The following is a 72,089-nucleotide window of genomic DNA, read 5'->3' as shown; positions in this document are numbered from 1 at the left end:
ATTGCAAACTAGTTATAATTCCATACTTCATATTTTCTTTGGTTTGTGTTGGCATCAATCACCAAAAAGGGGAAGATTGAAAGAGAAATGGCCTTAAACCAATTCTTATATTAAATTTTGTGCTTGATGCACAAACTTTTGGAATAACTAGTTAGCCTAGTATTTGATTCACAAGTCCATAAGTTTGTCAATATTGTTTCTAGTCAAAATCAGCTCAAAACCAACCAATAAGGGGTAAAACTTGGATTAGAAGAGCTTCGCCTAGTTCTACACTTTGGATAAGTTGTAAACTCCCCTAGGAACTTAATTCACCTATCTAGAAGTGTTGGATAGCTCAGATTCAAAGAAACACCAATTTGGAGCCAATTTGAGCTAAAAGAAAGAATATGAGTTGAAGGATTTAAAACAACCAAATTCCATGACTTAGACTAGTTGGAAAGTCACTAGATATGTTAGCCAAACTTGTTTGAAGAAGATTTGCCAAAGTTTGCAAAAAAATGGTCTGTGCTCGGGCACACTAGACTAGTTCGGTGGTGCACTGGACCGAGTGTGTAGAGAGGGTTGCAACAGGACTTCAACTGAAGAAAGTGTTGAACTAGTCTGGTGTACAAGGAGCCAGTCTGGTGCGGCATCGACTATTGTTGTAGAGACGTTGTTTTCGGGCACTTTGGTGCTATAACATTCGACAAGTCCGGTGGCGCACCAGACCGTCTGACATGGTTCAACGGTCGATTGGTTCTTCAATGGCTATGTCGTCGTGGTGGGGTTCGATGATCACCGGACCATTACTGTTGGTGGTTCGGTGCCACTAATAGGTTAGAATGGTAACCTGCTCCAGTCAGAGGGACAGAGGGTCTGGTGGTGCACCTGACCGGTACTGTGCACTGTCCGGTGCACACGTAGAAAATCTAATTCTTAGCCCATTCACTCCAATGGCTATATGGGTGGTTGGAGGCTATAAATACCCCCCAACTAGCACATTGAATACACAAGAGCTACACCAATCCTTAATGCATTCAAAGCAACATCACGCACGCATTCGAGCCATATACTCGTCGCATCCAATCGATTTGAGTTTTGAGAGATTTAGCGGCTTGTGCATTTGAGTGTTACGAGTTCTTGTGCTCGTCCTTAGTGGACTCCTGAACGAGGACGTAAACCCTTCAGAGTTGAACCTCGGGAAACAAATCGTCCGTGTTCTTTGCGCTTGATCGTACTTTGCGATTTGGTTCTTCCTCTCTCCTCTCTCTTGTTCTCTTGCTTGTGTTTGATACTATATCAAACTAAGTTGCTCCCCAAGTAATCTACAAGCATTTAAGCAACTTGTGCAAGAAGTACCCTCTCTCCCTCACTCTAATTGACTTACTTTTCGTTCTAATGGTAACCTGGGGTTTGAAGTTGTGCTTAAGTTTGTTAATTTCAGATTTTGCCTATTCATTCCCCTCTAGCCGACTTTCAGGCATAGCACAAGCATGGCTCCTCTCTCGATAGTGCTCATCTGAAAGTCGCCTAGAGGGGGGTGAATAGGCAAAACCTAAAAATTATAAACTTTGAACACAAACTTCACCCGTGGTTAGGATTAGAAAGAAATACAGAGTGCGGAAGATAGTTCTTCTTGCTATGATTTGCTCAATCAATGCGGATAACTTTGGGAGCTAACTCAAAAGAATGTGAGCAAGAGAACTTTTAGAGAGAGGGAGAGGGAAGAACCAAATCGAATGGTGATGATCAACACAAATGAACACGACGATTTGTTTCCCGAGGTTCGGTTCCAATGAACCTACTCCCCGTTGAGGAGGCCACAAAGGTCGGGTCTATTTCAACCCTTTCCCTCTCTCAATCGGTCACCTAGACTAGTTGAGTGCTTCGTCTTAATCTCAAGGGTCACAAAGACCCCGCAAGGATCACCACACACTTAGGTGTCTCTTGCTAGCTTTACAAATCACTTAGAGAGTTTAGAAGGAGATGAAGAAAGCACAACCATGCAACAATTGAAACACAAATCTCACTCTCTCAAGTCACTAATCACTATTGATCACTTGTCTTAATTGTGGGACTTGGAGAGGATTGGAAGCTTTAAATGTGTCTTTGGAATGTATTCTTTGCTCTTGTATTGAGTGTGGAGAGTGGAAAGATTGGATACCTTGAATGGTGGTGGTTGGGGGTATTTATAGCCCCAACCACAATTTTAGCCGTTGGTTGTGCTTTCTGTCGACGAGCACACCGGACACAACACTGTTCAGTGTCCGGTGCATGTCATGTCAGTTATTCGTTGGGGTTTGTAGCAGTCGACCGTTGGATCTAACGCTACCCAGACTGTTCGGTGCACACCGGATAGTATGGTGCCCTGACAGATTCTGACCTTCTGACGGTTTCTGACCCTATGGTTGTCCTGTAGCAGTCGACTGTTGCAAAGACGACCGTTGGTCGTGGGCTCACCGGACGGTCCGGTGAATTTTAGCAGCGGAGCTCTGAGTTTTCCCGAGAGCGGCCAGATCGTTGGGCGCTTTAGCCTAGGCACCGGACACTATCTGATGCACACCGGACAGTCCGGTGCACCCCAGGTTGGTGCAATCCTGATTTGCCCCATACTTGTAGAATTGGCCCAAGGGTCATTTTCCTTATTGTATGTGAACTTTATGAACCTAAGAAAAGATCAACTAGGCAAACTAGTTAGTCCATAAGGTTTATGATGGTCGTCAAACACCAAAATTGATTATAGGAAATGTTTGAGGCCATTTCCCTTTCAATCTCCCCCTTTTTGGTGATTGATGCCAACACAAACCAAAGCAAATACAAAGTATAGAAATGTAGCTAGTTTGCATTTTGTCAGATGGGCATAAGTTACATTGAAATGAAAGCAGTTCTAAGCATATATGATTGTTTTCATATATTTAACATTTTGAACCACCTTTGCACCACTTAGCTTGTTTTTGCAAATCTTTTGGAAAAGTCTTTTCAAATTCTTTTGCGATTAGCCAATTGTATAAGAGTATGATTTCTAAAGAATTTTTAAGTTTTGAAAGATTCACCCCCCTTTTTCAAATGATTTTCCTTTGGCTAAATAAAAGCTCCCCCTGAAAAGGTTCTCCCCTTAGCTATCAAGAGGGTTTTTGCATATGCAAAGTTTTGTAAAAGTTTTCAAAAAACAGGGTGGTGGTGCGGTCCTTTTGCTTTGGTCTATTAATTTTGTCCCCCTTTGGCATTAAGCGCCAAAAATAGAGAAATCAAGATGTCTTTATCAAAAATATATGAAAGTAAATACATGAGTAGGGCAAAGGATAGTGACGAATATGGAGCGAAAGCCTTGCCTTTGTCTATAACTACATTTCCCTTTCAATGCAAGACTAAGTATAGAAATACTCTTGGAAGCACATTAGTCTTAGCTTTGGCACAAGAAGAATAAGAGATATGCATTTGTACCAAATGAAAGAGATATGATCAAAGGTATAAAATGAGCAATGTGTGCAAGATTTTAATCAAATTTCTGAGAATCTAAGACATTTAGTTCATTCCTAAGCTTGCTAAAAGTTTTTTCATCTAGGGGATTGGTGAAGATATTGGCTAATTGGTTATGGGTGCTAACATAAGCAATTTCGATATCCCCCTTTTATTGGTGATCTCTCAGAAAGTGATACCGGATGTCTATGTGCTTTGTGCAGTTGTGTTCAATAGGATTATCCGCCATGCGGATTGCACTCTCATTGTCACATAGGAGAGGGACTTTGCTCAACTTGTAGCCATAGTCCCTAAAGGTTTGCCTCATCTAGAGTAATTATTCACAACAATGTCCTGCAGCAATATACTTAGCTTCGGCGGTAGATAGAGCTACTAAATTTTGTTTCTTTGAAGCCCAAACATTAGGGATCTCCCTAGAAACTGACAAGTCCCTGATGTACTCTTTCTATCAATCTCACATCCGGCATAGTTAGCATCAGAATACCCAATTAGATCAATGGTAGATCCCTTGGGGCACCATAGCCCAAACTTAGGAGTGTAAACTAAATATCTCATGATTCTTTTCACGGCCCTAAGGTGGATTTACTTAGGATTGGCCTGGAACCTTGCACACATGCATACTGAAAGCATAATATTCGATCGTGAAGCACATAAATAGAGTAGAGATCCTATCATCGACCGAAATACCTTTTGATCTACAGACTTACCTTCTGTGTCAAGGTTGAGATGCCCATTTATTCCCATGGGAGTCTTGATGGGTTTGGCATTCTTCATTCCAAACTTCTTGAGAATATCTTGAATGTACTTTGTTTGGCAAATGAAGGTGCCCTCTTGGAGTTGCTTAATTTGGAATCCAAGGAAATACTTCAACTCCCCCATCATGGACATATCAAATTTCTGTATCATTATTCTACCAAACTCTTCACAAGATGACTTGTTAGTAGACCCAAAGATAATATCATCAACGTAAATTTGGCATATAAACAAGTCTTTGTCAATTGTTTTAGTGAAGAGAGTAGGGTCAACTTTTCCGACTTTAAAGCTATTAGTGATAAGAAAGACTCTTAGGCTTCATACCATGCTCTTGGGGCTTGTTTGTGCCCATAAAGCACCCTTGAGAGCTTATACACATGTGAAGGGTACTCACTATCTGTCACATCCGGTTTTGAAGGTAAACCGAATGCGAACCATGTACGTGCCAGGATCAGAAATTCACATACACAGCGATTACATAAATGACTCATCATAGCGCAATGCTTTGAATTACAATAAAGAGTAAGTAATGATATTAAAGACTAGAGTCATTTACATAATATAAATCAAAGTACACAGAATCAAAACGTAGCCAATGTAAATTAACCCACCACAGGCAGCTGACTGGGGGAGGTCGCTAGCCTAATCCTCGAACTCGTCGAAGTCCTGGAACTCCTGGAGATCCGCCTCGACGTCTTCTTCTTTACCTGAGCATAGATTGCACCAAAGGCAACCTGTAGTTTTGTGAAAGCAAGGGTGAGTACACATCAACGTACTCAGTAAATGTCCCGTTTGGCTGAGGTGGACTAGCTTTATGTGGGGTTAAGCTCAAGCAGTTGCTTTTAGTTGGTTAGATATTTATTATTAGTGGAAGCCAGGTTTTAGCAATAACCAACTCGTGAATCATTTCCTCATCGAGGAACATCATTATCATCATCGAACCAAAACCATTAATAGTACCATTGAACCTCATATCATATGTATCTCTAATCAAAGAGGATCCCAAGGCCGCTCATAACCGTGAGCACAGCTGATATATCAGTTTCATAACACTCTTCAGAGGTTGCACACTTTACCGATGAGCCGTGATTCCCTTTCTGCCCGAGGATCGCGACTCCCCATTGATCACTCCCAAGGTGAACTGGCAGGGTCTCACTACGTGGCTTTTCCCTAGGGTCCTCACTATGCGAACGTTGGAAATGACCATTGCATAAAGTCTATCTGACGTCCCAAAACCTATACCTCTGCCCTCAAGAAAAAGTCGTGGGACTATGCCCGTACGCAGATCCCTGAGCGAGAATATAGGAGCCATAACAGATGCCTCTGTTTCCCAATAACCAAAAACCAGCACCCAACATAAAACTTCCCTAATTACTTAGCCAAGGGTGTCCTATACCACCCTCATGGTTGCACTGTTTTCCCGGGGTGTCGCTCCCCGAACAGGTCCTTACGGAGAGGCACTCAGGAAACAGCCTGAGTCCCCTAAAGTATCATAGGATCATCATCGGGATAACATCATCATACCATAAGTAATCACATCATGTTCATTGATTACAGTAAAGCAATAGCACGAAGCTAACAATAATAACCCAAAAGGTAATCAAGGACAAGGTAAATACAAAGCTAGTCAATCCTTAGGTTTCAATTGAGTAATGCGAGATAGTGATTTATAAAGTAAATAGGACATAATGGGTCAGAGGACACTTGCCTTCACCAAACAGATGCTCAGGGTCTTCAGCCTCGTAGAACTCGAAGAGCTTGATCTCAAGACCGGTGGTTCACCAAATCTTGATCGTCGATTCCTCGAAACTCGAGAATATATCGCAATCTATTTGTGTCGCGCAACAAATGCAAACAGGCACAAGCAAATATATACTTGCAAAAGAACATTACACCATACAAGATAAAATATTATCAAAACAAGCAATATAAAAATAGAGAGCGCTTCTACGGTTACGCAGGGATAAGAAACGCGACGGTCGAAGCTACGGTCGAGAAGTTATAACGTTTATGCTACACAAGTAATAGTCAGGACATTTAATTCGACATTATCAAATATAAATTACATCCAATATTTAGTTCGATTAATCTGCTACACTAACAAATGTTAGTTAAATAAGTAATTTAAATAAAACGAGAGATTCTAAGCGAGGCGAATTTACGATGCACGAAACAGCATGACAGCGTACGAACGACACGCGGACACACGTGACATAGCACGTTGACGACGCACGAAAACAGTGCGCGCGACCAGCGCGAACCAGCACGACACCACGTGCGTAACAACTCGCGCGACAGGCGAGAAAGACTAAATAGGTGACGCTTTTATACTAAACAATTATTAAATATGTAGATAAGTTAATATTAGCCATGTTAATGTTTGTCATAAAAGCGCAAGTTGAACACTACACATTTACTCTAATTAGAATATTAATCTAATAATTATTAGTCGAGCAAACCTTAAATTAACTATCTAAAATATGCGACCTGACGAATTAACGTATTAGCATGAGTGTTTTATGAGCGAAAACAATTTATTATCACGCGCAGATGCAAACGACACGTGAACGGCGTGCGCCCTCGAAAATGGCGCGTGCGATACGCGCGAAATCGGCGCGCGTGACACGCAAGAATAACTAACTGATATCCTGTGCCGCGACAAACTAACTAATTAATTATAACACGCGTCATAACCAAGTAATATTACTAGCACTAAATTGATGTTGATACGAAGTTGACGCGACTGAAACGAATCGAAATGGATTTACGACACATAACATATTGAATAATCGACAATTTATAGACTATAAACGACACAATATAAGCGATCTACTAAACACACATCGCTATTACACTAGGCAGGTATGGAATCAAGATATTTAATTTGGTATTACTCACGTTATCGTAATTTTATAAAAGTGTGACTTAAAACTATAGATTGGTTTTGACTATATTTTAAAAACAAATAGATAAACTAGCAATTAATTAAATGCATAAAACATGTGTCGTGATAGAATGATATTTTTTTTGAACGTGTGCACGACATCCTTATGAAATTAACGCAGCCAGAACAGAATGAAACAAATATTTAACGCAAAAGTTAATATATATTTATTAATCGCAAATTAATGACGACGTGGCGCAGTCCTAACGGTTGACCAATTGCCACACCAAGGGTCACAAGGAGCACCATCGCAGAAGGTCCGGACGGATGGGATCAAAATGTGGCTGATCAGATTTTTTCTCTCTCCTTAGAGGCACGAACCGCACAACAGGGAGTGGTTCTATCTTTCTCTCTCTTCTTCAATCTTGGGAAAAAAACAGAGAACGGCATGGGGAGAAGGAGAGGGGATCGGCCATAGGGCTCGACCGGCGGAGGGCAGGAGCAGCTAGCCGCGGAGCCACTGACTGTTCACTGGGGCTGCTGGCCACCACGCCGAGCGCCATTGCTGCTAGCCGAGAACAGAGGGAAAAGGAGTCGAGCCTGCGAAGAATGAGCAGAGATGGAGAGGGGCATCGACCAGGACCTGGACACCACACAGGGGTTGTCCGAGGCTGGCCACCGCACTGGCTGGCCGCCGGGCCACCGCACGCATAGGGGCGAGCTTCCCGGAGCTCATGCGCAGGGGGTGCGTGAGAGAGGCGGGCTGGGCAGGGAGTGCCATGGCTGGCCGGGAGTGGAGCTCGTCGGGGCGCTGGCCTCGCGCCGGCTGCACCGCGCTGCAGGCCACGAGCCGCGCTGGCTGTCGCGCGTAAGGGAGAAGAGGAGGGTAGCGAGGGGACCGCGGCCAGGGGCCTACGACGCAGCACGCTGAGGGAGAGAACGTCGAAGGGAGGGAGAAGGAGAGACCTGCGTGCGCGATGACCAATAACCGTCGCTGCGTGATTTAGATCTGAGGACGAAGTGACAAGAGGTTATGCAATGGCAGGGGTATGTATATATAAAAAGAGGGCACGAAAGGTGGTTGCCAAATTCGCCGCGGATCGCGACATGACTGGACGAGAGGGGCGGTTGCGCGACCCAGTGTACGATGGAGACTGAGTCAGACGAGTGGTAAACAGGGTTAGATAAAATTAGGCGAAGACGGTCAGAGCTGGCCTGCGGGCCCAAAATGATGAGGATAGCCGACGTGGGTAGCATGCTGTTCGCGAGAAGACGCGATTCGCGGATCTCGCGAAAAAAAGGTAAGATGTTTGGAACAGGTTCGACGAGAGGAAGAAATATATATATATTATCGTGTTTCCAAGATTTTTGTAGTTTTCGCAAATACTAAAATTTAGGTATTTAATTAATATTAGAGAGACTTAAATTCATATTTAATACTCAAAGGAATGTTTCGAAGGTTTCTGAAAGCCTCGAGAAACAAGATCAAGATAATTCGATATAGTTTGAAAACCCTTTACACCCATAACCATTATGCAACGACATGAATGCTACAATCAAAGCTTCTCCAGGATTTTATTTTACTATGCCAAAAACTCATATATATATATATATATATATATCAATATATATAATAAAATAACTCTCCATCATTTAGAAAAAGAGAAGAAAAGCAGGTAAAGAAGAGGGTAACACCTGAATTTGGTGGATATTATAAAAGAAATTTTATACCCCCAAATTCAGGGTGTTACAAATCTAACCCCCTTAACAGGAATCTCGCCCCAAGATTCAAGAAGCTAGCAAGAAAAACAAGGTCGGTTCATCGGTAGTTCACAAGACCTTACAAACAGATCTACCCACTAAAAAGAGACTCATCACTCTCTCGGCTCAACTCTTATGTTCAGTAACCTGCCGCCTTCATCAGTTGTTTGAATTACTTTGTACTTTGAGCGGGTGAAGACAATTTCTTCTGCATTATCACTGGTTGAGTTTTGCTTGAAGGCCTTCTTCGCGAGCTGGTCTAGACACTTCTTGGGGCATTGGCAAATGAAGTGCCCTTCTTCCTTGTAGTAGAAACAATCACCTCTTACTTTGACCTCTCTACGAGTCAGCTTTGCTTGATTGCCAGCAGATGATAGTTGATCAGTTGCCTGCATGTTGAATAGCTGAGCTTGATTTGATTCTCCTGTTTGGGTATTCACGAGCTTTGGCGCTTCTGCTTGCGGTTGAGGCGGTTTAATCTTGTACCCAAACAATTTTCTGGTCCTCTTGTTGTTCTTCATTCCATTCAGCAGATATCTATGTGAGTCATCCTTCCTTTTCACCACTGTCGAGGTTGGAATCTTGTTGTTGACCTCATCCACTTTATCTTCATTGGGATTCATCATCTAGGTAGGGGTGAAGGGAGAGTGAGACAAGGTTTCACAAGGTTCATGGTATATACAAAGGGCAAATATGAAACAAGGTCATTTAGACATTTATAATAGAAAGAAAGTGTCAGCTAGCGTGAAACAAGGATGGTGTTGTATTTTGACATGGATAGGTTGATGGTATTGTGTTTCAAGGTAAGACTAGCAAGAAAACAAGGTCGGCACATAGATTCTTCGATTCAACTCGGCCTCTGCCAACTGAGCAGGTACAAGAGGAAAGGGTAGAGAGTTAAAAGAGGTAAGCATAGGCGGATTAAAGCGAGAGAGCAGAAAAAGAGAACCCAACTACCCAACTATATGGCACTCATCTAGTGCACTGATGTCATTGCGGACCAAGGGCCACAACACATCAACACTCATCACAAAGAAGCAAATCAGTTATCACACAAAGACAAACAGCACAACCATACAACAACAAACATCTCGTTGCTATACGTTCCTTTTAATTAAATGGTGGTCTTTCTTAAAAAGGGAATAACTACTCTTAAAGTTTGTTGAAGGGCAACGAGAAGAACAAGGCACGTAGGATAGGGACATCAGTACAATAAGGGATGGAGTTAAATCAAGGACTGTAATCTACAAGGGAGAAAATGCAACCAAGGGTAGGGTAGGTAAAACACCATTCTCAAATCGAGATGCGAAAGATGGTACTTCAAAAGTAGGCATAGGATAAGCATCATGGAAAGATCTAGATATTAGGAAGGTAAGGGTGATACCGAGCAAAAGATAAGACTTGCAACGCGACAGAGGAAAAGGGAATGAACAAGAGCGGGATGGGTAAGACATCACTCTTGAAATGAAATGGGAGAGGCGGCTTTAAAATGCAGGTACAGGATAAGCAATAAGGTAAAGATCGAGGGATGACACGGGTTAATGTGATAATGGACAAACACACAATAAAGGATGTATTTTAGACAAGACTTGCAATGTGACAAAGAAAGGGGAGCAGCCAATGATGAAATAGATGAGACATAATCCTCGAACAGGGATGGAAAAGAGGAGGCTTCAAAGGATAGGTTCAAGATAAGTAGGAGGGCAAGAGCATAGATATCACGAGGGTTTTAAAGGAAATAACAGACAAGGATGTAGGAGAGGAGGTAAATAGGCATAAGACAAAAGATATAAGTACCATAAAGAATGGAGTTAAGACATGATCTGAAGTGGAAAAGGAGAGGGTACGTCTAAAGGCCAGATGGGTAAACTGCCACTCTCAAATTAGGGTGGAAGAGAGAATATTTTTAAAGAGCAGACATAAAGATAAGTATCAAGGTAGAATTGATGGATGACAAGGTAATGGTGATAGCAATTAGAAACACATCAAAGGATGGGATTAAGACGACACTTGTAAGGCGACAAAAGGGCAAGGAAATCAAGGGGAAATAGGTAACTCACCGCTCTCAAACTGGGTTGAAATAAAGGTGAGTCTTTTAAAGGATAAGTTCAAGATCAGCATTTAGGTAGAAGACATCAATGTCGCAAGGGCCAAAGGCGATAACGGACAAGGGTGTAAGAGAAAAGATGAAGGCATAGAAGAGCAAGTGGTACAAGTACAGCAAGGGATGGAGTTATGTCAAGGCTTGCACGCGGTAAAGAAGAGGATGTTGTCAAGGGTGAGATAAGTAAAACACCACTCTCAAATTGGGATAAGAGATTGGATATTTTAGATAGTAGACATAGTGTAATCACCAAGGTCTGATCGAGAGATGAGGAAGGTAAAGGCGACAACAAATGGAAGCACAAAGAAGGATGGAGTTAAAAACTCGCAAGCATCAAAGAAGAGGATACAACCAAGGGGAAAATAGGTAAAGTTCAACGCTCAGATTGAGATGGAAGACAAGAGATTTAAAATGACAGGTATAAGATAAACATCAATGAAAGATATAGAGGTGTCAAGGGTAAAGATGATAATAACGAAGAGCATAGCAAAGGATAGAGTTAAGGCAAGACTCTTGAAGTTATGAAGTGGAGAAAACAATCAAGGGTACGATAGGTAAGGTTCCAACAGGAGGGTTTAGGTAAAAATTCATTACCGAAGGATGTTATATGGAAACAACGAGATCACCAAGGATGTGTGAAATGAAATGGTCGCTCATGGACCATCAAGAAGCAAGGGTGATCAAGTGCATATTAACTGAAATGTCTTAAACGGGCATTGGAGTATGAAGATAAGCATCCATAAAAAAATATGAGAATATGCAAGACTCGAAGGACACGAGCACAACAAGACCAAGGAAATGGAAATTGCCGAAAGATAACGACCTAACAACAGAATATTAAAGGGTCTCAAAAGACACAAAGATCATGGATATATAAACTAAAATGTTTAAGTAGGCAGTAGAAATTCAGAGATAAGTATTTGAAACAAGAGTATTAAAGAATCCAGGGGGTACGGGCTTGTCAATACCAAGGGAACAAAGGTGGTCAAATGGTAGCAATTTAATGGTGGAAGAGGAAAGAATTCCAAACCACAAAAAGGTTATGGTCAGGAGGCATCTACAAAGATGTCGCAAGCACAAGGGTGAGATCAGATCTAAAAGATTGAGAGAAGTATAGACCGTACTAAAATAAAATACTTTTTGGCAAGGGGGCATATAGGAGCACAACATAGAATTAGTCGAGGTGACTAATATTTTGAAGCAGAATCAAGGATGAGGTGAAGTAATAATCAATAAGTCCTTAAAACGGCCAATGCTACTCTAGGATAGCGGTCCTACAGTCAGCAAGGCTTTGATACCACTTATGTCACACCCGGTTTTGAAGGTAAACCAAATGCGAACCATGTACGTGCCAGGATCAGAAATTCACGTACATAGCGATTACATAAATGACTCATCATAGCACAATGCTTCGAATTACAATAAAGAGTAAGTAATGATATTAAAGACTATAGTCATTTACATAATATAAATCAAAGTACACATAATCGAAACGTAGCCAACGTAAATTAACCCACCACAGGCAGCTGACTGGGGGAGGTCGTTAGCCTAATCCTCGAACTCGTTGAAGTCCTGGAACTTCTGGAGATCCGCCTCGATGTCTTCTTCTTTACCTGAGCATAGATTACACCAAAGGCAACCTGGTGTTTTGTGAAAGCAAGGGTGAGTACACATCAACGTACTCAGCAAATGTCCCGTTTGGCTGAGGTGGACTAGCTTTATGTGGGGTTAAGCTCAAGCAGTTGCTTTTAGTTGGTTAGATATTTATTATTAGTGGAAGCAAGGTTTTAGCAATAACCAACCCGTGAATCATTTCCTCATCGAGGAACATCATTATCATCATCGAACCAAAACCATTAATAGTACCATTGAATCTCAAACCATCTGTATCTCTAATCAAAGAGGATCCCAAGGCCGCTCATAACCGTGAGCACGGCTGATATATCAGTTTCATAACACTCTGCAGAGGTTGCACACTTTACCCATGAGCTGTGATTCCCTTTCTGCCCGAGGATCGCGACTCCCCATTGATCACTCCCAAGGTGAACTGGCAGGGTCTCACTACGTGGCTTTTCCCTAGGGTCCTCACTATGCGAATGTTGGAAATGACCATTGCATATAGTCCATCTGACATCCCAAAACCTATACCTCTACCCTCAGGAAAAAGCCGTGGGACGATGCCCGTACCCAGATCCCTGAGCGAGAATATAGGAGCCATAACAGATGCCTCTGTTTCCCAATAACCAAAAACCAGCACCCAACATAAAACTTCCCTAATTACTTAGCCAAGGGCGTCCCATACCACCCTCATGGTTGCAATGTTTTCCCGGGGTGTCGCTCCCCGAATAGGTCCTTACGGAGAGGCACTCAGGAAACAGCCTGAGTCCCCTAAAGTATCACAGGATCATCATCGGGATAACATCATCATATCATAAGTAATCACATCATGTTCATTGATTAAAGTAAAGCAATAGCATGAAGCTAACCATAAATAACCAAAAAGGTAATCAAGGACAAGGTAAATACAAAGCTAGTCAATCCTTAGGTTTCAATTGAGTAATGCGGGATAGTGATTTATAAAGTAAATAGGACATAATGGGTCAGAGGACACTTGCCTTCACCAAACAGATGCTCAGGGTCTTCAGCCTCGTAGAACTCGAAGAGCTTGATCTCAAGACCGGTGGTTCACCAAATCTGGATCGTCGATTCCTCAAAGCTCGGGAACAGATCGCAATCTATTCGTGTTGCGCAACGAATGCAAACAGGCACAAGCAAACATATACTTGCATAAGAACATTACACCATACAAGATAAAATATTATCAAAATGAGCAATATAAAATTAGAGAGCGCTTCTACGGTTACGCAGGGATAAGAAACGCGATGGTCGAAGCTATGGTTGAGAAGTTATAACGTTAACGCTACGCAAGTAATAGTCAGAACATTTAATTCGACATTATCAAATATAAATTATATCCAATATTTAGTTCGATTATTCTGCTACACTAACAAATGTCAGTTAAATAAGTAATTTAATTAAAACGAGAGATTCTAAGCGAGGCAAATTTACGATGCACGAAACAGCATGGCAGCGTACGAACGACACGCGGACACACGTGACATAGCACGCTGACGACGCACGAAAACAGTGTGCGCGACCAGCGTGAACGACGCGCGAACCAGCACGACACCACGTGCGGAACAAATCGCGCGACTGGCGAGAAAGACTAAATAGGTGACGCTTTTATACTAAACAATTATTAAATAAGTAGTTAAGTTAATATTTGCCATGTTAATGTTTATCATAAAAGCGCAAGTTGAACACTACACATTTACTCTAATTAGAATATTAATCTAATAATTATTAGTCGAGCAAACCTTAAATTAACTATCTAAAATATGCGACCTGACGAATTAACGTATTAGCATGAGTGTTTATAAGCGAAAACAATTTATTGTCACGCGCAGACACAAACGACACATGTGAACGGTGCGCGCGCTCGAAAACGGCGTGCGCGACATGCGTGAAATCGGCGTGTTTGACACGCAAGAATAACTAATTGATATCTCGTGCCGCGACAAACTAACTAATTAATTATAACACGCGTCGCGACCAAGTAATATTACTAGCACTAAATTGATGTTGATACGAAGTTGACACGACTGAAACAAATTGAAATGGATTTACGACGCATAACATATTGAATAATCGACAATTTGTAGACCATAAACGGCACAATATACGCGATCTGCTAAACACACATCGCTATTACACTAGGCAGGTATGAAATCAAGATATTTAATTTTGTATTACTCACGTTATAGTAATTTTATAAAAGTGTGACTTAAAACTATACTAGGCCAGTACCCGTGCGTTGCAACGGGAACATATAATACCATGATAACTTATATACAAAATGTGTCTTATATTGTTATAAGAAAATATTTCATAATCCATTTGTGATCCTAGCCATACATAAATTTTATTATTTTAATTTAGTTGTTTCACTACTACATTGCAACCATCAGTGTCATGCAGACTTCGATATATGTCATGATTTGCATGGTCTCATTATTGGAGAGCACGTGCCACACCTACCGGTAGAAGTTCCGTCGTACATCGTTAGTCATCAGGCACGCACCACCATACACGCTTGCTTAAACAAAAAATTCAAGTGTGTGTTTGCGAAGAGAATTAAAGGCAGGCCGGCACAAAAGGTACCTGACGATGGCGAGTGGTCATTGTTGTCGGTCCACCTCTACTCACCTCCGGTGTCGAGATGACGCCACAATCCTTGATATAATAGTCGTCGAACGCGCGCGATATGGTGAGTACCGATCACTCTTGGCTGGGCTGCCAAATGAAGTGCACCCCGGGCTCATCAGCGAGGTAGTACACCTGGTCGTTGCACCACCGGATGTGCTACTCCTCTACATACATCTTGTTTGAGGACACTCACACAACAAAAACAATGGTCGTCATTCCAGCGCACAAGAATTCATGGCCGGTCAGTAGCGACTTACGTGGCAGGTTAGGCTTCAGGTGGATGATGAGCTAGACGGCGTGATGGCGTCGTCGTAGGTTGCGATGCCCAGAACAACCCGAGAGTCGTCGACATTGGCGACGACCATGAGGTCCCCATGTTTGACGATGGACAGCGTGGTGCAGCCGCTCTGGACCACGTCCAAGCGGCGGCTGCGCCGGAGCTTGCCGTACACAGTGGCGCATGGGCCATGTAGGACTGCTTCCAGAGGTCAAACTGGCAGTCGCCAAGTTTCTTCTCGTCGTCGGTGAGCGACGCCAACGCGAGCGCCTCGTGCTAGTGGTGTTTGTTCGGGGTTTCCAAGTAAGAAACATGGATTCACCTTTGACATTGGTTTATGAAAATGATTTATAAGTTAGATCCATGGAAAAATATTACGGAGAATAAATGTTACACATGCAAAAAAAAGTATTTAAGTTGAAAACATTATTCAAACAAAAGAAATTGCATGCAAGGCTCTTCTTTAAATACTACTCCCTCAATCCAAAAATATAATTTAATAATCTCAGTGATACTTATCTACTATTACACATTGTGCAAGGGTAGCAGGTGGGCTTCGGGAGAGATGTATTATATGTTTTTACTATAATAGATGTAGACATAAACACATATGTGGTGTAGTGGTAGCTACAAACACATTTATTTGAGAGGTTGCGGGTTCGAATCCCCTTGGAGCCTGTGTTTTTAATTTAATTTTAGCTAGGCGTGTGATGCACGTGGGAATGGGAATAGGTTTTGTGGGAGGGAGAATGAGAAAGACACGTGATAGCCGGGAATGGAAATGTGAATGGGCTTTGCAGGGAGGGGGAATGAGAAAGACATGCAGCTAGGAATGGGAATGGCAGAACACGGAATGGGGCAGCCTACCCCTTACCGTCTTAATAGGTAGTAGAGATATTGGTTTTGACTATATTTTAAAAACAAATGGATAAACTAGCAACTAATTAAATGCATAAAATATGTGTCGTGATAGAATGATATTTATTTTGAACGTGTGCACGACATCCTTACGAAATTAACGCAGCCGGAATAGAATGAAACAAATATTTAACGCAAAAGTTAATATATTTTTATTAATCGCAAATTAATGACGACGTGGCACAGTCCTATCGGCTGACCAATTGTCACACCAAGGGTCACAAGGAGCACCATCGCAGAAGGTCTAGACGGGTGGGATCAAAATGTGGCTGATCAGATTTTTTTTCTCTCTCCTTAGAGGCATGAACCGCACAACTGGGGTTCTCTCTTTATCTCTCTTCTTCAATCTTGGGAAAAAACAGAGAACGGCATGGGGAGAAGGAAGGAGAGGGGATCGGCCATAGGGCTCGACCGGCAGAGGGCAGGAGCAGCTAGCCGTGGAGCCATTGGCCATTCACTGGGGCTGCTAGCCACTGCGCCGAGCGCCATTGCTGCTAGGGGAGGACAGAGGGAAAAGGAGTCGAGCCTACGAAGAATGAGCAGAGATGGAGAGGGGCTTCGACCAGGCCCGGGACGCCGCACAGTGGCTGTCTGAGGCTGGCCGCCACGCTGGCTGGCCATCGGGCCGCCGCACGCATAGGGGCGAGCCTCCAGGAGCTCGTGCGCAGGGGGTACGTGAGAGAGGCGGGCTGGGCAGGGAGCGCCATGGCTAGCCGGGAGTGGAGCTCGTCGGGGCGCTGGCCGCCGGGGCTGGCCTCACGCCGGCTGCACCGCACGCAAGGGAGAAGAGGAGGGTGGCGAGGGGACCGCGACCAGGGGCCTACAACGCAGCACGCTGAGGGAGAGAACGTCGAAGGGAGGGAGGGGAGACTTGCGTGCGCGATGACCAATAACCGTCGCTGCGTGATTTGGATCTGAGGACAAAGTGACAAGAGGTTATGCAATGGCAGGGGTATGTATATATAAAAAGAGGGCACGAGAGGTGGTTGCCAAATTCGCCGCGGATCGCTACATGACTGGACGAGAGGGGCGGTTGCGCGACCCAGTGTACGACGGAGACTGAGTCAGACGGGTGGTAGACAGGGTTAGATAAAATTAGGCAAAGACGGTCAGAGCTGGCCTACGGGCCCAAAATGACGAGGATAGCCGACGTGGGCAGCATGCTATTCGCGAGAAGACGCGATTCACGGATCTCGCGAAAAAAGGTAAGATGTTTGGAACAGGTTCGACGAGAGGAAGAATAATACATATATATTATCGTGTTTCCAAGATTTTTGTAGTTTTCGTAAATACTAAAATTTAGGTATCTAATTAATATTAGAGAGACTGAAATTCATATTTAATACTCGAAGGAACATTTCGAAGGTTTCTGAAAGCCTCTAGAAACAAGATCAAGATAATTCGATATAGTTTGAAAAACCTTTACACCCATAAACATTATGCAACGACATGAAAGCAACAATCAAAGCTTCTCCAGGATTTTATTTTACTACTCCAAAAACTCATATATATATATATATATCAGTATATATAATAAAAATAACCCTCCATCATTTAGAAAAAGAGAAGAAAAGCAGGTAAAGAAGAGGGTAACGCCTGAATTTGGTGGATATTAGAAAAGAAATTTTATACCCCAAATTCAGGGTGTTACAAATCTAACCCCCTTAACAGGAATCTCGCCCCGAGATTCAAGAAGCCAGCAAGAAAAACAAGGTTGGTTCATCGGTTGTTCACAAGACCTTACAAACAGATCTACCCACTAAAAAGAGACTGATCACTCTCTCGGCTCAACTCTTATGTTCAGTAACCTGCCGCCTTCATCAGTTGTTTGAATTACTTTGTACTTTGAGCGGGTGAAGACAATTTCTTCTGCATTATCACTGGTTGAGTTTTGCTTGAAGGCCTTCTTCGCGAGCCAGTCTAGACACTTCTTGGGGCATTGGCAAATGAAGTGCCCTTCTTCCTTGCAGTAGAAACAAGCACCTCTTACTTTGACCTCTCTGTGTGTCAGCTTTGCTTGATTGCCAGCAGATGATGGTTGATCGGTTGCCTGCATGTTGAACAGCTGAGCTTGATTTGATTATCCTGTTTGGGTATTCACGAGCTTTGGCGCTTCTGCTTGCGGTTGAGGCGGGTTAATCTTGTACCCAAACATTTTTCTGGTCCTCTTGTTGTTCTTCATTCCATTCAGCAGATATCTATGTGACTCATCCTTCCTTTTCACCACTGTCGAGGTTGGAATCTTGTTGTTGACCTCATCCACTTTATCTTCATTGGGATTCATCATCTAGGCAGGGGAAAAGGGAGAGTGAGACAAGGTTTCACAAGGTTCATGATATATACAAAGGGCAAATATGAAAAAAGGACATTTAGACATTTATAATAGAAAGGAAGTGTCAGCTAGCGTGAAACAAGGATGGTGTTGTATTTTGACATGGATAGGTTGATGGTATTGTGTTTCAAGGGAAGACTAGCAAGAAAACAAGGTTGGCACATAGATTCTTCGATTCAACTCGGACTCTGCCAACTGAGCAGGTACAAGAGGAAAGGGTAGAGAGATAAAAGAGGTAAGCATAGACGGATTAAAGGGAGAGAGCAGAAAAAGAGAACCCAACTACCCAACTATTTGGCACTCATCTAGTGCACTGATGTCATTGCGGACCAAGGGCCACAACACATCAACACTCATCACAAATAAGCAAATCAGTTATCACACAAAGACAAACAGCACAAGCATACAACAACAAACATCTCGTTGCTATATGTTCCTTTTAATTAAATGGTGGTCTTTCTTATAAAGGGAATAACTACTCTTAAAGGTTGTTGAAGGACAACGAGAAGAACAAGGCACATAGGATAGGGACATGAGTACAATAAGGGATGGAGTTAAATCAAGGATTGTAATCTACAAGGGAGAAAATGCAACCAAGGGTAGGGTAGGTAAAACACCATTCTCAAATCGAGATGGGAAAGATGGTACTTCAAAAGGTAGGCATAGGATAAGCATCATGGAAAGATCTAGATATTAGGAAAGTAAGGGTGATACCGAGCAAAAGATAAGACTTGCAACGCGACAGAGGAAAAGGGAATGAACAAGAGCGGGATGGGTAAGACATCACTCTTGAAATGAAATGGGAGAGGCGGCTTTAAAATGCAGGTACAGGATAAGCAACAAGGAAAAGATCGAGGGATGATAGGGGTTAAGGTGATAACTGACAAACACACAATAAAGGATGTATTTTATACAAGACTTGCAATGTGTCAAAGAAAGGGGAGCAACCAATGATGAAATAGATGAGGCATAATCCTCGAACAGGGATGGAAAATGTAACACCCCTGGTGTTACTGTCACTAAAACTTGAGCATAACATCATGTGCATGGGCATATCATGTGTTTGTTCCAGCTAGAGTGCATTCACTAGGTAAAAATTTCAAACAAGTTGTACTGATATGACTTGATGTGTGGTTAACCCTAGGGTAAAGTGCTTAACTTCATATCAAGGCTTATGGATATAAGTGAAGCCCAAATATGTGAAAACCTTAAAAGACATGAGACATGATCATAAGATATCATATTTGATAGACTTTAGTGACCCTAAAACCCTAAAGTGCTAAAAACCCTGAAAAGACCCCTCGAAAACCCTAAACTAGAACCCTAGGGGGCTAAGTGTAAATTTTGTGCACTTTTGGACCCAAGTGCAAAAAACATAGTATTAGAGCACCACAAATCATATATTTCACACATTTGAGGATTTGAAAATCAAATTATGGGATTTAGGCTTATTTGCAAAAAAAACGCCACTTAAGCCATATAAGCCTAAGTCTGAAATTCAGTGAGATTAAGGCATATTTGGAGCCTTATATCTCATAATCCATAAAGAATTTGCCTAGGGTCAATACACCAAATTTGAAGAGCTACTATAGGAGCATAACTTTGCTTAAGTGATTAAGCCTTGGTGTCATACAAAATTTGGAGATAAATGGGCTTGAAGTCTAGCTGTTAGTCAGCCATAAGGCTGAATTCTGACTGACAGTGAAGTTAGATGAACTTGGAGATCTATTTTGAGCATGATCCAGTGAGTGTTTGATTGTGGATACTATAACAAAGTTAAATTAGTATTATAGAGCAACAACTTTGTTACAGAAGGATTATCAAGTTGCCACATGAAAATGGGAGAACCAAGGCCTTTAATCTGCTTTGTCAGGCGCTCTGATGGATGGTTTCGATGATACAGTGACTGAATATGATCAGATGCAATGCATCTCGCCGCCGGTGAATCGTGCGCTCGGATTCACGCCGGCTGCCACGATTCGTGCCACGGATAAGTGGATTACGCTTGGCAGTCAAAAGATCTTCAGCGCGGATGAGTTTGGGGCACTGTGGCCGCCCTGTTGCTATGCCCACTTGCCCAGCGACGTGGTCGTGCGGTCATCGCCGAGTCTGCCGTCGTTTTCTCTGGTTGCGCCACGCCTTAAGTAGTTACCACGTCGCTTTGTACCGTGAAGGTTAACCAGTGATCATCATCCGTCTATGACCAGCGATCGCCACGGTAAATCGCCACGGTGACTCATCCCCTCTTCTCGACCGCCAGCATGATTTCTTCAAATCAGGCACCACCGCTTAATGCCCCTATAAATTGATGGCCCGGTCTGCTGCGCCATGTTATCGCAAAGTCAGAGCACCCACTCCCGCCCTCGATTAGCCACTATAACCGGAGAATTTCATTCTTCCCCCAAATCGGTTTTCCGCTGCCGTGAAAGACTCTCACCGTGGTCAGCCTACCTCAGGTTGATTCATGCCCCTCTGTTGAATGTTCTAGCATCTCTAGAGTCTCCTATTGCTTGTAGGCCTGATTGATTGAACTAGATCGTACCGGATTGCCCTGGACACCATCATTTCTTCTCGATTTTTGTCGTCATCATGGTCAAGCGTACTCCGGTCCGGATTAGTGAAATTGGTTGGGGAATTAGAGTCACCCGGGGTAGAATTTGGTGTCAAACAAAGGAAAGGACTAGTCGTTGTGTATTCCGGCCAGTACGAGTTCGCCGGAGATCGGCTTGTCGCCGTCCACCATCGTGGACCCGGCGTTGTGAAGAAACAGAAAAGAAGGGGTCTCGGTGTAAGTGTCAGTGACACATAGGAATAGTGCACAGGACTCTTTACGGATTGTTCGAACAGCCAGGGTCCTCTGTGCAAAGACGCCAGCGCTGGCGCGCGCGGACGCGTTTCGCCTGGGTATGGGCCGTATCGAGCTGGTTTCAGCTTGTTACTATTCACTTTTTTCCTTTTTCTTTTTCTATCAGACTTAGGAAATCCATAGAAAATTATAGAGAAATGAGAAAAATATGAGACTAATTTTGTTGGACTCCTAAGTTTCTCTAGTATTTAAGAAAAATAGTTATAGGATTTTTAGTCCAAACAAAGAATTAATTAGTATTTAAAAGAGCTTAAACCTATACCTCTAGAATTTTAGGAATTATTTAATGACTCCAAAAATCATCAAACTTTTTAGATAAGCTTAATATCATACTTAGAACCCATGGGTAAAGTTTGAATTGCTTTGGATATTGTTTGATGCCTAAACCAAAAAATCCTAGCTCTTTAGGGTAAAAATGTCTAATCCTACTAGGGTATTGACTCAGAAAAACCCTAGTTTCCCTAGAGCACCGTGAAGGTGTATTCAAGATACAACTTGATACCTCTTTTCTATTATTGCATTTTTCATAAGAATCACATGAGCATTCATGGTTATATATAGAGAACGAGGAAGAAGTGACTATTGAAGAGGAAGAGACTACTCCGTCAACAGAAAATCGACCTGTCGGGAACTATTTTTACTTTAACATCTGTGGAACAGAGCCTGACTCTCCTACAACACAAGGCAAGCCCTGGTGCATTTGCCACCTCCTTGCTGTTTAAAACTCTTTATTACTTGAATGATGCATTAGGTGATAGGAGTTGGGTGTTAAACCAATTGCTGCATTTCCTTCCTTGGAACTGTTTAGCATTACTTGATTACCTGTTTTATTCAAAAGGTTCTTCTGATGCTTAGTCCTACTTTAGAAAAAAAATGTTTTGTTTTTAACAAAAGGTGATGCTTCATAGTGGATGGGATGTTTTCAAAAATAAAACTTGATGGTGGATCCATCATGGCCATGATGGGTTCAACATCGGGAAAGAAGTACCTCTGCCAGGTACCAAACTTTGGGTTTGAAATGATAAAGCTGAGATCGGGCGGGTGACTTGCACGAGAAGAGAGTCTCGGTGTAGTGTCTCCGTCTGAGTCGATTAAGGACCGTCTCGATGTGGGCCTGCTGACCGAGGACCCTTTAACTGGTCACAATGCCTCGTCATGGGTAAGCTTTGCCTCGGGCAGACTAATACTAGAAAGGCCAACACGAAATGGGAGTGGAGAGATGGCGAGAGTAGCGTGTACCCTCCGTGGCAAGAGGCTGGACGGTGGTGTATTTGTGCTCTCGGTTGGCGTGAACCCAGTCTGGTCTTAAGAACCCCGGTGGCAAGTTGACATATGCAAGGGTTAAGTGCTGCATATGTCGTGTGATTGGAGATCCTCAGCTGATTATTAATCGATTCGGATCGCCGTTACTTCTCGGACATCAAGACTTGGTGACTGTTTGGTTTACTACCTAACTTGCCACACTTTGCCTAACTTTTCTTCCTAATTTTAGTTCTTCAATTCAAACGACTAACCTTAGGCAAAGTGTGGCACAGTTAGCCACGAACCAAACAGGCCCTTGGTCACTGACTTACACGTAGCATTCTAGTGAACAAGAAGGGTTGATAAAAGTATGGCTAGTATAGGCCAAGTGCTTGAACTAGGGTAGAAAGAACTATAGTGACAGGTAATGACTTAACTTGCTAATAATTCTGGATTTTTAAGGATCCACTATTAGTAAGCATTTTTGCAAAACAGAGTCTTGATTCTTGGTTAAGCCTTACCTTGACTCCCTTAAGCCAGCATATCCTTGAGAGTCTTTTATTTTGACAGGTAAGACTTGTGAAAGTACACTTCGTACTCAGGGTTTTCAAACCCATGTTGTTGTAGGTGATGAAATAGCAGAATTTTGTTGTTTTTGCACTAAGGTGGTCCCAAGGATATTCTTGAGTGGAAACCACCAACCACTGTACATCAAGTTTAAGTTTCCTTGGACTGGCTGGCTATTACCGCAGACTTATCCCGGATTTCTCCAAGATTGTGAAGCCAATCACAAGCCTACTGAAGAATGATACCAAATTTAACTAGTCCTCAAGATACAATGAAGCCTTCGAGCAGCTGTAGGTATTATTGACCACTGCTCCGGTATTAGCTCAACCGAATATTGAGAAGCCTTTTGATGTATACTGTGACGCATCAGGCAGTGTTCTCTGATGTAAGACTTGCGAAAGTACACTTCGTACTCAGGGTTTTCAAACCCATGTTGTTGTAGGTGATGAAACAGAATTTTGCTGTTTTTGCACTCAGGTGGTGCCCAAGGATGTGGTGCCCAAGGACGAACCTCAACGGTAGCGTGGTTGCGGAAGGACGTGGTCCTTCCTTTTGAAAAACATTATACTTTTATGCGGGGGGGGTTGCCTCCCAATGTTGTAATAATAATACTTAAGCACTCTTATGTCCTAGTCATGTAATAATAACACTATTTCTATATTTTAATGAATGTAAATTAAATTATTGTACATCGCTTCCGCTTATTCGTTCCTCCGATGTGTTGTAATATCTGCGTGACGGGTGAAACGCTCTTGGGAAAAGTAAATGATACAGATACCGAACTTGTCGAGTGATTATGTGCATCTAAAGGGTTGTCCGAGATCCGTTGGACAAGGACAACTGTAGGTGGGCCTAATGACTTGGGACGTTCCGTCACAGCTCGTATTGGAGCGAAGCCCATCTCTTCAGATATTATGAAGCATTTCAAAAAGAATTTTCAATACTTATCCAAGAAAATTTCTTTCTTTCTTACCTTGCCACTTTCTGGAAGTACTCATCTTGTAATACCAGGTAATAGAGTGCAATATATAGGAGGTTGGGAATCAACAAAAGTTGATTCCATAATTATCCATGCATCATGTTTAAAAACTATACTAATAAATTTTCCCCCTTATGGAGATATGCCGCGTATGAGGAAAACCGCGCGTAAGTCCATCGGACCTATTGGCGTGCCTCGTCATCAGTTGGCTCCAAGACATGAAGGGAGCAGCAACGACAGCAATGATCCAATCGGAGACTTGGAAGCCCAAGTGGAACAGCTTCGGACAGAGCTACGTCACCAAAACAGGGTGTGGGTAGAAGACAACCAGTGTATAGCTGAGTTGTCAGTCGAAGTCGGCCGCTTGCGGTTTGAGCTCTCCGAATGAGACTCGGTCATTGATTGGCCATCAACTCGCGCTGGATCGCTTGGCATCGTGAAGCAAAAGCTCAAGCTCGTGTGGATGAGCTCATTACGGCCCTTGATTACCTGCAAGTATATTGTAATACACTACATGAGGAAGTACATGTACTGTATGGTCGACTACACTCGGACGTGCCTACCGACCCTGTTGCAATGGGAGTCGGACCATCGGGGACAGCAGGTGAAGGACCTGATGGGGAACTGGATCTTTTTAAGCCCCCTCCTTCTATGAACCTGGCTGATGAGCGGTCTCCTGCAGTAGATAGTGAAGCAACAAAAGATAACAAAGATTAGACTAGTATAGTTTAGGAACTATACCTATGTAAAATAAGTAATGTAGTCATGTTGTACACTTGAGTCTGTATCATTACATCTTGGTAATGTAAAATGATGGTGTGTATCGGCATGTTATATTTTTCCCAAATGTTTCTTTGCCTCAGATGCCATCAAGGACTCGTGCGCATGACGGTGCGGGTACTTCCTGTGGCCGGGAAGATACTCCTAATCCACCACATGTACCACCAACGCTGGCCGAGGCTATCGCTGCCTTGGTCAACGCGACTGCAGATCATACCCGCTTTTTACGTGAGATGGCGGGGAATCAATTCCAAAAGCATGGAGGAAGGGCTCCTCCATAGGGACCGCATGAAACCTCATATCTGGACTTCTCTGAAATGTGTCCCCCACTCTTTGTTAAAGCTGAAGACCCTCTTGAAGCTGATGAGTGGATAAGGGTAATGGAGCAGAAGTTCGGATTACTCCGTTGCACTGAAACACAGAAGCCGTTGTTCGCTGCCCAGCAACTGAGAGGCCCTGCTAGTACGTGGTGGGGAAATTTTATGGCAGTTCAACCAGCCGGACACCAGGTCACTTAGGATGAATTTAAGCTTGCATTCCGTGAACACTATATTCCAGAAGGAGTGCTTCACATGAAACAAGAGGAATTTATTCAACTAAAACAAGGAGGGGATACTGTGATGCAGTATCTCAACAAGTTTAATCATTTATCCCAATATGCAATTGACCAAGTAAACACTGACCTGAAAAATAAGAACTTCTTCATGAGAGGACTCAACGACTGGCTCCAAAGGAAAATGGCTACCTGCCTGGATCTTACATACAGCAGAGCTGTCAGCACGGTGCTAGCAGTAGAAGCCAAGAATACAGGCCAAGGAAAATCTAAGGGATTTGGGGGTGACAGGTCCAATCAGGGACCTAAGAAGCGAACTAGGTTGGTAATCCGACCGTTCAATTAGAATCGTTCTTCGCCTCGTCCACCCTCCTATCCATTCAAACAGCATGTTTTCATTCGCCCTGCCACTGCCCCCACTTCTACAAATCAGCCGAGTGCCCCTGGTGCTCGTTTCCCCGCCCTCCTAGTTCCTCAACTGGCTGCTTCAACTGTGGAAAGTCTGGTCACTTTATAAAAGATTGTCCATATCCGAGGCAGAATAAGTCTAACAATCAGCAGAACTCTGGGAGCTCTAATCAAAGCAAGGGAAACATGGCTCATAATTCAGCAGGCAAAAATGTTAATAAGACTGGGCGAATTTATTACACTCAAGTGGCCACTACACCAGAAGGAGAGCCGGTAATGATGGGTACGTTCCTTGTGGCCAATCACCCAGCAGTCATTCTTTTTTATTATGGTGCTTCACATACATTCATAAGCAAGAAATTCATGGAAAAACATTGCATTCCTTGCACTGAATCAAGGGAAGGGTTTATTATTGATTCGCCCGGGGGACAAATATTTACTAAGGAAGTAGCCTTTCATGTGCCAGTAACATTGGCTGAACGGTATTTTCCCACCAACATGATTGTCTTAAAAGGCCAAGATATAGATGTAATTCTGGGCATGAATTGGTTAGCCCAGCACAAAGCTATCCTTAACACTGATTTAAGGACTATCTGGTTGAGCCATGGCCATGAAGAAGTTCTCTTATCCATCCCTGTAGTTGTCCCAGCAAAACCATTTGGACGGGTCTATGAAGCCATTATCCCAGAAATCCAGGATATTCTGGTAGTATGTGAATTTCCGGATGTATTTCCTGAAGATCTGCCTGGGTTACCTCCAGAAAGGGATGTAGAGTTTGTGATTGAACTGAAGCCCGGTACAGCCCTTATTTCTAGAAGATAGTACCGGATGCCACCAAATGAATTGGTGGAACTCAAGACGCAATTACAAGACTTGCTTGAGAAGGGATTCATTCGGCCCAGTTCATCACCTTGGGGATGTCCCACAATCTTTGTCAAGAAGAAGGATCAAACACTTCGAATGTGCGTAGACTACAGACCCCTTAATGAGGTCACTATCAAGAATAAGTACCCTCTTCCCCGGATCGATATCTTGTTCGATCAACTTACCGGAGCTCGGGTATTTTCCAAGATTGACCTCAGGTCGGGCTACCATCAGATCCGTATTTGACCCAAGGATATACCCAAGACCACATTTACTACGCGGTATGGATTATTCGAATATCTGGTTATGTCCTTCGGCTTGACAAATGCTCCTGCCCACTTCACATATCTAATGAACTCGGTGTTTATGCCTGAGCTGGATAAATTTGTGGTGGTCTTCATTGATGATATCTTGATCTATTCCAAGACTGAAGAGGAGCATGCTAAACATTTACGGATCGTATTAACGTGCTTAAGGGAACATCAATTATATGCTAAATTCAGCAAATGCGCGTTTTGGCTGGAGGAAATCCAATTTTTGGGACATGTATTGTCTGCAAATGGGATTGCGGTTGATCCCAGCAAGGTCAAGGATATTCTTGAGTGGAACCGCCAACCACTGTACATCAAGTTCGAAGTTTCCTTGGACTGGCTGGCTATTACCACAGATTTATCCCGGATTTCTCCAAGATTGTGAAGCCAATCACAAGCCTACTGAAGAATGATACCAAATTTAACTAGTCCTCAAGATGCAATGAAGCCTTCGAGCAACTGTAGGTATTATTGACCACTACTCCGGTATTAGCTCAACCGAATATTGAGAAGCCTTTTGATGTATACTGTGACGCATCAGGAAGTGTTCTCTGATGTAAGACTTGCGAAAGTACACTTCGTACTCAGGGTTTTCGAACCCATGTTGTTGTAGGTGATGAAACAGCAGAATTTTGTTGTTTTTGCACTAAGGTGGTGCCCAAGGATGTGGTGCCCAAGGACGAACCTCAACGGTAACATGGTTGCGGAAGGACGTGGTCCTTCCTTTTGAAAAACATTATACTTTTATGCGGGAGGGGTTTTTGCCTCCCAAGGTTGTAATAATAATACTTAAACACTCTTATGTCCTAGTGATGTAATAATAACACTCTTTCTATATTTTAATGAATGAAAATTAAATTATTGTACATCGCTTCTGCTTATTCGTTCCTCCGATGTGTTGTAATATCTGCGTGATGGGTGAAACGCTCTTGGGAAAAGTAAAGGATACATAAACTGAACTTGTCGAGTGATTATGTGCATCTACAGGGTTGTCCGAGGTCCGTTGGACAAGGACAACTGTAGGTGGGCCTAATGACTTGGGAGGTTCCGTCACAGAAAAGAGGAGGCTTCAAAGGATATGTTCAAGATAAGCAGGAGGGCAAGAGCATAGATATCACGAGGGTTTTAAAGGAAATAACGGACAATGATGTAGGAGAGGAGGTAAATAGGCATAAGACAAAAGATATAAGTACCATAAAGGATGGAGTTAAGACATGATCTGCAAGTGGAAAAGGAGAGGGTACGTCTAAAGGCCAGATGGGTAAACTGCCACTCTCAAATTAGGGTGGAAGAGAGAATATTTTTAAAGAGCAGGCATAAAGATAAGTATCAAGGTAGAATTGATGGATGATAAGGTAATGGTGATAGCAATTAGAAACACATCAAAGAATGGGATTAAGACAACACTTGTAAGGCGACAAAAGGGCAAAGAAATCAAGGGGGAAATAGGTAACTCACCGCTCTTAAACTGGGATGAAATAAAGGGGAGGCTTTTAAAGGATAAGTTCAAGATCAGCATTTAGGTAGAAGACATCAATGTCGCAAGGGCCAAAGGCGATAACAGACAAGGGTGTAAGAGAAAAGATGAAGGCATAGAAGAGCAAGTGGTACAAGTACAGCAAGGGATGGAGTTAAGTCAAGGCTTGCACGTGGTAAAGAAGAGGATGTTGTCAAGGGTGAGATAAGTAAAACACCGCTCTCAAATTGGGATAAGAGATTGGAGATTTTAGATAGTAGACATAGTGTAATCACCAAGGTCAGATCGAGAGATGAGGAAGGTAAAGGCAACAACAAACGGAAGCACAAAGAAGGATGGAGTTAAAAACTCGCAAGCGGTAAAGAAGAGGATACAACCAAGGGAAAATAGGTAAAGTTCAACGCTCAGATTGAGATGGAAGACAGGAGATTTTAAATGACAGGTATAAGATAAACATCAATGAAAGATATAGAGGTGTCAAGGGTAAAGTTGATAATAACAAAGAGCATAGCAAAGGATAGAGTTAAGATAAGACTCATGAAGTTATGAAGTGGAGAAAACAATCAAGGGTACGATAGGTAAGGATCCAACAGGAGGGTTTAGGTAAAAATTCATTACCGAAGGAAGTTATATGGAAACAACGAGATCACCAAGGATGTGCGAAATGAAATGGTCGCTCATGGACCATCAAGAAGCAAGGGTGATCAAGGGCATATTAACTGAAATGTCTTAAACGGACATTGGGGTATGAAGATAAGCATCCATAAAAAATATGAGAATATGCAAGACTCCAAGGACACGAGCACAACAAGACCAAGGAAATGGAAATTGCCGAAAGATAACGACCTAACAACAGAATAGGAAAGGGTCTCAAAAGAAACAAAGATCATGGATATATAAACATAAATGTTTAAGTAGGCAGTAGAAATTCAGAGATAAGTATTTGAAACGAGAGTATTAAAGAATCCAGGGGTACGGGCTTGTCAATACCAAGGGAACAAAGGTGGTCAAATGGTAGCAATTTAATGGTGGAAGAGGAAAGAATTCCAAACCACAAAAAGGTTATGGTCAGGAGGCATCTACAAAGATGTCGCAAGCACAAGGGTGAGATCAAATCTAAAAGATTGAGAGAAGTATAGACCATACTAAAATAAAATACTTTTTGGCAAGGGGGCATATAGGAGCACAACATAGAATTAGTCAAGGTGACTAATATTTTGAAGCAGAATCAAGGATGAGGTGAAGTAATAATCAATAAGTCCTTAAAACAGCCAATGCTACTCTAGGATAGCGGTCCTACAGTCAGCAAGGCTTTGATACCACTTATGTCACACCCGGTTTTGAAGGTAAACCGAATGCGAACCATGTACGTGCCAGGATCAAAAATTCACATACACATCGATTACATAAATGACTCATCATAGCGCAATGCTTCGAATTACAATAAAGAGTAAGTAATGATAATAAAGACTAGAGTCATTTACATAATATAAATCAAAGTACACAGAATCGAAACATAGCCAACGTAAATTAACCCACCACAGGCAGCTGACTGGGGGAGGTCGCTAGCCTAATCCTCGAACTCGTCGAAGTCCTGGAACTCTTGGAGATCCGCCTCGACGTCTTCTTCTTTACCTGAGCATAGATTACACCAAAGGCAACCTGGTGTTTTGTGAAAGCAAGGGTGAGTACACATCAACGTACTCAGCAAATGTCCCGTTTGGCTGAGGTGGACTAGCTTTATGTGGGGTTAAGCTCAAGCAGTTGCTTTTAGTTGGTCAGATATTTATTATTAGTGGAAGCCAGGTTTTAGCAATAACCAACCCATGAATCATTTCCTCATCGAGCAACATCAATATCATCATCGAACCAAAACCATTAATAGTACCATTGAATCTCTGATCATCTGTATCTCTAATCAAAGAGGATCCCAAGGCCGCTCATAACCGTGAGCACAGCTGATATATCAGTTTCATAACACTCTGCAGAGGTTGCACACTTTACCCATGAGATGTGATTCCCTTTCTGCCCGAGGATCGCGACTCCCCATTGATCACTCCCAAGGTGAACTGGTAGGGTCTCACTATGTGGCTTTTCCCAAGGGTTCTCACTATGCGAATGTTGGAAATGACCATCTGACGTCCCAAAACCTATACCTCTGCCCTCAGGAAAAAGTCGTAGGACGATGCCCGTACCCAGATCCCTGAGCGAGAATATAGGAGCCATAACAGATGCCTTCGTTTCCCAACAACCAAAAACCAACACCCAACATAAAACTTCCCTAATTACTTGGCCAAGGGCGTCCCATACTACCCTCATGGTTGCATTGTTTTCCCGGGGTGTCGCTCCCTGAATAGGTCCTTACGGAGAGGCACTCAGGAAACAGCCTGAGTCCCCTAAAGTATCACAAGATCATCATCGGGATAACATCATCGTATCATAAGTAATCACATCATGTTCATTGATTAAAGTAAAGCAATAGCACGAAGCTAACCATAATAACCCAAAAGGTAATCAAGGACAAGGTAAATACAAAGCTAGGCAATCCTTAGGTTTCAATTGAGTAATGTGGGATAGTGATTTATAAAGTAAATAGGACATAATGGGTCAGAGGACACTTGCCTTCACCAAACAGATGCTTAGGGTCTTCAGCCTCGTAGAACTCGAAGAGCTTGATCTCAAGACCCATGGTTCACCAAATCTTGATCGTTGATTCCTCGAAGCTCGGGAACAATCGCAATCTATTCGTGTCGCGCAACGAATGCAAACAGGCACAAGCAAACATATACTTGCATAAGAACATTACACCATACAAGATAAAATATTATCAAAATGAGCAATATAAAAATAGAGAGCGCTTCTACGGTTACGCAGGGTAAGAAACACGATGGTCGAAGCTACGGTCGAGAAGTTATAACGTTTACGCTACGCAAGTAATAGTCAGGACATTTAATTCCACATTATCAAATATAAATTACATCCAATATTTAGTTCGATTAATCTGCTACACTAACAAATGTCAGGTAAATAAGTAATTTAATTAAAACGAGAGAGTCTAAGCGAGGCGAATTTACGATGCATGAAACAGCATGACAGCGTACAAACGACACGCGGACACACGTGACATAGCACGCTGACGACGCACGAAAACAGTGCGCGCGACCAGTGCGAACGACGCGCGAACTAGCACGACACCACGTGTGGAACAACTCGCGCGACAGGCGAGAAAGACTAAATAGGTGACGCTTTTATACTAAACAATTATTAAATAAGGAGTTAAGTTAATATTAGCCGTGTTAATGTTTATCATAAAAGCGCAAGTTGAACACTACACATTTACTCTAATTAGAATATTAATCTAATAATTATTAGTCGAGCAAACCTTAAATTAACTATCTAAAATATGCGACCTCACGAATTAACGTATTAGCATGACTGTTTATAAGCGAAAATAATTTATTATCACATGCAGACGCAAACGACACACGTGAACGGCGCGCGCTCGAAAACAGCGTGCGTGACACGCAAGAATAACTAGCTGATATCCTGTGCCGCGACAAACTAACTAATTAATTATAACACGCGTCGCGGCCAAGTAATATTACTAGCACTAAATTTATGTTGATACGAAGTTGATGCGACTGAAACGAATCAAAATGGATTTACGACGCATAACATATTGAATAATCGATAATTTGTAGACTATAAACGACACAATATACGCGATCTGCTAAACTCACATCGCTATTACACTAGACAGGTATGGAATCAAGATATTTAATTTGGTATTACTCATGTTATCGTAATTTTATAAAAGTGTGACTTAAAACTATAGATTGGTTTTGACTATATTTTAAAAACAAATGGATAAACTAGCAATTAATTAAATGCATAAAACATGTGTCGGAATAAAATGATATTTTTTTTGAATGTGTGCACGACATCCTTACGAAATTAACGCAGCCGGAACAGAATCCTTACGAAATTAACGCAGCCGGAACAGAATGAAACAAAAATTTAACGCAAAAGTTAATATATATTTATTAATCGCAAATTAATGACGACGTGGCGCAGTCCTACCAGCTGACCAATTACCACACCAATGGGCACCATCGCAGAAGGTCTAGACGGCTAGGATCAAAATGTGGCTGATCAGATTTTTTTCTCTCCTTAGAGGCACGAACCGCACAACAGGGAGTGGTTCTCTCTGTCTCTCTCTTCTTCAATCTCAGGAAAAAAACAGAGAACGGCATGGGGAGAAGGAAGGAGAGGGGATCGGCCATAGGGCTCGATCGGGGGAGGGCAGGAGCAGCTAGCCGCGGAGCCCCTGGCCGTACACCGGGGCTGCTGGCCGCCACGTTGAGCGCCATTACTGCCAGCCGAGGACAGAGGGAAAAGGAGTCGAGCCTGCGAAGAATGAGCAGAGATGGAGAGGGGCTTCGACCAGGCCCTGGACGCCGCATAGGGACTGTCCGAGGTTGGCCGCCGCGCTGGCTGGCTGTCGGGCCGCCGCACGCATAGGGGCGAGCCTCCATGAGCTCGCGCGTAGGGGGTGCGTGAGAGAGGCGGGCTGGGCAGGGAGCGCCATGCTGGCCGGGAGTGGAGCTCGTCGGGGTGTTGGCCGTCGGGGCTGGCTGCGCGCCGGCTGCACCGCGCTACAGGCCACGAGCCGCGCTGGCTGCCGCGCGAAAGGGAGAAGAGGAGGGTGGCGAGGGGACCGCGGCCTGGGGCCTACGACGCAGCACGGTGAGGGAGAGAACGTCGAAGGGAGGGAGAAGGAGAGACTAGCCTGCGTGCGCGATAACCAATAACCGTCGCTGCATGATTTGGATCTAAGGACGAAGTGACAAGAGGTTATGCAATGGCAGGGTATGTATATATAAAAAGAGGGCACGAGAGGTGGTTGCCAAATTCGTCGCGGATCGTGACATGACTGGACGAGAGTGGCGGTTGCGCGACCCAGTGTACGACGGAGACTGAGTCAGACGGGTGGTAGACAGGGTTAGATAAAATTAGACGAAGACAGTCAGAGCTGGCCTGCGGGCCCAAAATGACGAGGATAGCCGACGTGGGCAGCATGTTGTTCGCGAGAAGACGCGATTCGCTGATCTCGCGAAAAAAGGTAAGATGTTTGGAACATGTTCGACGAGAGGAAGAAATATACATATTATCGTGTTTTCAAGATTTTTGTAGTTTTCGCAAATACTAAAATTTAGGTATTTAATTAATATTAGAGAGGCTGAAATTCATATTTAATACTCGAAGGAACGTTTCGAAGGTTCCTGAAAGCCTCCAGAAACAAGATCAAGATAATTCGATATAGTTTGAAAAACCTTTACACCCATAAACATTATGCAACGACATGAATGCAACAATCAAAGCTTCTCGAGGATTTTATTTTACTACGCCAAAAACTCATATATATATATATATATATATATATATATATATATATATATATATATATATATATATATATATATATATATATCAGTATATATAATAAAATAACTCTCCATCATTTAGAAAAAGAGAAGAAAAGCAGGTAAAGAAGAGGGTAACACCTGAATTTGGTGGATATTAGAAAATAAATTGTATACCCCCAAATTCAGGGTGTTACACTATCTTCAAAGCCGGGAGGTTGCTCAACATACACCACTTTCTTGATAGGGCCATTGAGGAAGGCACTTTTCACGTCCATTTGATATAACTTAAAGCCATCATAAGTAGCATAGTCAAGTAATATTCGAATTGGCTCAAGACTAGCTACAGGTGCATATGTTTCATCAAAATCCGAACCTCAACTTGTGAATATCCTTTGGCAACAAGCCGGGCTTTGTTCCTAGTCACCACACCATGCTCATCTTGTTTGTTGCGGAATACCCACTTGGTACCTACAACATTTTGGTCAGGACGTGGAACTAAATGACATACCTCATTCCTCATGAAGTTGTTGACCTCCTCTTGCATTGCCATCACCCAGTCTGGATCTCTAAGTGCATCCTCTATCATGTATGGCTCAATAGAAGACACAAAAGAGAAATGTTCACAAAAAAAGAGCAACTCGAGATTGAGTGGTCACCCCCTTTTGAATGTCACCAAGTATGGAGTTGACAGGGTGATCTCTTTGAATTGCTTGGTGGACTCTTGGGTGCGTTGGTATTTGATCTTGAATCTCTTGTTCATCCTCCTTTTCTTGATCATCTTCATCTCCCCTTGATCGATGTCTTCTTCTTGAGGTGGCTCATTGTCTTGATCTTGATCCTCTTCTTCTTGAGCCAGTTCCTCGTCTTGAGTTGGTGGAGATGCTTGTATGGATGATGATGGTTGATCTTGTGCTTGTGGAGACTCTTTGGGTTCTCGTGGACACACATCTCCAATGGACATGTTCCTTAGTGCGATGCACAGAGCCTCTTCGTCATCTAATTCATCATGATCAACTTGCTATGCTTGAGAGCCGTTAGTCTCATCAAACACAATGCCTCAAGAAACTTCAAGTAATCCAGTGGACTTGTTGAAGACTCTATATGCCCTTGTGTTTGAGTCATAACCAAGTAAAAAACCTTCCACTGCTTTAGGAGCAAAAATTGAATTTCTACCTCTTTTAATAAGAATGAAGCACTTGCTCCCAAAAACTCTAAAATAAGAAACATTGGGCTTTTTACCAGTGAGGAGTTCATATGATGTTTTCTTGTGGATTTGGTGAAGGTAGAGTCGGTTGATGGAGTAGCAAGCGGTGTCAATCGCCTCCTCCCAAAACCGATATGATGTCTTGTATTCATCAAGCATGGTTCTTGCCATATCCAAAAGAGTTCTATTCTTCCTCTCCACAACACTATTTTTTATGTGTGTAAGGAGAAGAGAACTCATGCTTGATGCCCTCCTCCTCAAGAAATGTTGGGGGGCTTCTTCCTCCGAATATCCTCAAAAACATGACTGACCACATGTTTTAGTATGACATGGATTATTACAGGGGGCTTCGTCTTCGGGATGAAGGTCTTCTCTCATGACAGGTGAAGATGTAGCCCGAAGGTGATAAGAATGGACGACGAAGCTATAGCCAAAGAGCTTCGGCTTGATGTGATGACGAAGACCAAGTATGATGATGGCCGAAAAGGGACAAAGACTACTTAATCCTTAATGATTCGTGTTGTGTTTGTAGATGAATGTCAGGGGCATAAATGTACTTTTACTCGGGTTGTGTCCCATGACTATAAATAGATGAACAGTAGCACCGTACTGTTCACGCTAACTTGTAATCATTCTCTCGCGTCCTCACCTTAGAGCAAGCCGAAGGTATCAATGTAATACGAATTCTGCTAATATTCATACGTGTTTTATAGGATACAAATATGAATGAGTCAACAAGATGCAGTAATTGTCTTCATTCTTATGCATTCTTATTCATATATTAAATGATGAAGGTATGTCCTTCTTGACCTTTGTCTGATGAGCATTATACCCATGTGGAGATAATGCTTCGGAAGACGAAGGTCTGTAATAAATAACAATTGTGTTGCCTTGTTCTTGACCTACAACATTTGAGAACAAGTGACCAACATTGGCGCCCACCTCCGGTGAACTCAAACGACCACCTTCGGCAAGCATCCACCTTCGCCATGCCGCCGAAGAAGACAACAGCACCAGGGGCTGCCCTGCAGCCACTGGACACAAATCAGGAGACCCTCTCCCTGCGAGAAGCTAGGAGCCAAAAGAGAAAGGCTACCAGCCCAACACCTCAGGAGGAGGACCTAGACCAGGAGATCAGGGACTTGGAGGCTATTCACCAACGGGTGCAACGGAAGAGGGAAAAGATGCTTCGGCTCACCGACCATCAGAAAAAGATCGACGAAGCTGCCGAAGAAATGTGTCACCTTACTCAGGTTGACCAAGACCGAAGGCCCCAACACAGGGAGCTTCGTCAAGAAATCCCAATCAATGATGATGAATGGTACGATGACTTTCATCATGGTAACTTTGCTTTTGATGATGCTTCTCCTCTAGCAGCAGAGTTGCAGGCTACCCCGTGGCCACCATCTTACAAGCCACCTCAGCTCCACATGTATGACGGGCACTCAGATCTGAAGCAGTTCCTGATGAGCTACGAAGCAACCATATCCTCATACGGGGGCAACACTATCGTCATGGCAGTCAGAAGTGTGGCTCAAACATGGTATTCTTCTCTTCGGCTGAGGACAATTACATCGTGGCAGAAGCTAAATGACATGCTAGTCACTAGCTCCCAAGGTTTCCAGATGAAGCCAGTCACTGCCCAAGCTCTGTTCTGATGCACGTAGGACCATGAGGAGTACCTGCAGACGTACGTCCGAAGGTTCTTGCGACTGAGATCTCAGGTGCCTACAGTGCCCAATGAGATTGTCATTGAAGCCATGATCAAGGGGCTCAGACCAGGACCAATGGTGCAACATTTTGCAAGGAAACCACCGCAAACCTTTGAGAAGCTTCTCTAGAAAATGGATGAGTACATCAGAGCCGACAATGACTTTCGGCAAAGAAGGGAAGAAGTCTATAGATACTCCGAGATGACCAGGGGCTTCGGAGGAAGACTCCACCCTAGTCATGTCAGGTCGATCCATAATCCTAGCTCAAGCAACGATAGGGGGAATCATTACCAAGGACAACAACACAGCTCTCAATCATCAGGGGCACAATAAAGTTCTTTCAGGCCACCAGTTACAAAAGGCAGAGGGGGAGAAGTTTCAGAGGAAGATATGGTAATCAGCCCAGGAGACTGTTCTGCCTATTCTGTGGCGAAGATAAGGGACATACCACAAGGATGTGCCAAGTCACGATCCAGAAGCAGAAGGAAATCGTTGAAGCCGAAGCACAGCAAAACTCGCCGAAGCAGGTCTTGCATACTACTTCGTGCTACTCTCCGTATATCCCGGAGTATGTGGGCAATCAATAGCTTACGACCTCTGTTGCTTCGGCGAGCCACTCACAAGCTTCCTGGGCTCAGTTGCCACCACCGCCACCGCTGGCGCCTGCCTTGGTTCATAATCAACAGCCAGAAGGGCATCGTCAGGCTCAGTAACAGCGCGACCTTCGGGAGGAGTTCGAAGCTTGCACAGTCAACAACACTGTGCCCTAGCAACTTGACTCACTGCACTCGAAAAAGATAGCAAAGCGACAATCGGTCGGTGAGGCATATCTACTGAAGGTGGCACAGTGTTTCGGCTAAGGAGTGCCTTAATCCAATGCATTTTTGCTCTTTTTTGCCTTTACATTTTCTTTTAAAAATACAATACAAGAAGGTCCAACCTTCAGTTTGATGTAATAAGCCTATGATTACACCATCGGGTGTAACAAAAACGAATCAAGAAGCTCTAAAGTCATTCCTAAGGGAATGCAGAGTAAGTTACAAAGCTTCAAAGTTGTTCCTAAGGGAATGTAGAGCTAAGATACCACCTAAGTAAAAGGTGAAGAAGCTCTAAAGTCATTTCTAAGGGGACGCAGAGCTTAAATGCCACCTAAGTAAAAGGTGAAGAAGCTCCAAAGTCGTTCCTAAGGGGATGCAGAGCTTAGCTCCAAAGTCATTCCTAAGGGAATGCAGAGCTGAAAAACCACCTAAGTAAAAGGTGAAGAGACTCCAAAGTCGTCCCTAAGGGGATGCAGAGTCTAGGTATGTACTCGTGTGGGTTTTTATCTTCGGCATAAACATCATTTTGCATCATATCATCATATCATATCGCATAGCATCATACCATACATCATTTTGCATCAGCAAAAAGCCATGGAGAAGAAGGAAAATTGCTCCTACGAAAATACCTGTCGGATCATGAAAGAATGTGCTGGAGCACAAAATATGCCATCGATAGATCTATTTTTACACAGGAGAGGAATCTTCGACAGTAGTATTACTATGCCGCAATCATGGAAAAATACGCACTATTGAATCAACAGAAGGGGAATCTTTTTCTTCATGAAGCATGAAAAGAAGGGAAGGTGTTTTTTCCCCAGCAGCTCAAAAACGGTATGTACAGAAGTTTCATGCATCGCAAAGAAATGTATTCCATCAATATACACACAAATTGTTTACAAGTGTTTCTTGCAAGACTAGAGATCATGTTCAACGATATTAAACTAGCAAAAACAAAAGTTCTAGTCTTCCTTAAGGACCTTCTCGGCAGCTTCGTTTAACAGCTTATTGATAGCTTCGTCAATAGCTTCATTGACAATTTTGATGGTCTCGAGTGCCTCCTTCAGGTATGGGTCGGCTTTTGGATCGTATGGCTCCGGAGGCGAAGATAATTCAGCTGCACTGTAGTATACGTTTGTTAGTTCCGAAGTTAAAACGGATTACGAAGCTAAAGCCACAACAGATGCATACCTATAAGCCTAGCTCGCTCGGCAACTTCCTTAGCCCTTCTTGCCTCTTCCAAAGCATCTTGAGTTTCCTTTTCTTTTCTTCTAATGGCTTTGTCAGCGACTTCTCGCCCGCCCTTCAGCCATACCTCGGAGTAAAATTTACCACTTAGCGCAGAAGCTTCGGCTAAAGGACTTTTCATGTCGTCGGCTGAGAGAACAAACTCTGGCCAAATAATAGCCTTTGCATGATCACAGTCGACCTTTTCCAGAATTGATGCGGGCCCGCAGGCACCGGCGAAGGCACAAAAATCCCCTCTGTCACTAAGAATCTCTTCAAAAGCTTCAGCCTCGCCACTGATCCACTGAATAACCCCATCTAGGTCACCGCGGATGAATTTTTGCTCCGAGGAGAAGGCTCCAACTTTAGCAAAGCTGCTCTTTAGATTTTTCGGGCATTCCATGGATATCTCATAACATCTTTCTTTGGCAGCATGAAGCTCATCGTCATTCTTCTGCGCTCTTGATCTTTCGATTTCTCATATCTCATGCTTCACCACTTCAACTTCAAAATTTTCAGTCACTTCAGCAACTTTCCTCTTTAGCTCTTGTACTTCGGCTTTGTGAGCTTTGGCGTGGGCAGCAAGCTTGGTCTCATTAGATTTCAGTTTATCTACTAAGGAGAGTAGTATTTTGTCTTTTTCAAGAGCTTCGTTTCTTAGCGTGATAACTTCTGAACGCAGATTCCTAAGAGATATGTGGCATCTCTCATCCTCTGCATCCTTCTGGGCCTTCAAAGCCTATCTTAGAATTAAGCCCTGGAAAACGAAGAGTGAGACTGTAATAGCGGCAAGAAAAGCCATAAAAGTAGACAAATCAAAGTACACACACCTTCAGACTATTGAAAGCAAGACTGTCTGCAAGTTGATCTTTCGACATTGCAGATAGGCCAAGTTCAAGCTTCGGATATCCTATATTGTCCATTATTTCCCGGCAGACATGTATTTCTTTACTGTCTGGTAGATAATAAAGGAAGTCATCTTCGTCATTGCCACCATATACCAAGGACCCTCGAGGGTATTTTAGATCCTTGGCATAGTGTTGCACTTCGGTAACCTACTCTTCTGATAGTTGCTTTCTCGAAGCATGACGAACAATGAATTCTAGCTCTTTAGGGGGTGCTTCAGGAGCAGGAGATTTAGATTTCTCAGGAACACTCTCTTTCTCCGGTGCTATCAGTGCAGTTTCCGAAGGTCCAGCTTCGGCAGGAGCTTCCGAAGGTCCAGCTTCAGCAGGAGCGTTGGCTACGCTCGCGACAACAGTTTTCCTTGCATCCTTAGTCTACACGCTGAGAGTTACGGTAGAGGCAGAAGCTGATGTCTTTATGGACTCCAAAACAGCGTCGAGTACGCTAGCCATTCTCCTTTTTCTTGGAGTCGCTGTGGGAACGCTTGATGGCTTCAGTAATCCTATTGTACCTGGTGGGATCAACACCTTCAATTAATATGTTGTCTTCTCTAATTTTGGCTCTTCGGCCGGGTTTGTACTAGCCTCAATTGGCACAACATGACCTGGTTCTGTGGTAGAAGGGGCAACTTCTGCACGTTCAATAAGCTCTGGCACATCGGCCATCTCAATGCGTCATGGTCTACGTGTCAAGACCTTCAATTTCTTCGCCTTCGACGCACTAGAAGATGCCGAAGCAGCAGTTTTCCTTTTCCCCTTTTGTTTCCGAATAGGAAAACAGTAGTCAGGGTAGATAAACCCGATAACATCGAAAACCCTATTCAGTCTCTTTTTCCCTCGAGGGCCGAAGGTGACTGTCATAGCTTCGTCTTTAGCCTCGAGTAGGCTCCAAGCAACTCATCACTTGTTGCCTCTATAACATCCAACCAATCATCATTTGGCTCGTCAAACCGATCCCTGAACCAAAATGTGTACTTCGGATAAATTAGTCCATTTTGGCTGGAGGCAGCGGCAGCCTCCTTCGGCATTTCCCATCCACTTGCAAGGGGCCATACTCTGTAAGCAATATGCTCTTGGACCAAATCCCTCGTGCCGATATAGGTGCATATAGTATTGAAAGTCGTCTGGCATGCTTGCACGTCATTTCTGAGTGCGGCTAAAGGTCTTCTGATGCCAAAGCGTGACCATATAGGACGTTGAATGATGCCTCTTATATCCTCTGTCTGGTCCAGGTCGTTCTTCACATAAAACCACTCTTGCATCCAAGAGCCTGGCCACTTCTTCCGAAATGTAGGCACAGGATAACTGGCCCTAGAGCGGGGCACGAAGCTGTAGCAGCCAAAGTTGTTGTGGTATTGTTCTTTCCCAGTCACTTTTGTCTGATAGGATAATTCGTGAATATTACAAAAGCACCTGTCGTCTAGCTCTAACCCTTGGCTCCTCATGGCCCATATAAAACCCCTACTTTGATAAGAGCCTCAAGGATAAGTTGATGAAGGTATATTTCAAAAGTTTATAGAACTTCGACCAACATCTTATGCAGTGGGAAACGAAGTCCAGCTTTCATGAAGCTTCTGAAAACTACCACCTCATTAGCTTCGGGAAGAGGAACAGTATTCTCTCCTCCGACCCTCACAATAGAAATAGCACAAAAGTATTTTCCTTTCATCGCTTTGATCTGCCCTTGCTTAACAGATGACTTTCCAAAAAATGACATGGCTAGGCCTCCACGACCGATCTTCAACTTCCTCATTCCCGCTCTCTACATCGAAAATCTCGTTGTTGCTGGAATTCTCAGAAAACCCAGCCAACATTTCATTGGTGATTTTTTTCTGTACTAGGTCAGTGCCCGTGCGTTGCAATGGGAACATATAAATTAGTCAGGAACCATCTTAGAAGATTTTGCCAACACCTATTCACACAAAAAGTAAATTAGTCAGCATTATATTCATTTACAAGAAATTGTTATACAATCACATGAAAAACAACTAATTGTGATTCCTCTTTTCAAGTATTGCTCTAGCAAAATTAGGAACTTGATTCCACACAAGAGGACACGTTAAAGAATTTGGTATTCAGAAAGGAAAATATAGGAGCACATCGTCGTCAAAATATGAACGCCTTCCAGAGATGGTCTCAAGCAGTACAAAGCAAACTTATACACTGTGTTGTACTCATCAGGAGCATTGTACTCGTCATCTTGTTTCTTGTCAACACCAAAGCTGATGTCTGAAACCTTTGCAACATCGTCTTCAGTCAAGGATATGCATGAACTGATTAGTGTTACAGGAGTGTTTTGTTGGTGTGTATATTGCAGACGTGACTACTAGTTCAGGTGCTCCGCTTCGTTAACTGCAGCAGTGTTTTGACGACAATTAGTAAAAGCTAAAATGAGTGTTATCCTATCAACAACTACTAATACCATGAGCCTTAGTATGACGAGTACATACACTTACATGTATTACATGTATTCTTTAGATGGATAATAATAGATAACCATTTTACTCATTTTTCATATCTGAAGACATCTTAGAGGTTAAACTCTTTGCTACTCTCATGTATTACTAAATACTTACAGAAGAATGCACCAGGAATTGCATGTTCAAGTACACACGAGCAAGCACTCCTGTTGACCGAAGGTTGTTTAGTGAACTGGCATATCCAAGTGGCCACAGTAGCAAGTGTACCACATTGGTGATTGGTGGATCAGAAGTTGAACGAACACAAATATGAGAACTTATTCATATTTGCGCTAAACCAACTGATATGTTCCAATATTGCAAGTGCGGACAAGTTATTAATTATTGTAGTCATTTCACAAAGTAATGTTCATGTATGGTGTTTGTGAATGCACAAAAGGAAGCATCTGGCATCTGTTTAGCGATGTAACAAGTGTATAGAATCATTAAGGAAGTGAAAAGCATCACCTGACCATCAGGACCAGTCTGTGTCCATCATATCTGGGTTTGGCCTATACTTCAGGAGGTCTTCCTCATCCGAATGCCCATCCTTCCCATTCGCCTCTGCATTTCCTGATTTCTCTCGAGCAGTGGCATTGTTAGCTGCATTGGTGAGCTTCTGGATTTGGTAATCTACCTTCTTGTCACTCGGACGAATCTACAAGAGCGCAGCAGCAGAGCCATGGGTAGAAACCACATGCAGTTTAGCTTCATTCTCCAGTACCAAAAGTATCATCAACTCACATATTGTAAAGTTGATAACAAAGCACGCAAGTTGCCCTGTTTTCCAGTAGACCACCTCTTAATTTCAAAGTCTAAAGTGTCTCCAATTCTCTGTAATTCACAATGTCCAAACAAACAAGTGGGTTGTTAGCATCCAAGCAAGTGTAGTTAAAGGACCAAGGCATGTTGTAATCACGTACTGAAAATGTGGTGAGATATGAAAGCTGAAAACAATTTTAGATAATAACAAATGTTGGTGAGATATGCTATAATCAAAGGTGAGTTGTTACTTGGTCTATTTCATCTCTGAAATGAACACCAGAGTGTAGACTGTTTTGAGTGTTGACATGGACTAAAGCAAGCATAATCAAGTTGATATGGATATGAAAAGCATATGTACTTACATCTCTCTCAGCCTGCTCCTTGTGAGCTTTTGCATATATCGTTCATTCTTCTCAGCCCGAGATTTTCATCTGAGACCATCACGAATCAAAAAGTGCCACAGCGAAGAGCTGTCCACTTCGAGATTGAAACCTGCCTCTTCTTGTTCTGCCCTGCTTCACCTATAATATAACACAAAGTCAATAAATATATCCTACAACCCAACATAAAAAGGATAAATAAGAATTATCGTGCCCATCAAAGAATCTATAATGATAACAATCTACAACCCAACAAGCAGTAGAAAATAAACACAGTGATGCATGACAACAATCTACACCTATATGAAATCAAAATGCATGCATAAATTAGGAAGCATCAAATACAATAATGTTGGAAAGAGAAACTAATAAAAATTTTGAAGTGAAAACCACAGTGAGGCAGTGAGCAGATTTATTATAATCTCACAAAATAGAGGAAAACTTCAAACAACCCCAACCTTACATTTCAGTTTGCATCGATTAGGTAATACTCACTGAAATAAATAAGGAATCTTACCGGGGGTTCTAGAGGATATAAGAAACTGATAACAATATCATTCTCGTCTTCAAGAGGTTGCAGCGGCATATAGTATGCAGAGATGATAGACACAGTTTATACACAGATGATGAGATTACTCAGAAAAATATACATTTAGTGGGAGCCACCAGTACTGGGCCTGTCCTTTTTAAATTATCTAGCAGTGCAAGATCAACATTGAGGAAATGACCAAACATATCTTCCAATGCTCGACAGTAAAGAACCTTTGTTTTCAACAAATGTTGATAGCTTACGTGATGGAATGGACAAATATTAATTCGCAAATAACAAATAGAATAGCATCCATAGCATATACCTCCTTTGTAATTTAGATATTCAGTGACACAAATGGTCTTCATCATTGTCCAATTTTCACCAGTTCCTTGTAGTGTTGAAGGAAACATGATCTGAAAGCACCTTCAAATCAATAAGCATTTCACAAAAAAGAGTGCTTGCAAGAAATGAGAGTTCGTAAGTGCCACAAATATAGTATTGAAATAAAGTTTTAGTATTCACACTACAGGGAGACCAAAGACAAGACCAGATTCTTATGTATCATGCAACAAATTGTCCAGAAAAAAAGGTTAGCAACAGCCTACTTGCTTGATGAATGTTGTTTGTAGCATTTGAGCTACAGTATTGTGCTATTTCATATAGATGAATTGCGCTTAAAGAAAAGGAAAGAAGAGATCATCTTTTATTGAAGGAAGCAAAGATTCATCAAAACCATCCAAGCTAGTTAGTGGAACAAAAGTCTTCCGTTATAAGCTAATAAATCATGAAAAATGAATGCACATTTAGGTCAACTAAGTGGTGTTAGTTGCAAACCCTATATAGTCAAGGAAATATATAAGCCACAAATATAAAGTTCCATAAAAATCATTAATTACTTGTTAGAATTACCTGTAACTTGACAATTCTTTGGCAGAAATGGCATTGGACGACGCAGTACTTACAAGAGGGAAATGCATTAGACAGAAGCATAGAACCGAACAGTACTCACCAATGATGAAGCAGTTGAACATCTTCTCAAGCGCCATGGAGAGGTCCTCGTAGTTGGAGTACATCTTGATGTCCACCATCTTGAGGTAGGGCGCGTCGTCCATGCTGACCTTCACATACATGGTCTGAGCTGTGGACGTTGCGTCCTCTGCCGGTGCCTTTCTCCTGGAGGAGCTCGCGGCGAGGGTGTTCTTTCGGTAGTTCTGCACGGGTGGCCATCCCACCACCTACGCTCTGCACAACTCAAAATCACCGCATCAGTCAACTCAGCCCACAGTGACGTACAAGTCCAACTCTGGGCAGAAACGGTAAGGCGTTCCAGGGGCGAATATCAAAGCGGGGTCTTACTTGGCGGCCGGCGGCGCGACGGTGAAGGCCTGCTTGTCGTCGGTAGCCCAGGCAGCGACGGGGCGCTGGGCGGGCCTGGGAAGGCACGTTTGGCAGAGACACCAGCGGGCACCTTGGGGGCGGTCGGCAGCGGGCCGAGGGTGAGCGAGCAGGATCAGCGCCTGTTGTCCAGTTGGATGTCTAGGCTCTCGAGGTCGACCTTGTTAGCACACAGGTAGGACTCATTCTTCCCCAACGACGACAACGCGCCGCCGGTGCTCGACACCATCGTGGCCCGAGACCGACTTTCGCCACCGCCGGCGGCTCGTCCTCCTCGTCCACCACGTTGTAAGATGGGGGTCAAAAGGGGCCTGGCACCAAGAGGGCGCATCAGGAGGAAGGGGGCCATTTTGTGGCGAGTCGATGCTGCATTGCTGCCACAGGAGAACAGAAATCAGAGATCGTACGGACAAGAGGTAGAGAAGTCTCCTGAAGAAAAAGGAATAGAAATGCTATTAACAAAAAAAGAACCTTGGATCGTGCATAAACAGGTCGCCCGTAGAGATGCTGGATGCCCAGGATTTTACGGTCGATCATGCCAACCGCATTGCAGCCTGAGCTGGTGTCACCTCTTACTCCACATTTCACCTAAGTAAGAAAGATTGCGAATTCGAAGCTCATCAGTAATAAAATCTCTTAGCATAAAGAAATGATGAAGTAGAACCTACAAAGAAATGCTTCTCTGTGGAGCCAGGAGCTGATGTCTGGTACTCCCAGTCAGGAACATAGATACCGTACAACAGGGACTTGTATGTGATCGCCACGACTGCGCCTACGAACAAAATGGCTCGTGATCCTTCCCATAGTGCATAAAGGGGAGTACTTTTGGTCTAACTAAACTCACAGCTAGTAGCGGTATCGCTTGAGCAAATCGTATCCATAGTCTACATCTTCATCTCCTTTGATCCAAATCTCACAGAGGGCGGTCAGCAGATAAGCTATTGTAATTCTCTGCAATCAAGAATGCGAGGCATCAGTTTTACATACATACTTACCAAACACCAGTTTTATCTTGTCCATGGACAAAATACATAGCTCATAACAGAAACACGCATTACATATACCTGCAGTACACCCATCAGCCTTATTTCTTGAAGGTCAACCCCAAAACTTAGACTGCGAACACCATGAAAGAATCCACCTGTGCAGCGCGTAGCGCAGCAAAAAAAAGCATCAAACACATTTTCATTTCCATGAGTGTACTTTTGGTTAGTTGAAGAAACATAGCTCAGCTGCCATCACACCTTGTAGAATTGAAGCATAATTGCAGCATCATTAGAAAATAATATACTTATCACTCAAAGTGCTGCTAGCAATGTGTCGAAATGTGTTCTAAGATTGTTTCGAGGTTTCGCCATCAGATACTACAAAGAAAAATATAGAGATGCAATTCAACAGCACAAGAATAGAAAACAATGGTCAAAATCATTACAGGATGTTAAGGACTCAGATACAGAGATGTCTGCGCATCAGTCGCTCGACAGAAGCCTGCCTCGGATCAAGTGCTGGATTATGCATTAGTTTATCTTCACTATCCAAAATCAAATCATGGAGCACAAAAAACAACTAAAATCAAATTACGGATCAGGGAAAAACAACGAAACAAGATTGGAGGGGCCTGTAGTTATTCAGTGGTGGCAATAGGGTACCTCACCCTTGGAGGACGGCGCAGACTTGAAGCACAAAAAACAACTAAAATCAAATTACGGATCAGGGAAAAACAACGAAACATGATTGGAGGGGGCCTGTAGTTATTCAGTGGTGGCAATAGGGTACCTCGCCCTTGGAGGACGACGTGGACTTGAAGCAGCGGAGCGCGGCGTCCTCGAGCACGAAGTAGCGCTTGCGCGAGTACTGCATCCCAAATAGGTTGGATCGTGAGTACTGCATCTAAAATCAAATTACGGATCAGGGAAAAACAACGAAACAAATTAATAGCAATTTATCATTCTTCTCTGTGGACGCCTACTTCAGTTGGACAGGCATACTCTATCTGAATATCTTATAGCCAACAGGAACCGACCAGCACTCCTGAAACAGAGAAGAAATACAAATTGCTATTAATTTTGCCAAATGGTTAGTGCATGTAATGATGTTCTTCAACGAAACATGAAGACTCAAAAGGCTCACTTGAGATAAACAAGCATCAGAGGTCCTCAAATCCAGGTAAGCACCACTTGGTTATATGCAGCTCTGAGGATTAAGCATTAACTGCGTCTATGTGATAAACAAAAGCTAGCAGTAAAATAATCCGCTGAAGTAGAGAGGCCATTCACTCGTATACCATCTTGTACCGAAACGTAATAACTAATATAAAGAATATTTTTCATCATAAACTATATTTCTTTCCATGTAAGATATTGTATTTCACATATATTGGTAGGTCGTAGTGTAATCAGTGAGAATTTTTTATTTGGTTCTTGAATTAGAATATGCTGATCTCAAATAGAAACAGTCAGATGCACAACAAAGCAGGTCGAATTCACAAACGGAGTTTAAGAATTTATAACATGGGGAACCTGATATGTTGATGACATCCATATCAGGGAAGTCAGCCTGGAGGTAGTCCAGCACGTTCTGTACACCTTTGGAGACCATCTTCATCCCCATGGCATCCCCTGTGCTACAGCTGAACCTCATGTAAAGGTTCCTCCCTGTAATCACACACTTCACTCCCTGCAACCTTCCAAATCTGCTCGACCTACACAAATATTTCCCAAAACAGGTCGGTCACATCTCACATAATCCCAGCCTAAATCCTCAAGTTATAAAAAAGTGGGCAACAGTACAGGCAATTTATGGGTTTAAAAATTGACAGATGCCAACTGTTGCTTTGATCGGGATGGATACACAGAGATGTGTTGTCAAGCACAAGAGCGCGCGTGGAGCATGGGTCGAAAGCAAAAGGGACAATGTGTCGTTGATTTAGAATCTAGCGTTCTTACCTGTTAAACACCATAGCCAGGGTGTCAAAGTTCATTGGTCCTCCAAGAAGGCTTTGAGCTCGGCGGCGCGGCGTGCAGATGGGAACCGGACGGCCGGGGCTCGCGTCATCCCATCATTGAGCACGACGCTAGAGGCCCCACTGGACTCGGCAATGGCCTTGCATCCGCGGTTGGTGCTGGCGACGAGGCAGCCCTCGGTGGTGGCCATTGGTACGTAGAGCCGGCGGCCGTCGAGAAGGAGCGGGTCGGTGACGCCCACGGGAAGCTGCACGAACCCCACCGGCAGCTCGCAGCACTGGCTGAGGATGGACGCGTAGTCGAACCCATCGAGCGGGATCCCGTCCATCTCCCTCCCGGTGATCCTGCGCAGCGCCTCCCACTTGATCCCGGCGGCCCAGCGGCAATCTCCCAGCCTAGTCTCCAGCACGTAGGACGGAATCTTCCCTGCCACGACGACGGCCACGATCTCCTCGTCCTCCTCCGGCATTTTCTCCGGCACGGAGGCGAGGCTCCCCAGCAGCGCACACGGGGCCGCCGGCGCGGGCGGCGGTGGTGCTCGTGCCTGTCCGTGGCAGGAGTCGATGATGAAGTCCTCCTCGTCATTGCTGTTGGAGACTACGGATTGCACGAAGGCGATCCCGAAGAAGCTGAGGAGGTAGATGAGCGACGCCACGAGGCCGCAGATGGCGAAGATCTCGGCGAGGGAGACCACGTGGAGCGGCGTGGAGGCGCGGATCTTCTCCCGCCACCGCCGCATCAGGTACACCAGCGACGCGGCGAACAACACCGAGAAGATGAGGTTCGTGTGCCAGATCGGCAGCGGCAGCACGTCCCCCGCCTGCACACGCACCCGCTGCCCCTCGCCGCCGGTCGCCTGCTGGCGCCGTGGGGCGCTCCCGTGCGACGGACCTCCATAGCCATAGGGTGCGTCGGGCTTGCTCGTCGGCGCTCAACCGCACGGCGGCAAGGAGGAGGAGCGGAGCAGTGGCCCAAAGTTTGGGGATTTGATTTGGGTGGAGGATCGATCTCGACCCGTGGAGGGGGGAGGCGGGGCGGCGGCGGCTGACGCGGGGTGGGGGAGGGGGAGGCGGGGGGACGAACGTGGGCGTGGGCGGGCGGACGGTGTAGATTTATGGAAGCGAGCGAACGGTGCAGATTCACCGAAGGCAGAACCAGGGGAGGCAGCCTACCCCTTACAACCTTAATAGTAGTAAAGATTTTGTGAAGAAATACATATGTTTTTGAAACATGAACAGTGGCAAGCATGACATTTCAGACTTGTTATTCTTCATTTTTATGTCCTGAATAGCTCAATCTGTTTTCCTATTAAATAAGCACAGCTTTGACATCCATGATCCACCCCAAAAGAAAACAAGGGACAAAAGAAAATTATTTGGACATAGAAGACCTCTCTTTTGTAGATTTTTCTCAGTACATTTTTTGTACTATCAACTAATCAGCGTCAGGGACCACAAACTCAACTCTAGTAAAAAGAGGCCTTTCAAAAGGACAGCATCCCAAAGCGGTGCGTACAAGGAAAATAATCACATAATAAAAAACCAAAACATTGCTGCCAAATAGCATCCATTTTCTAACTTACTGATCATATACTAAAATAGTAACAGTGTAAATCTTATGGAGGGATCAACAATGCCACTTTGGTAGTTATCTTTATATTAGTTTTGACACCTGGATAGAACTGTGCCATGGAGAAGACTTGAAGCTTTTTTTTAAATTTGTAAAAGCATGATATTATCAGATTACAAAATCATGTGGTACATGAGAGTTATATAAATCTTTTTACATCTAACTCACAAAGCATAGACCCTTTGGATACTTGTTAACATTGAAAAGAATAACAAAAGGCTGGTGCAAAACAGGGGCAGAAATGCCATGGGTTGTTCCAACTATCCACGTTACTGAAAAAATTTCCTATATGGACATGCTACTTGCAAGATCTATATAACATCTTTGATTGAAGCCAAATGAACAACTTTTCTTACGGAGTAGGAACCACTGTGCCTGTCGGCGTTTCGAACCCGGGGGGTCCCTGGACCGACGAGTAAATTGTCGTCGCGTGCCCCAGCCCAGATGGGTCGGTGCGAGAAGGAGCGCGAAGGGGGGAAGAGAAGCCGGAGGGAGACAGGCGTGAGAGGTGAAACCCGCGGCCTTCGTGTTTGTCCCGCGCCCAGGTCGGGTGCGCTTGCAGTAGGGGGTTACAAGCGTCCACGCGGGAGGGAGCGAGTGGCCTCACGCGAGCGCCGTCCCGTCCTTCTCCGCGCGGCCAACCCTCTGTAAGAGGGCCCTGGACCTTCCTTTTATAGGCGTAAGGAAAGGATCCAGGTGTACAATGGGGGGTGTAGCAGTGTGCTAACGTGTCTAGAGGAGGAGAGCTAGTGCCCTAAGTACATGCCATCGTGGCAGCCGGAGAGGTTTTGGCACCCGGTTCGTGTGGTGTCGTGGCCGTCGGAGGAGCGCTGGAGCCTGGCGGAAGGACAACTGTCGGGGCTGTCGAGTCCTTGCTGACGTCCTCTTGCTTCTGTAAGGGGGCTAAGAGCCGCCGTCGTCATAGAGCGTGCGGGGCGCCATCATTACTTGTTTAGCGGAGCAAGCCAGATGGGACACCGGTCTTGTTCCCCGTAGCCTGAGTCAGCTTGGGGTAGGGTAATGATGGCGCCTCCTGTGACGTGGTCGGTCCGAGCCCTGGGTTGGGCGAGGTGGAGGCTCCTCCGAGGTCGAGGTCGAGTCTATCTTCCAAGGCCGAGGTCGAGTCCGAGCCCCTGGGTCGGACGAGGCGGAGACCGTCGGCTGAGGCCAGGGCTGAGTCCGAGCCCTGGGGTCGGGCGAAGCGGAGTTCATCGTCTTCTGGGGCTGAGCCCGAGTCCGAGCCCTGGGGTCGGGCGAAGCGGAGTTCGTCGTCTTCCGGGGCTGAGCCCAAGTCCGAGCCCTGGGGTCGGGCGAAGCGGAGTTCGTCGTCTTCTGGGGCTGAGCCCGAGTCCGAGCCCTGGGGTCGGGCGAAGCGGAGTTCGTCGTCTTCCGGGGCTGAACCCGAGTCCGAGCCCTGGGGTCGGGCGAAGCGGAGTTCGTCGTCTTCCGGGGCTGAGCCCGAGTCCGAGCCCTGGGGTCGGGCGAAGCGGAGTTCGTTGTCTTCCGGGGCTGAGCCCGAGTCCGAGCCCTGGGGTCGGGCGAAGCGGAGTTTCCTATGGCGCCTGAGGCCGGAATTGGCTGCTGTCAGCCTCACTCTGTCGAGTGGCACAGCAGTCGGAGCGGCGCAGTCGACACTGTCCTCTTGACAGGCCGGTCAGTGGAGCGGCGAAGTGACTACGGTCACTTCGGCTCTATCGACTGGAGGGCGCGTGTCAGGATAAAGGTGTCAGGCCACCTTTGCATTAAATGCCCCTACGATTCGGTCGGTTGGCATGGCGATTTGGCGAATGTTGCTTCTTGGTGAAGACTGGGCCTCGGGCGAGCCGAAGGTGTGTCCGTTGCTGGAGGGGGTCCTCGGGCGAGACGTAAATCCTCCGGGGTCGGCTGCCCTTGCCTGAGGCTGGGCTCGGGCGAGGCGTGATCGCGTCCCTCGAATGGACCGATCCTTGACTTAGTCGCACCCATCAGGCCTTTGCAGCTTTGTGCTGATGGGGGTTACCAGCTGAGATTTAGGAGTCTTGAGGGTACCCCTAATTATGGTCCCCGACAGTGCCGATTGACAGCTTTAGAAAGACCCCCAAAATGTATTCATATTTGCCATCTTTGATTGAAGATCACCAAATTTATACTCACATCTATCAGGATAGAAGAAATCGAGCCCAAATACTAGCACCAGCTTCCTCGTGAAGAATAAAAGAATAAATAGCAACAACAGCTAGTTGAATACCTGATGTACAGGTTCTTCACCCATGTGATCTCCTCCTGTGATGCGGAGAAGGAGGAACGCCCTCAAAGAAATCACCCACAGCTATCTCAAGGTCCTCAATAGAGTACTTAATGTACAGCTCTGGATGCTTCCCATTTTCTATATGATGCCGAAACCTGTCAAGGAATGACCGGTATGCTGGCAGCAGCTTCTCAGCAATCGAGATCCTAAGCTCCTCCCTCAACTTGTTGTCTGGCACGCACCACCCTATGCATGTCCTCAAATGTAGCGTTGAAGGACTTGAACCGCTCTCGCAGTGCCGACTTGGATATCCCTGACAAAAAGCCACCACTTACATGGAGCCCCTCATCACGCAAACAATTCAGGATCTTCAACCACGAGGCGTGCTGGTAGTTTGTGGCCGCCATTGTGAACTTGCCAGTAAGTCGTTTCAGGTAATCATCAGCTATCATGCCCCAGAGATCTGACGAATCTTTCACCTTGTGAACGATGTAGTGCACATTGTTCATCATGAACAGATGCGAGAGAGCTGGATCCTTGTAGAGTGCTGCCTTGCCCTCCAGGTTGTGTTCAAGAATAACAATGATCCAGACAATGTGAGAGGCAAGTGGTAACTGGTTCTCAAGCTCGGGGAGCTCGAGGTCAGCTAAGGACGACGCGAGCTCATTGCCCTCGGCAGCAAGACGAGCGCTAGCTGATGGACGCGATACGATCAGCTCGGAGAGCGTGGCCTTGTAGTCGCAAATGAGGCTGCTATAGTTCATCACATACCGAGTGAGCGGGTGGACGGTACCGCCAGGCACCGCGGTCTTGGGTGGGTCGCGGAGCACGGTGTTCTCGAACTCTGAGAATATCCCTCTCACGGCATCGGCGAGGCGCGTCTGGATCTCAGCGGCCTGCACGTATATGCACTCCGCGACCTTAGAGGCGGCGAAGATGTCGGAGACGTCGGTAGGAGGTCCGAGAGTACATCGTGGAGGTCTATGATCTTGAAGAGATACTTGGGGGAGCGGTGACCGATGTTGATGGCCTCGGCGAAGCCGAAGAGCTGCAGCGCGGCGCCCTTGACGGCCTCAGCGAAGGGGGTGTCGTGCGTGGCGGGCACCGAGGCGGCGGAGATGGGAAGGTCGTGGAAGATGTGGAAGCAGAGGCGACGCTCACTGGCGAAGACGCCGCGGACGGCGGCGCGGATCCACCGGCGGATCTTGGCCTCAAGCGCGTCCCACTCGAGGCGCTGGACGTCACCGATGCTGAGGCGCTCGACGCCGAGCCGGCGCAGGGAGGCGTCGACAGCGGGCTTGCGGACGGACGAGTACACCTGCGCGCACTCGCGGTCGTGCCCGGCGGCGGCCATGCAGGACGCGATGGCGCGGAGGTCCGCGATGACGTCGTCGGGCAGCAGGTCGATCTCGCGGATGCTCCGGAGCGAGCGGTAGGCGGTGCTACGGTGGCCAATGGAGGAGAACACAGAGTCGTCCTCGTCGGCGGCGGGGAGGTCGGCGGAGGAGGCCGAGTTGGAGCGGTCGGCGTTGATGGAGAGCAAGCTAAGGTACGTGAGCGCCTCGATCTCGTGGTCGACGGCGCGCGATGACAGCACGTGGCGGAACTCGTCCTCGAGCTGTGTCATAGCGACCAGCATGGCACCGCTCCTCGCCGTCGAAGACGACGAGAGGCGGCGCAGGCTGCCCACGGCTGCGGGCGATGGCGGCGCGAGCCGGTGCAGGTCGTCGACGGCACGGAGGAACCGGTCGGCCTTGGCACGGTTTCCGCCGCCGTCGAACAACATCGGCTCGTCCGCGCCACCGCACGCCAAGGACGAGTCCCACTGCATCACCACCCGCTTCGCCGCCTCCAGCTCCGCGGCCGATCCGTCCATGGATGGCAAGTTTAGTTGACTCCTCGCCTCCACCGCCTCCTCTTCCTCGATCCGAAGCTCACGCGGGGTGGGGGGACGAACGTGGGCGTGGGCGGGCGGACGAACGTGGGCGTGGGCGGGCGGACGGTGTAGATTTACGGAAGCGAGCGGACAATGCAGATTCACCGAAGGCAGAACCAGGGGAGGCAGCCTACCCCTTACAGCCTTAATAGTAGTAAAGATTAGTCTTCTCCATAGCATCGTAAAAACCAGTCAGTGACCTTGTTCTCCTCAGCCATTTAGACGATGGTTGCGCAGATGCCGAAGCTCAAAAGTCAATCAAGATCAAGAAAGCAAAGAAACTCAAAATGGCAAACACAGCGCAACCAGCTAAATAGCACGAAAAATGCTCATGACACAGGCTTCTATATATATACTCAGAACCCCATAGTTCGATGGGTCCCACAATTCAGTGTGATACGCTATTCTAGCAAAGGGAAGGTGTTTTTTGGACCTTCAGCTAAAGGCCTTCGTTCATGTCGCAGTCTAAATTTGTTACAAAGAAACAAATCAATACTACGAGGGGCTACTGTTGGGGGCCTTCTTCATCCGAAGGTCCTCAAAAACGTGACTGACCATATGTTTTTAGTATGACATGGATTATTACAAGGGGGGCTTCGTCTTTGGGATAAAGGTCTTCTCTCATGACAGGATGAAAATGTAGCCCGAAGGTGATAAGAATGGATGATGAAGCTATAGCCGAAGAGCTTCACCTTGATGTGATGACGAAGACCAAGTATGATGATGGACAAAAAGGGACAAAGACTACTCAGTCCATAATGATTCGTGTTGTGTTTATAGATGAATGTCAGGGGCATAAATGTACTTTTACTTAGTGTAGCATCCCAAAAATCCTAACCCAGGTTTGAAACCCTAATCTACCCTTTCCCCTCCTTTCATCCTCTAATTCCAAGAACTCCCCTAGATTTTCTTCCATCATATGCATACACTTTGTTTGATCACAAGCACCTCACTTAGATTCTATTTTCTAACACCTAGACTATCTACAAAATAAATTGTTCAAAAGAAAAAGATGCAAAAAGGGAAATAGGAATTAGAAAGTAAAAAGAAAAAGAGAAAAACCCTCCCCTCCCCCTGCTGGGCCGACTCCCGGCCCAAACCCACGGCCTCCCCTTCCCTCGCGCCCGCGCTCCTCCTCTCTCGGCACATCTCCGGCCTACCTCCGCGCGCGCGCGCCAGCCCGCTCCGCACCCCGCCTCCCTCTCACTGGCAAAGCGTCCCCACCCGTCAGCCGCCCTCTCTCTCGCGCGCTCGCTCCCTCTGGCAGAGTGGCCCCGCTTGTCAGCTGCTTCGTCGTCCTTCCGCCGTCCCTTCACCGCAGTCACCTTCGGCCATCGCCTCCGTCCTCCCCTCCGTCTTCTCGCCGCACAGGGAAGTTTGGCACCGCTCCGTCCTCCCCTCCCCTTGACCAGCGTCCTCGCCGGTACCGCCCCGCCGTGGTGTCCCCTCGGCGGCGCTGTGCGGCATTTATGGGCGGCACTGTGTAGCTCGCCGGAGCCAAAAAGCTCCACCGCCCCCCCTTCCCTCGCGCGCCTATAAAAGGCTCGCCCCGAGCTCCTTCTTCCTCGCACCAGCCTCGGCCATCCCTCTCCTCCCCTCCCCCGAGCACAATTCGCGAAGCGCCGTCGTCGTCCTCCTCTCCGGTGAGTCCTTTCCCCCTCCTCCCTCTCCCTGTCCGTTGGTCCAGCGAGAAATTAAGTGAGCCGAGCAGCTCCCTCACGAGCCCACGAACCCGAAGCACCACTTTCCAGCCCCCGTCCCCCACCCAGAGCCCACCGGCGGCGATCCCCGCCGTGGAACTCTGCCCCCTCCCCGTGGGCAGCCCCCTCCCAACCCTCTCCGGCCGAATTGAGCCTACCCTTAGAATCGCCAGCCTCCGCCCGTGCTAAACCACCCTCCCTTGGACCGAGAACCGGGCCACCGGCGGCAAGCCGCCATCAAGCTCACCGGCGACCGGCCCTTCTCCCTCGCTCGGTCGGTTCGCCACGCCGTCTGCCCGCGACGCCGTTTCCCCCCCCCCCCCCCCGCTCTCGCTGGCAAGTGGGCCCGCAGCGACGCCGTCACCCTCACGCGCAGCGCCGTCTCCCCCTCGCTCTTGGGCCGCCGCTGGGCCGTAAGCGCTCCCGCGCGCGCGCTCGCGTCCGGGGTGGGCCAAAAACCGTGTCCCCAGCCCAGGAAAGAAGAATTCTCTTTCTTTTTCCTTTTCCACCCTTTTTCCCATTTAAATAGTTTTCTCAATATTTTATGCACCAAAAATTATCAAAAAGGATTTCCAAGGTTACATACAATAATGATGTTAGAAAATGACACACTATAATTGGTAAACCACTATTGATGTATTGTTTTATTGCCTGTTTCCTAGAAGAAGCGGGGACCGCAGATCCGGATCCCGTAGCTCCGGAAGAAGGGCCGGAGCCCGAACTTTCGGAAGTAGATCTTCTATGCCAGGAGAGCTTCAACGAAGGCAAGTCCATCCTTCCCTTGATGCATAAATTACCTATTCTCTCTACCACTTCCTAGGCCGGGAACTATGGGGGAATATTGCATTGTGAGTGAGAGATGGCCCGCATTAACATATACATTCTGGATACGAAATGTGGATTGGGAAGAAGGGCAATGTGTTTCTCCAAATAAAGTCTCCTTTTGAAAAGTGTTGCGATGAAGGGTACTCACCCTCATCACCCTGGGAGTGGGATGATCAGGGACTCCCTGGTTTAGGGGAGGGCCTAAGGTGTTGGCTCAGCTGGTTTAGGCGTGAGCAGAAGGATTGTCCCCTCATATAAGGACCGGCTTGTCATTTTCACTACCTGTACTCCTTTATCGTACAACCACTCGAGACTGTGTGGGCAGTCACTCAATCCGAACTCGTGCGGTCCAACCCCAGGGTTAAGAAGGCTGGGGAGCACCGGGAGGATAAGGAGGGGGAAAGTTTTGTCCGGTTTGGACATGGTGGTGGCTTGACTCCTTCCGGATAACCGTTAAGGTTAGGACGTACGAGTAAGGAAAGAGATCCGGCATTCGGGTCTCACGACGGTGAGATCGCAGAAACCGGGCTAGTGGGTAAAGTGTACCCCTCTGCGCAGAGTTGAAACCTATTCGAATAGTCCGTGTCCACTGGTATGGACGAGTCTGGTATGGTATGGCAATTAGAACTTTTTCTATGAGTTTCATGAAAAGGGGAATGTGTGAATAAATAGGTGTTAAGAAAGAAACTGAGGCCACGGGAGCGGGAAGCTCAGTGGCGGTTGAGTTTTTGGTTATTTTTAAGACTATGGGAAAAACCTTCAAGTAACTGCCTTTCTCTAAGAAAATGATGAGTGACCACAACTCCACCAAATTGAGCATGTATATCATAGGTCTCTTTCTCTCTACGGGAGCGGGGTGGGCTTGCGGAATACCTAGTGTATTCACATAGATTTATTTATGTTTTTCAGCAGCCGAGGACTTCTTTTCTGCTATGCTTGATTAAGAGGGCTGTGTCTGCACCCAGTTCTGCCTGTGGCTTGGGCTAGTATATTTTCCTACTGCGTTTCTTAATTTGGCTCTCTCGAGCTTGTACCCCGGTATTGTAATAATTTTTATCTAAACTCCGTACTATTTGAAGTAAGGAATGTGTTTACTAGCCTCCTGGGACTAGTAATTGTATCACATTTGAGTCCCAAAGGATCGGGACGCTTCAGGTGGTATCAGAGCCATAGGACTGGCCGTAGGACGCAGCCCTGACCTTAAAAACTTGCCCTAAAAAGAAAATACCTCTTACCCCAAGAAAATTTTTCTCTTCTCTTCCCCGATTTTAACAAGACCCTTCTTTTCCTATTCCAGATGGAAGACTCTCTGGCCATTAGGACATCCTACTGCTCAGAGGTGGAAGGGTTCCCGCATCTCTTGCGAAGTTGTGCGCTTCGCATGGGAATCCGCAAAAAGCTGGAATACGTCTGGACGGAGCATATCGAAGGCGGAATAGAGAAATGCTCTATGGCAGTCTACATGGGAGAAAGCCGAAACTATCCAAACCATCCTTCCTTCCAAGTCACTGTTACCGGATACCGTTTCCCCGATACTTGCCAAAGTGTTGCCCGAAAAGCCCTCCGACAACTGTGTCAGAACTACAACAAAGTGATCTTTGAAACCCCCCTTCGCTACTTTCCACCCAGCAACAAGAATACCCCCACCTGGAGGAAAAGACTTCAGGCCCTATCAGGAGGAGATCCTATTGAGAATGATCCCACCATTGTTTACATGGCCGGATACCTTCACACCCTTGACAACCAATATGATGACCTCGCCCTCCACTGCACCTCCCTAACCTCCTGGGTGGAAAGCCTGGAGCAAAAGGTCAGGGAACTTTCAGAAGAAAAAGCGTCCCTTCGAGAGAGCCTCTCAATGGCTGAAGGCGAAGAGACCAATACCCGGGAAGCCTACCGCACCCTAAAATTGGACTATGACAAGAAACTGAAGGAGCTCGCCCCCGCAAGGAAAATCCGCAAGAAGACCAAAAGTCAAGGATGTCAGACTGAGCAGAAGGAAGAAAACCCTCCAAGGAACCCGTCCGACACCAAAGAGATGTCCCTGGCCAACCTTGATGACCTTCTCAAGGAATTTGGGGACACCTTAGAGAAGGAGTTCGGGAGTACCCTAGATAGCACTCGTGTGTGATGAGCTTGTGGTAGCAGGGTGTTGTGTTATGTAATGGCTTGATGTAATGAATAAAATAACTAGTTAAAAAAATGGCATGTGCATAATAGTGACTCTCTTCCCATGGCAGATGGCTTCGGATAGAACCACGCCTACCGCCTCCGGGATTGGAGCAAGACTTCCTCTAGGAGCTGAAGGAGAGGCTGGCGGAGAAGAGGGTGAGACCCACCTCCCCGCACCTCCGGAACTACCACTAGACCTAGCCCAAGTTCTAGCCAATCAAACCCGACTCATTGAAGTCCTCACTCGAAGTCTGGAAAACCAGCGCCCAGGCGGTGGAAGGCCACAGGACAGGATGGGAGAATTTTTGAGACTCAAGCCTCCCACGTTCGCGGGGTCCAGCAATCCCCTCGATGCAGATGACTGGCTTCGCACGATCAAGAGGAAGTTGGAAGCCATCACTTGTCTCGAGAATCAGCGTGTTCAACTGGCAGCTCATCAGCTTTCAGGAATGGCTTTAGCATGGTGGGACACTTTCAGTGAAGCCGTCAGAGATGCTACCTGGGCAGAATTCGAAGCAGCTTTCCGTGAACACCACGTACCCCAGGGGATAGTTCAACTCAAGGAGGATGAATTCCGGGAGTTAACTCAAGGCGGAAGGTCAGTCAGTGAGTATGTGCACAAGTTCATAGAGCTGGCCCGCTACGCGCCTGAGGATGTCAGCACCGAGGCCAGAAAAATGGCCCGTTTTCTGAAAGGATTAAGACCCGAGCTTAAGACCATCCTCGCCAACCAAGACTTCCACAGCTTCTCTCACCTCTCCAACAAAGCTATCCAAGTGGAAAGGGCAAAAGAGGAAGAAAAAGGGCACATCAAGAGGAAATTCCAAGTCCTCCGAGCGCAACAGCAAGAACGTCACCAGAGAGCTCGACCCTTTGGGCTTCCACCCAGGGGACCAAGCTTCAATAAACCATCTGGACCCACTCCATCACGCTACAGTCAACAGAGTCAGAGCTCCCTTCAGGCACCCTCCGTTGCAAGCAACTAGCCACCAGCAAACGCCTGTTGGCACTACGGAGACCCCAGTCACTTCAAGAACAACTGCCCTCAGTTGAAGGCACCCGGACCAACCTACTCCAACTCGGTGAATGGCCCCAAGGTTCCATCGGCACCTACCTCCAAGGCACTTCCTTCAAACAGCCAGCAGAGCAGGACTCAGTATCAGGGCAGAGCCCGGGTCAACCACGTCGACGCTCAAGAAGCTCAGCAAGCCCCGGGAGTAGTGCTCGGTGAGTTCCTTGTTGAATTTACTCCCGCTACTGTGCTTTTTGATTCGGGAGCATCCCATTTTTTATAGCCGCTAAGTTTGTGGAAAAGCATGGCATCCCCTCTACACCCCTGGCTATCCCTTTGGTCACCCGAACCCCGGGATCAGACCTCCTGTGCAAACTCAGGTGCTCCCAAGTCAGAATTCTCTTAAGTGGGGTAGTGTTCCTGGCAGACTTAACCATCTTGCCATCCCAAGGAATTGATGTAATCCTAGGGATGGACTGGCTAGCTAAGCACAAGGGTATCATCAGCTGCGCAAGCAAGACTGTTCTCCTCACAGATCACCAAGGAAAGGCAGTTTCCTGTCAAGCCCAACCGCCCGCAAACGATCCAATGATGTTTAATCTAACAACAGAGAGCATGTCTGTAATCAAGGAGTTTGAGGATGTATTTCCGGAAGAGTTGCCCGGGATGCCACCAGAAAGAGGAGTAGAGTTCTATATAGATCTCATTCCCGGCACTGCGCCCATCGCAAAGAGACCATACCGCATGGCCCCCACTGAATTGGCAGAATTGAAACTTTAGATTTTAGAACTACAGCAAAAAGGGTACATCCATCCCAGTTCGTCTCCCTGGGGAGCACCCGTTCTTTTCGTTACCAAAAAGGATGGAAGTATGAGGATGTGTATTGATTATTGATCCTTGAACGAAGTTACAATCAAGAATAAGTACCCTCTCCCTCGAATCGATGACCTCTTCGACCAACTACAGGGAGCCAAATACTTCTCCAAGATAGACCTCAGGTCAGGGTATCACCAACTAAGGATTAAGGAAGCAGACATTCAGAAAACTGCATTCGTCACTAGATACGGGCAATATGAATTCACAGTGATGCCATTTGGGCTAACGAACGCACCCGCCTTTTTCATGAACCTCATGAATAAGGTATTTATGGAAGAATTGGATAAGTTTGTCGTGGTCTTTATCGACGACATCCTCATATATTCCAAGAGTCGCAAGGACCATGAGCATCACCTTCGAATCGTCCTCGGAAGACTCAGAGCACATCAACTTTATGCTAAACTCAGCAAGTGTGAGTTCTGGTTAGAGAAGATAGCTTTCCTGGGGCATATCTTGACTGCAGAAGGGATAGAAGTGGACCCATCCAAGGTAGAAGTTGTTTCAAATTGGAAGCAACCATCCAACGTCAGTGAAGTACGAAGCTTTCTGGGAATGGCAGGGTATTACCGCCGCTTTATCAAGGGATTCTCCAGCATAGCAAAACCCATGACCGAACTTCTCAAAAAGGACAATAAGTTTGTGTGGACCCCCAAATGTGAGGAAAGTTTCCAAATCATCAAGGAGAAGCTTACAACCGCACTAGTTCTGACTCTGCCAGACATACACCAGGATTTTGTCATCTTCTGTGATGCTTCCAAGCAAGGCTTAGGGTGTGTCTTAATGCAAAATGAGAAAGTCATTGCTTATGCATCCCGCTTACTCAAGCCGCACGAACAGAACTACCCTACCCACGATCTGGAATTGGCAGCCATAGTGCACGCCCTAAAAATATGGAGGCATTATCTGATCGGGAACAAATGCCACATCTTCACTGATCACAAGAGTCTAAAGTACATCTTCACGCAACCGGACCTCAACCTCCGTCAAAGAAGGTGGCTCGAATTGATCAAGGATTATGACCTCGAAATCCACTACCACCCCGGAAAGGCCAACGTGGTAGCAGACGCCCTCAGTCGAAAACCTTTCGGGGTTAAAGGAACAAACTTTCTGGAAGATTGGAAGAAAGAATCAGCTCAGCTGAATGCATGTCTGGGAGACAACGGTGGCCTGGAAGTCAAGCCAAATCTAGAAGATCTCATATGCAAGGCTCAACGCCTGGACGCAGAGACAGCCAGGCTTATGGGAAGAGCACGCAAGGAACAACTTCCGGACCTTAGGACAGACGAGCAAGGAGTCCTCTGGTTCAAGAACTGCTTGTGTGTGCCAGTGGGAGAGGCACGAGAAACCTTGCTCAATGAAGCCCACAACTCAGCTTACTCTATCCACCCAGGGACCACCAAAATGTACCAAGACCTCAAGGCCAGATACTGGTGGAAAGGGATGAAGAAGGAAATAGCACAGTATGTGGCCCGATGTGACACCTGTCAGCGAACAAAGGCCGAACATCAGAAGCCTGCAGGCCTACTTCAACCCCTCCCAATACCCGAATGGAAGTGGGAAGAAATAGGCATGGATTTCGTAACCGGACTGCCCAGATCACAGAAAGGAAATGATTCCATATGGGTAATAATCGATCGTCTCACCAAGGTGGCCCACTTCGTTCCAGTAAAGACCACTTTTGGAGGAGCCGCTCTTGACCGAATATACCTTAAAGAGATAGTCAGGCTACATGGCATTCCACGGAAGATAGTATCAGATCGAGGAACGCAGTTCACTTCAAAATTTTGGAAGGGCCTTCAGCAAGCAATGGGCACCAAGCTAGATTTCAGCACCGCTTATCATCCCCAGTCAGATGGTCAAACCGAAAGAGTCAACAAGGTCCTCAAAGATTTACTCAGAGCCTGCGTGTTAACTTTCGACAGAGATTGGGAGTCCAATTTGTCGTACGCCGAATTCTCGTACAACAACAGCCATCAGGCCAGCATCAAGATGTCACCATTCGAAGCACTGTACGGAAGAAAATGCCAGACTCCCCTAATGTGGTCCAATGTGGGGGAAAGGACGCTAGAAGGACCCGACTTTGTTAAAGAGGCCGAAGAGAAAGTCGCTTTAATCCGCAGGAGGCTACTTGAAGCTCAGAGTCGACAGAAGAGTTACGCAGACAATAGACGAAGGGAACTCAGATTTGAGGAAGGAGATTTCGTTTATCTCAAGGTCTCCCCGATGCGTGGTGTCAAAAGGTTCCAAATGAAAGGAAAACTGGCACCACGTTTCGTCGGTCCCTACCCCGTCATTTCCCGAATAGGGCCCGCGGCATACCGTCTTGAGCTACCAGAATCCATGTCAGATATTCACAATGTGTTCCATGTGTCTGAACTCCGCAAATGCCTAAAGGTACCAGAAACCCGCATCGAGGCAGATGCAATTCAGATTCAAAAGGATCTCCAGTACCGGGAAAAGCCAGTAAAGATTCTCGACTCAGCAGTCAGAAGGACCCGCAACTCAGAAGTGAAACTCTGTAAGGTTCAGTGGAGCAGAGATGGAGAAGAGGAAGCCACCTGGGAAAGTGAGGACTCTCTCAGGAATGAATACCCTTACCTTTTCTCGAGCCCCGTCTGAATCTCGAGGGCGAGATTCCTTTAAGTGGGGTAGGTTTGTAGCATCCCAAAAATCCTAACCCCGGTTTGAAACCCTAATCTACCCTTTCCCCTCCTTTCATCCTCTAATTCCAAGAACTCCCCTAGATTTTCTTTCATCATATGCATACACTTTGTTTGATCACAAGCACCTCACTTAGATTCTATTTTCTAACACCTAGACTATCTACAAAATAAATTGTTCAAAAGAAAAAGATGCAAAAAGGGAAATAGGAATTAGAAAGTAAAAAAGAAAAAGAGAAAAACCCTCCCCTCCCCCTGCTGGGCCGACTCCCGGCCCAAACCCGCGGCCTCCCCTTCCCTCGCGCCCGCGCTCCTCCTCTCTCGGTCCATCTCCGGCCTGCCTCCGCGCGCGCGCCAGCCCGCTCCACACCCCGCCTCCCTCTCACTGGCAAAGCGTCCCCACCCGTCAGCCGCCCTCTCTCTCGCGCGCTCGCTCCCTCTAGCAGAGTGGCCCCGCTTGTCAGCTGCTTCGTCGTCCTTCCGCCGTACCTTCACCGCAGTCACCTCCGGCCATCGCCTCTGTCCTCCCCTCCGTCTTCTCGCCGCACAGGGAAGTTTGGCACCGCTCTGTCCTCCCCTCCCCTTGACCAGCGTCCTCGCCGGTACCGCCCCGCCGTGGTGTCCCCTCGGCGGCGATGTGCGGCATTTATGGGCGGCACTGTGTAGCTCGCCGGAGCCAAAAAGCTCCACCGCCCCCCTTCCCTCGCGCGCCTATAAAAGGCTCGCCCCGAGCTCCTTCTTCCTCGCACCAGCCTCGGCCATCCCTCTCCTCCCCTCCCCCGAGCACAATTCGCGAAGCGCCGTCGTCGTCCTCCTCTCCGGTGAGTCCTTTCCCCCTCCTCCCTCTCCCTCTCTGTTGGTCCAGCGAGAAATTAAGTGAACCGAGCAGCTCCCTCACGAGGCCACGAACCCGAAGCACCACTTTCCAGCCCCCGTCCCCCACCCAGAGCCCACCGGCGGCGATCCCCGCCGCGGAACTCCGCCCCCTCCCCGTGGGCAGCCCCCTCCCAACCCTCTCATGCCGAATTGAGCCTACCCTTAGAATCGCCAGCCTCCGCCCGTGCTAAACCACCCTCCCTTGGACCGAGAACCGGGCCACCGGCGGCAAGCCGTCGTCAAGCTCACCGGCGACCGGCCCTTCTCCCTCGCTCGGCCGGTTCGCCACGCCGTCTGGCCGCGACGTCGTTTCCCCCCCCCCCCCCCCCCGCTCTCGCTGGCAAGTGGGCCCGCAGCGACGCCGTCACCCTCGCGCGCAGCGCTGTCTCCCCCTCGCTCTTGGGCCGCCGCTGGGCCGTAAGCGCTCCCGCGTGCGCGCTCGCGCCCGGGGTGGGCCAAAAACCGTGTCCCCAGCCCAGGAAAGAAGAATTCTCTTTTCTTTTTCCTTTTCCACCCTTTTTCCCATTTAAATAGTTTTCTCAATATTTTATGCACCAAAAATTATCAAAAAGGATTTCCAAGGTTACATACAATAATGATGTTAGAAAATGACACACTATAATTGGTAAACCACTATTAATGTATTGTTTTATTGCCTGTTTCCTAGAAGAAGCGGGGACCGCAGATCCGGATCCCGTAGCTCCGGAAGAAGGGTCGGAGCCCGAACTTCCGGAAGTAGATCTTCTGTGACAGGAGAGCTTCAACGAAGGCAAGTCCATCCTTCCCTTGATGCATAAATTACCTATTCTCTCTACCACTGCCTAGGCCGGGAACTATGGGGGAATATTGCATTGTGAGTGAGAGATGGCCCGCATTAACATATACATTCTGGATACGAAATGTGGATTGGGAAGAAGGGCAATGTGTTTCTCCAAATAAAGTCTCTTTTTGAAAAGTGTTGCGATGAAAGGTACTCACCCTCATCACGCCCTGGGAGTGGGATGATCAGGGACTCCCTGGTTTAGGGCAGGGCCTAAGGTGTTGGCTCATCTGGTTTAGGCGTGAGCAGAAGGATTGTCCCCTCATATAAGGACCGGCTTGTCATTTTCACTACATGTACTCCTTTATCGTACAACCACTCGAGACTGTGTGGGCAATCACTCAATCCGAACTCGTGCGGTCCAACCCCAGGGTTAAGAAGGCTGGGGAGCACCGGGAGGATAAGGAGGGGGAAAGTTTTGTCCGGTTTGGATATGGTGGTGGCCTGACTCCTTCCGGATAACCGTTAAGGTTAGGACGTACGAGTAAGGAAAGAGATCCGGGATTCAGGTCTCGTGACGGTGAGATCGCAGAAACCGGGCTAGTGGGTAAAGTGTACCCCTCTGCGCAGAGTTGAAACCTATTCGAATAGTCCGTGTCCACTGGTATGGACGAGTCTGGTATGGTATGGCAATTAGAACTTTTTCTATGAGTTTCATCAAAAGGGGAATGTGTGAATAAATAAGTGTTAAGAAAGAAACTGAGGCCACGGGAGCGGGAAGCTCAGTGGCGGTTGAGTTTTTGGTTATTTTTAAGACTATGGGAAAAACCTTCAAGTAACTGCCTTTCTCTAAGAAAATGATGAGTGACCACAACTCCACCAAATTGAGCATGTATATCATAGGTCTCTTTCTCTCTACGGGAGCGGGGTGGGCTTGCGGAATACCTAGTGTATTCACCCAGATTTATTTATGTTTTTCAGCAGCCGAGGACTTCTTTTCTGCTATGCTTGATTAAGAGGGCTGTGTCTGCACCCAGTTCTGCCTGTGGCTTGGGCTAGTATATTTTCCTACTGCGTTTCTTAATTTGGCTCTCTCGAGCTTGTACCCCGGTATTGTAATAATTTTTATCTAAACTCTGTACTATTTGAAGTAAGGAATGTGTTTACTAGCCTCCTGGGACTAGTAATTGTATCACATTTGAGTCCCAAAGGATCGGGACGCTTCACTTAGGCTGTGTCATGTGCCTATAAATAGATGAACAGTAGCATCGTACTGTTCACGCTAACTTGTAATCATTCTCTCGTGTTCTCACCTTCGAGCAAGCCGAAGGTATCAATGTAATACGAATTCTGCTAATATTCATACGTGTTTTATAGGATACAAATATGAATGAGTCAACAAGATACAATAATTGTCTTCATTCTTATGCATTCTTATTCATATATTAAATGATGAAGGTATATCCTTCTTGAACTTCGTCTGATGAGCATTATAAATCTGCAAAGCCGAAGGGGTACGAGTTAACGTAGACCGCACGATCTGCCATCTATGCACCAGATTAGAGTTCTATTAAATCGAACCGGTACGAACCCGAGGCCATCAGATCCGAATCCAAGGGTCCCGGTTTAATGTGCGCGAATTACATCACGACCGCAAGATCGGACATCGACGGTGCGCAGTCGATGCAGCGAAGCGGTATGCCTTACGCCTAATCTCAACCGTGGGTTGCGCGATCAACGCTGCACACAGCTCCTAGCCCCAAAACTAATCCCAGCCATCTATTTCATAATCCATGGACACCCTGGCGTCATCAACCTCACGACGCCTAGGCAAAGTCGTCGCGCCATACCCGGCACTCTCTCTCTCTCTCCTGCCAGTCAACCGACGTTCTGCCCGGCCAAGCCTAGCCAGCACACGCCACCGTCGTCCCCCGGCGGCACACCGGTCACGGGCCGCTCCCAAACCTCGCTCTGGGGTTACCAATCCCCATCACTGACCGCGCATCCCATCTCTGACCGTGCACACACCATAAGATGGAGAAAGAAAAGGTGATTCTGAGATGGTTACTCACCGGCGAGCTTGCACCGGCCGCAACACGCTTCCTGCCAATGCACGCCCTCCGCTCCCGGTAATTCCCACACCCACCGAGGAGCAGTCGCCGTGAAATCCTGACGGCTACGACCGACTATCACTACGATGCAGTCTTCGTGAACTAGCGTCCGCTTTAGGTCTTGTCAATGTGGGAGGGTATTCGCGTGATTGGATTAAGCACGCGAGAGAGGGTTTGGGTCCGTTTTATCTATGGGTCAAAGGAACCTGCGCCGAGATCTAGCTGCCCCCGCCGTCGGCTTCGGAGCGGTGGTTACGGCATCTAGTTCAGCGGCAAGAGAGGGAGGATAGACCTGACAAATGGGGCCCACCCCTGGTGGCAATCCGAGTAGCGTGGAAGGTCCCAGGTAGTGGGCCCACCGGCAGCGAGGCCGGCACTCCAATCCCTGGAGAACACCGACTGACGCGTGGGCCCGCTTCACAGTGACATGAAACCAAGCGTGTGTGGAGTGGGTGAATGGGCCGGCGGGGAGGTAGGTATTCGGAAGCTAAGTGGAGCTAGGCCGAGGCCAGGGATTCGACCCAAAGAGGTTTTCCCTTTCTTTTTCTTTAATATTTTATTTTCTTTCTTCTCCTTTTGATTTGAAATTTTAACTTTGAATTCAACTGCTGTTGTGGATTATTTGTTCTCAATTAATTACATAATTTGAACTTACCAGTATTGGAGGAAATTTATTTGCATAATTATTTTATATTATGTAGGATTTCCTAGTAATATTGTTAATATTAAATGCACAACACCAAAAATTCAACATGATGCATAAGTATTTTATTAGTCAATGGTTCACTTTAACTATGGGTATTCCCATGTTCTTTTATGCATATGGCAAATCACATAATGGCATATACTCTTTTCACACTATTCACAATTTGGGTATTACATGATCTTACCCCTCCCATGGGGCAAGATCTGGTTGTCAATTCAATAGATCTCTTTGTCAATTTGATCTCTTAATTCTTAGGCGACTCTACGTCGTCTGGGGACGCCCCAGGTGACCTGTCGACCCGGAGCGCCCTAAGGTCTCTCCCCCAGAGAGTGAGATCTAGGTTCCTACGAGGAGGAAGACGACCATGCGCCATCGTAGACATTCCGGCCCAGAGCGCGGACCGTCCGGTGCGACATAGGGAAGGCGCTGCTCCTGCGCCCTGGTCGTGGACCGCCCAAACAAGAGTCGTGGATCGTCCACGCCTCCGTAGAGGGCACCGCCAGACGGTACACCCCTAGTGATTGGCGCTGCCCACATCGGCGCCAACACACTTTTTGGTGACTCCGTTGGGGAACAAGGTTGCAGATCTACAAAATCAGGCTTATATGGCCCATTCTAAAGATCTTAACGCTGCTTCTCCAAACAACAACACAAGGCTGACTAATTTGTCGATCGTTGAGCATAAAAATTAGAAGATGACATAAAGAAGATGGACAAGTAGATCCAACGACAACAAGATCAGGTGCTCAAGGTGACGAAGAAGTGGTTCCTCTCGCAATTCAGGGTAGATTGCCACCAAAAGGTCATTCAGGAGAGGGAAATAAACGTCGATTATATGTTAGTCGTGCTGCAACAGCTCCCCACACTATGTGATGCCAGGCCAGCCGATGATATTCAATCTATTAAAATTTCTTTTGATATTCAGATTAAAAGTATCATAGAGGATATAGAGAAGATGGCGCATGCATTAGGAAAAACTCACATGCCTAATTTTTTATCAGATAAATTAGGCACCGAAAAAATTGAGCCAAACACATCGATAATAAATGGGTTTCCCCAACCATATTTTGGTATGTCGATGGACTCATATACAGGACGACCGTCACCGCCATCTTCACTAAACGGTGGGTCAACTTTGAGCATGGCCAGACCGTCCGCACACGATGTCGGACCGTCCGACCCTCTGTCAGACTGTCTAACACCCTACACTTGACAGTCCAGAGTCACATAGAGCCCCATCACAAGGGTCGTAGGCATTGCCTGGTGCGATCAGACAGTCCAGGAATAGTACCATACTGTCCGGTTCGCTATAAGATCGTCCAACTATGTAGGTTGGACCGTACGGAGCACCGGAATCCACCTGTGACCAGCCTAGTACAGAAGGCCGACATAAAGACAGTCAGACACCTAAGCCCTAGGAGCCAAAAAGGTTACACATCGCTGAGTTTGTTTGGCCTGCTAAGGCCAAATCTTCTGCTCGCTCTCACCCGCACTCGATACAAAAGGGGAAAGTTAAGTTCACATTTAATATTGCTAAGTGTGATAAAATATTTGATGAGTTACTTAGGCATGGTAATATTAACTTGTCACATACAATTCCTCCGGTTGAATAATTAAAAGGGTGTGTATATTGTAAATGGCATGACTCCTTTCTTCATTACACCAATGATTATGTTGTATTTTGTCGACAAATACAATCGGCTATAAACGAAGTTCGATTGAGATTTCAAAAGGAGGTGAAGATTCATAGGCCACCTGTCCCTGTCACCACATTAGAGCTGACGAGCAAAAAAATCTTAGTTTGACCATGTGCGATCGATAAAAGCAAATATAAAGATATCATCATTGGTGATTCTCGCATGCCAAATATGTCACGTAGAGTGGTTTCTCGGAAGGCTCCAGACAAAAGAAAAAATGGAGGTACTGGGGGCAAGCACGATCGGATACCTGATCACGGTCGCCTGTCCGGCGTAAGACGGACGGTTCGAGTACTAAGGCCGAACCGTCCGGGACAAGCACAAACAGTCTGGCTATGAAAGTCGGACGGTTCGCAGATGACTAGAAGCAACAACAACTTCAGATTGTTACCACAACGTTCCAAAATAGGTACTAGGAAGCAAAACACTTCCAAGACGTCTGAGCGACTCAGCAGAGTAGACCCTACTTTTGATCAGTTGCTTGCTAAATATATGAAGAAGAAGGTTGTTCCACACAACCGAACAATAAAAAACGAAGTCAAAAAGGTGATCTGTGCGAAAGCGAAGGCCAACTAAACTGGCCCAAAAGGTAGCGCAGCCAAGATCGCCTAGTCATCCTCCTCTATGGATGGCATGGTGCTTCCTGGTTTATCTATCGCTGATGTGTTGTCCTACTCAAGTGCGGGGTGGTACGACGATGAATCTTTATTGCTGGCTCAATCCGTTTGCTTATTCGGGCTGGGGGCACCACAAGTTTTTGCCTATTGACATGTTGATCAAGTGGACATGGCCAAAGAGGATTTAATCCCAAACAACCTCTGTGCATCAAAGTTCTATCAAATATATATATTATCTAATCACAAGAGCTTGAAAGGGAAATGTGTCCTTGAGCCATTTCTATATTGTTTTGATGATTAAATGTACAACACATTATGTTTAGACTAACATAAGAAATGAGCATAGGTACATGAAGCAAATTGAGCTTGGAAGATGACATAATACAAATCTATATGGTGCCAAGTGAAAAAGGTAAGCTATGTACACTTAGTCAATTGTTTTAGGTACTAATCATATTTTTCTAAGTGTTAGAGACTTTACAAAGTCAAGCCAAAAAGGAGCAAAAGAGAATAAGGTTGAAAAAGGCAAAAGTGGGCTGGTATGTGTAGCACCGGCCGGTCCGGTGCACTGTTCGCCGAACATGCCGCTCTTGGGAATTTCAACCTCTGCCGACTATAATTCATCGGACTCATCCGCGTGGAGCGTCGGACAGTCCGGTGTGCCAGTTAGCCAACGACTAGTGGCCACGTCGGCTAGAGAACAACGATCACATGGAGCATCGGACGATCCGGTGCCTCCCAGAATAGGAAACCAGCCAATCAGATGATTTGTAGCTGTTGCACTGTGCAGTGTCCGGTGTGCACCTGACAGTCCGGTGCACCCACGGACAGAAGGCAACCAAAGCCTTCCAAATAGAGCTCCAATGGCTCATAGGCCCCTTGGGGCTATAAAAGGGACCTCTAGGCGCATGGAGAACAACACCAAGCATCCTTTGAACATCCTACGACACTGAGACACTGCGACCACGCTAGAGCTTTGATAGTTTGAGATTCGAGCAAGTGTTTTAGTTGTAATTTCACTGTGTTGTCTCTTGTGCTCCTCTCTCAACTTGTGTGCGTGTGTTGCTTTGATTTTGTCTCTTGTGTGTGTCTCTACTTCCCCCTTACTCTTGTGTTTATTAGAGATCAATTGTGTAAGGCGTGAGAGACTCCAAATCGTGGAGATTCCTCACAACGGGAAAAGTTTGTGATAAGAAAGAGAACTGTGGTACTCAAGTTGATCATTGGATCACTTGAGAGGGGTTGAGTGCAACCCTTGTCCATTGGGACGCCACAACGTGGAGTAGACGAGCATTTTACGCTTGACCGAACCACAGGCTAAAATCACTATGTCACTTGTCTAAGTTACTTTACGTTACTGTGATTCTTTGCTTTCTAGCACTCCACTCCACTTACAATATTGTTATAAGTTCAATACTCACCTTGTGAGAGCAATTAAGTGAAGAAGTTCTCTCCTATCATCGTCTTCATTCAAACTTGGTTTTTGATCACACTAATTCAATATTAGACCAAGTTTGTTTTGTTGAGCTATTTTTTATAGGATCACCTATTCACCCCCTCTAGGTGGTCTCAGAGCCGATGACTTGCATCGAGCTGAGTCCTTACTTTGGGATTAAAATAACTCATGAGATCAATTGTTTCTGAAGTTCGCTGGTGCTTTTGGTTCACCAAGCTCCACCAAAAGACATGGGGCATGTG

At 45.9% G+C, this 72,089-nt stretch overlaps 1 non-coding gene and 2 pseudogenes across 3 annotated transcripts; all 3 read right to left on the bottom strand.

Moving 5' to 3' along the window:
* Window positions 1–42,010: 42,010 nt before the first annotated feature.
* Window positions 42,011–48,976, bottom strand: LOC103653719 (3-hydroxy-3-methylglutaryl-coenzyme A reductase pseudogene; annotated as a pseudogene). Its single transcript, NR_163583.1, has 13 exons — window positions 48,144–48,976; window positions 47,755–47,841; window positions 46,869–47,655; window positions 46,689–46,765; window positions 46,469–46,575; window positions 46,293–46,396; window positions 45,586–45,998; window positions 45,239–45,471; window positions 44,552–44,642; window positions 43,680–43,838; window positions 43,297–43,386; window positions 43,021–43,210; window positions 42,011–42,445 (listed from the first exon to the last, which is right to left on the bottom strand). The product of NR_163583.1 is annotated as a 3-hydroxy-3-methylglutaryl-coenzyme A reductase pseudogene (transcript).
* LOC111591451 (small nucleolar RNA snoR31) lies at window positions 47,065–47,162 on the bottom strand. Its single transcript, XR_004858081.1, has one exon. It is a non-coding gene; the product is annotated as a small nucleolar RNA snoR31 (small nucleolar RNA).
* A 3,197-nt stretch (window positions 48,977–52,173) lies between the features above and the next one.
* On the bottom strand, window positions 52,174–54,367 carry LOC103653718 (exocyst complex component EXO70 pseudogene; annotated as a pseudogene). The gene has a single exon (NR_161177.1). The product of NR_161177.1 is annotated as an exocyst complex component EXO70 pseudogene (transcript).
* Between the last annotated feature and the right edge of the window lie 17,722 nt (window positions 54,368–72,089).

The sequence above is a fragment of the Zea mays genome, chromosome 4 (genome assembly GCF_902167145.1).
Source record: "Zea mays cultivar B73 chromosome 4, Zm-B73-REFERENCE-NAM-5.0, whole genome shotgun sequence".
Taxonomy (NCBI): domain Eukaryota; kingdom Viridiplantae; phylum Streptophyta; class Magnoliopsida; order Poales; family Poaceae; genus Zea; species Zea mays.
This window is presented reverse-complemented; position numbering and strand designations above follow the sequence as displayed.